Below are 72,089 nucleotides of genomic sequence, written 5' to 3'. Positions count from 1 at the left end.
GGTCTGCAAGGACCCTCTTCTCTTGTACCCAACACTTGAGCTTATTACTCTCATTATTTATGAACAAACCTTCAGCAACATGGTTAGCCAATAACATAAAGAATCTAGCATAATAGATGTTATGAGTTCTATTAGCCTTGTTACCTAACCTAGTACCTGATTCTAGCATAACATAGTTGCTAAAATTATAGTACCTATCAGAAACCAGCATATAGAGTATATTAACAAGAGCTGAAGTTATTGCATCAAAATTACTAATTTTCCCAGAAAAAACCTCGATAAAGGCATCACTGAGAAAACTCCACTCCTTCCTAAGGCCTTTTCTCTTAATACTGCCTAAACTAGTAGAATCAAGGGAATATCCTATGGAATCTAACATGCAAGATACATCATTATCAGTGTGTGGTGTCATGGCATTATTTTCAGGTAATTTAAAACAGGACTGTATATCATCAGAGTTAATACAGTAATCATTACCTTTGAGAGAGAAGGAGATGGTCATATCAGTGGAGTTGAACTCAGCAGTTGTCCAAATCTCCTCAACTACCTCACAGTAAATCATTGGGGCCTCCAGCATTGCATAGCTCAGTTTACAGTTCTTGATGAAATCCATCATCTTATGATAATCTGAGTGGGCTTCATTCTTTTCCACCAAAGCTACGAAATTTTTCTTCTCATAGACAAACCCAGATTGGGACATTATCTTTACTACTGGTGCCATTGTTGTGGGTAGAAGTTGCAGAGAAAAGTTGAGAGTTTTGGGAGAGAAAGAGAGTAAAAGCTTTTGAAATTTCAAGAAAGCGTAAAGTGAAAATAAGATCTCAAAGGGACTTTTATACTTTCTCAAATTAAAATATAAAGTGAATGATTAAACAATATTTTTAAGTAAATTACAGCCATTTAAGAATTAAAAAAAACCGTATGTATTCTAAAAAATGCCTTTAATACAAATACATACAACTGTATATATATATATATATATCAACGGTTAAGAAAATAGAATCAACGGTTGTGATCCACTTGAATCGAGTGATGTGACACTTCAACGGATGAGGTAAACGGTCATCCGTTGAAGATTAACACAGTTTTATCCGTTGAAGGATAAAATTTCCAGAAATGTATTTGTCTTTCAACGGATAATGAACATCCGTTGATAGAACAACTTTGGCTTTCAACGGATAGAAAATATCCATTGATAGAATAAACTTTACTTAAAGCCAACTTTGCTCTTGCAACAAATTCATTTTAGGCTGCATTACAAATTACAATTTGGACATGAATTTAAGAAAAATTAAGCATACCTAGCTCACTTACCAATCTTGTGAATGTTGATTCATCAAGTGGCTTGGTAAAGATGTCTGCAATTTGTTTTTCACTTGGAACAAAATGAAGTTCCATTGTACCATTCATCACACGTTCCCTTATGAAGTGGTACTTGATGTCAACGTGCTTGGTTCTTGAATGCTGCACTGGATTTTCAGTAATGGCAATGGCATTTCTGTTGTCACAGAATATTGGAATTTTGTCAAAATTTAGCCCATAGTCAAATAGTTGATTCCTCATCCATAATATTTGTGCATAGTTCCTACCAGCAGCAATGTACTCAGCCTCAACTGTTGATGTAGAAACAGAATTTTGCTTCTTACTGAACCATGACACAAGCTTATTCCCCAGAAATTGACAGGTGCCAGTTGTACTTTTCCTGTCTATTTTGCAACCTGCATAATCTGCATCTGAGTAGCCAATTATATCAAAACTAAACTCTCTAGGGTACCAAATTCCTAGATTTGGAGTCCCTTTGAGATATCTGAAAATTCTTTTAATAGCAACTAAGTGAGATTCTCTAGGATCAGCTTGAAATCTAGCACAAAGACATGTAGCAAACATTATATCAGGTCTACTAGCAGTTAAATATAGAAGTGAACCAACCATGCCTCTATAGCTTGTAATGTCCACAGACTTTTCAGCCTTGTTTAATTCAAGCTTAGTGGCAGTAGCCATGGGAGTTTTTGCAGATGAACATTCCATTAAGTCAAACTTCTTTAAAAGATCATAAATATATTTAGTTTGACTAATGAAAATTCCACCACTAACTTGTTTAACTTGTAAACCAAGAAAATAAGTTAGCTCTCCCATCATGCTCATTTCATATTTACTTTCATTAAATTAGCAAACTTTTTACAAAGTTTATCATCTGTAGAACCAAATATAATATCGTCTACATAAATTTGAACAAGTATTGTAGAGCCATTAACATTTCTAAATAAAAGAGTTTTGTCAACAGTAGTGAAGTGATTATCTAGAAGAAATTTTGACAAAGTCTCATACCAGGCTCTAGGTGCTTGCTATAGTCCATAGAGTGCTTTCAACAGATAATACACATGGTCTGAAAAATTTGGATCTTCAAACCCTGGAGGTTGACTCACATTGACTTCTTCCTCCAATTCTCCATTCAGAAATACACTCTTGACATCCATTTGATAGACTTTGAAATTGGCATGGGCTGCATAGGCTAGAAAAATTTTGATGGCTTCAAGTCTTGCAACAGGAGCAAATGTCTCATCAAAATCTATTCCCTCTTATTGAGAGTAGCCCTTGGCAACCAATCTAGCTTTATTCCTTATGACAATGCCATTTTCATCCATCTTGTTTCTAAATACCCATTTTGTATCAATAGAACTCTTGTTCTTTGGCTTGGGTACCGGCTTCCATACTTTGTTCCTCTCAAATTGGTTTAGCTCCTCTTGCATAGCTAAAATCCAATCTGGATCCAATAGAGCTTCTTTCACTCTCTTAGGCTCCTCCTGTGATAGAAAACTACTATATAGACATTCATCTTGAGTAGCCCTTCTAGTTTGCACTTTAGATGTTGCATCACCAATGATCAGTTCAAAGGGATGACTCTTGGTCCATTTTCTTTGAGGTGGTAGATTAGCTCTAGATGAGGTGGCCTCAGTGTTGTCATGGTGTGAGATAGAGTGTTGATTAGTTGAAACTCCCCCTGAGTTGTTGGTCCTTTGCAAGGAAATGGGAGTTCTATCAACTGATGATGTAATTTGATTATCCATTGATGAACTATGATCAACGGATGCTCCATTATGTACTTCAACGGATGATGCACTTTGTCTTTCAACGGATGCTGCATTACTTCTGTCAACGGATGCTGAGTTATGACTTTCAACTGATGCAACATTTTGTGCATTATCCAAAGGAAAATTTTGAATCCTTTTTGAAGTGTCTTCTCCATCATTCTCATCTTCACTGTCATCACAATATATCTCAATGTTGTCAAATTTGAGTCCTTCATGGTGTCCCTCATCTGTTAGTCCATCAATCTTTTTATCATCAAACACAACATGCACAGATTCCATAACAATGTTGGTTCTTAGATTGTAGACCCTATATGATTTTCCAGTAGAATAACCAACAAATATCCCTTCATCAGCCTTTGCATCAAACTTGCCTTTGTGATCAGGTTGGTTCCTTAGAATGTAGCATTTGCAACCAAAGACATGAAGGAAGTTTAAGGTTGGTTTTCTTCTCTTGAACAATTGATAGGGAGTCATGCATTTTGCCTGATTAATTAGAGAAATATTCTGAGTGTAACATGCACAGTTAACAGCCTCAGCCCAAAAATATGTTGGGAGTTTTGACTCTTCAAGCATTGTTCTTGCAGCTTCAATTAGTGATCTGTTCTTCCTTTCCACCATACCATTTTGTTGTGGAGTCCTTGGAGCTGAGAACTCATGCATGATCCCATTTTCTTCACAGAACAACCTCATGGTAGAATTCCTGAATTCAGTTCCATTGTCACTCCTGATATTCCTTACTTTGAAATCTGGATGATTGTTGACTTGCTTGATATGATTGATAATGATTTTACTAGCTTCATCCTTTGAACCAAGAAAATAAGTCCATGAAAACTTTGAGAAATCATCTACAATCACTAGGCAATATCTTTTCCTTGAAATTGGAAATACATTGACTGGTCCAAAAAGATCCATGTGTAGCAGTTGTAATGGTTCATCAAATGCTGATTCAAGCTTCTTACTGAATGATGTTCTCTTTTGCTTTCCTTTCTGACAAGCATCACACAGTCCATCCCTTGAGAATTCCACTAGAGGCATTCCCCTAACTAAGTCCTTTTTGACTAGATCATTCATTGTCTTGAAATTCAAATAGGACATCTTCTTGTGCCATAGCCAACTTTCATCTTGACTTGCTTTGCTGAAAAGACAAGTGATTGATTCTGCATCTGTAGAGTTGAAGTTAGTCAAGTACACATTTCCTTTTCTAACTCCAGTTAGAACCACTTTGTTGTCCTTCTTGCTGGTAACAACACGGGCTTCAGAATTGAAGAAAACAGTATTCCCTCTGTCATATAGTTGACTGCTGCTCAATAGATTGTGTTTGAGACCATCAACTAGTGTAACTTCATCAATGATGACATTTTCCTTTGAAATCAAGCCATATCCCATAGTGAACCCTTTGCTGTCATCTCCAAAGGTTATGCTAGGGCCAACTCTCTCCTTGAACTCTGTGAGTAGGGTGAAATCTCCTGTCATGTGCCTTGAACAACCACTGTCCATGTACCAAAGATTCCTTCTTTTTCCCTGCACACAACAAAATCAAATTAAGTTGGTTTGGGTACCCAAGTTTCCTTGGGTCCAGCCTTGTTAGTCTTTTTCCTAGACTTCACACTTCCTGTACCTGTTGACTTAGGTAACTTTGAGTCAACCTTGGTCTCAGATGTAGATGGTTGAAGCGTAGGGTTAGTCACATAATTATTTAGCACATTTGGTTGAATTTGATAAGGCATGGATTGTGCAAACATGTTATTCCACATAGACATGTTGTATGGCATTTGAGGCATACTAAATGCAGCAAAATATGGATTATTAACATATAGCATGTTTGCAAAATGTGCATGAGGATTCTGTTGAGACAGAACAGGCATGGCATGCAATAGTGACATAGACATGTTAGGCATGGAAGGAGTTAAAGGCATGAGAGCATTCTTAAAAGATTTGCAGTTAGCAGATAGATGATTAACACTACTACAATGCACACAATATTTCCTAGGGGCATACTTATCAGGTGTGTAATTGTTATGTTTGTTAATCCCTACCTTCCCATTTCTATTGGATTTTCTTTTGGTTTCCTTTTTATCCTCAACCAACTTAAGCCTATTCTTCAACTGATCTAAAACCATGTGTCCTATATTCACCTTACTAGCATCTTTGGATGTGCTAGCTTCTTCTTTGACAAAGTTCTTGGAAGTTGAACCAAACTTCTTACTGAGATTTTTCAAATTATCCTTTTTAGAATCATTTGCATGTTTCAACTAATGAGCCTTCAACGGATGCTCCTTTTCTTCCTTCAACGGATGACTTTCATCATCCGTTGATTCCACATCCGTTGACAGTCCATCTACCAATTCCATTTCCTTTTTGTTTTTCTTCCAGGCATTCTTACATAATGATTCAATTCCTTGAACTTTGACAATTTGAGCACTAACATCCCTAGATGTTTTCCAGGCCTTGATTACCTCTTGCTCACGTTCTAGTTATTTAGAAAGAATTTTTACTTTCTTAACAGACTCTTCTAGTTCACTCTCAACAAATAAGCATTTGATTTTAATCTTTTCAAGCTCAATTACCTTACCCTCTAACATAGCATTCCTATCACTTAAGAACATATTATTCTCTTTAATTCTCATGTTCTCTTTAGTTAGTGATTTAAAAGAAATACGTAAATGATACAATTCAGTAGACATATCATTTATAGCTTCATTGCATTCATCTTTAGAAAGCTGAGAGAGGTCAGTAGTGATTACCTGTTGCTTGATAAACTAGTTTCATTCTCATCAGAATTAGCATCAGGGCTAAGTTGACATACTCCATATCATCATCTTCATTGGCTCCATCAGCTGCGCAATCATTTTCCTGAGTCAGAAAAACCCTTTCCTTTTGTTTGAGCAATTCAAAATATTTCGTTTTGTAATCCACTTGCTTAAATTTCTTCTTTTCAGAAGTTGGCTTTCTGCACTCACTTGCAAAGTGTCCACTTGTGCCACAGTTATAACACTTGAACTTAGACTTGTCCACCATGTTCTTGTTTGGCTTAGTGGCTCTAGTGTTTTTCTTGAATTTCATCTTTGAAAATCTTCTGGACAGAAAGGCCAGATGTTCATCAACATCATCAGAGTCATCTTGATTGGAATTGTCTTCAACCTCGGCTACTTGCTCCTTTCCCTTGCTTGATTCTGATTTGCTTGTGCCAATTTTGAGACTTGGCATTGTCTTTTCTTTATTCCTGGCTTCAGTTTTCTCATTTTCAGCTACAAGTGCAACTGATCCACCTTTTCTCTTTCCCTTCTCCAACAGCTCATCTTGCTCCATCTCAAGTTCATAGGTCTTCAAAATTCCATATAATCTTTCAAGTGTGAAGTCCTTATAATCTTGAGAATTCCTTAGTGAAACAGTCTTAGGCTTCCATTCCTTTGGTAGAGACCTTAGAAATTTTAAGTTGGAATCCTTGACTTGGTACACTCTGCCATACAGCTTCAATTCATTCAATAGTTTCTGAAATCTATTGAAAGTATCATTCAATGATTCTCCTTCTTCAGAATGAAAGTATTCATATTGTTGAATGAGAAGCTGCATTTTGTTTTCTCTAACTTGCTCAGTACCTTCACAGATAAGTTGTACAGTATCCCAAATTTCCTTAGCAGAGAGGCTGTTAATGACATTATCAAACATATCTTTGTCTAGGCCATTAAACAGAATGTTCATGGCCTTCTTGTCCTTGTGAACCTCTTTAATATCTTTAGGAGTTCATTTTGCTCTTGGCTTGGGAATAGACTGTTCAACAGCAACTGTGGCAGTAGCAGCTGTGGCCACTTTATGAGAGATGTGAGGACCATTCTCAATGCCGTTTATGTAGCTCTCATCTTGAGAGAGAAGATGCAGATGCATCTTCACTTTCCAGTGATGATAATTATCCCTTTCCAGGATTGGAATCTTCACTCCAATATCCTTCTTACTCATGATGTTAGTAGAATAGATCTTTAAACTCTTTGTATGTCAAGAGCTTGCTCTGATACCAATTGATATTCCCAAGGAACTAACAATGAGATTTACAGAAGGGGGGTTGAATGTAAATATCAAAATTTTTTAAAGTTTTGAGCAGTTTCAAAGGCTAAGTGTATAATGAACAGACGTGTGTGAATTGCTTTAAGCAAGTGCAGACATATGTATATTCAAAACACTAATGTAAAGAACAAAGAAGCTTTTAAAACTTTTCTGGTGGATTTGTTGTTCCACCAGAGATGTGTATTTCAGAAAATATGTGATACAAAGAATTATTCACAGCTGCTTCCTAGTACAAACTAGATGATTTTCTCTCTGAATTTTTCTAAACAGCTCTTGAAAATTCACACCTAATTACTAGCTGCAACTTGGTTTATATATCACCAAGTTTTACAAGTGAAGACAAAGATAAAATACAATTATAAAATAGTCCTTCACATGTTTCTTCTTCATTTCTCTATCCAATGCAATCTAAGATAATCTGTGAATCTTTGAATACTTCCTTCTTTGAATACTACTTCATTTATACAAAATTACAAGGCATGAAATATTTACAATTAGCCCTCCTATTTGCATATCCACTAGTAGTCAACATGACTTATACTTTCCTACAACTTCTAAGAATTATAACTCAATTACAAAGACTAAAATGTGCTACAATACTAAACTTATTTCTAAGTAAAGCTACTCCATCAACGGATAGCCAAAGTGGTCTTATCCGTTGAGGCTACAAACACTAGTTTTCTACTTAAGTGTTTTGGTTTAACTTATGATCAAACTAATACACATATATTCCTAACAAAAATATTGAACTATTCTGGAATTAAAATAGCGTAGAAAACTTGCATAGAAGGATTCAGAATGAATATCACTTGAACAATAAGTGATGATATGGATACTTGCCTTTGGGTTTTTAGCAGTTAGTCACACTCGTATAAATACAATTATCTCAGTCTGGCATCTCAAGGCATCACCTTCTTTTTTTTCGCTAAATCTCTGATCTGCTGCACATGTAGTGCTGCAACCCAATATACCATACTATTCAACTCTAGTCTTCCTCCATTCCATCTGATCCTGTTTGTCTTGAAAGACTCGTATCTATAATTAGAAAATAACATTTTAATCGTCTAAACGATAATTACTCGACGAACTGCGCGTCAAAATCCTATCGTCTACCCATACGATACCCCACACATAATTACAACAGTCAACACAAGAATCTTGACCCACGTACGCACGTAATTCATATAGCACGTAAACACATAACTCACGTATCACATAATTCATATCGCATATGACTCGGTTTGTCAAAATATTCGACTCGGTACGTTTAAAACGGAAATTGGGTCAAAATACGACTTTTTAATCAATATGTGACTCAGAGTCGATTTGCAAATCAAACGACCTTTCGAAACAAAAGAATTTTGGTCTCAAAAGTATTTTTAATGAAAGCAGAATATTTTTCCGAGTCTAGACGCGTTCGTTTCGTATTAAACGGACGAACGGTCTATTTATTAAGAATAAATTAATAATAATATTAATAATTCTAAAAATATGGGATATTACATTTAAATTACCAAATTTCCCTTAAATCATATATATATATATACTCCACCTCCTCCTTCCTCCCCCGTTTTCTTTCTCTCTTTCTCTCTCTCTCTCTCTCTCTCTCTCTCGCTTCTCTCATTCTCTCTCTCTTAGTACTCTCTCTCTCTCTCTCGCCTCTTTTCCTCACTCATCTCTCACCATTTTTCTAATCTAAAACCATGGTTGTTCTTAGTTTTGTTCCCTCCACGACTCTATGTACTTACATGTGTATTTCTTGAATGCTTCTCGGAACCCCTTTTCTTGAGTTCTATTCGGTTTTCCGAATTAGAGATGGGATAAGTGGTTTTGTGATTGGTTGTGGATGTTCAACATGGTTATATGGTTGATTAAGTGAATTAGTGAGGTTTCGTGGAAGAAAACCCCAAGTGGGGCATCTCCGAGACCTTGCCGCCGCCGGTGATGAGCTCTGGCGAGCCGGCGGTGGACCATGATTCTTGACTGAGTCCTATATTGTATAATCAAGTCAAATCAGTTAATGCATGTTGATTTAGAGTAAAGATTCATTTCAAATATAGTTGCTATAAATTAAAATATGTGTTTTACTTGATTTCTCTTAATTTGAAAGTATGCATGTGTATTGTTCAAAGTTTTCGAGTCTAGTTTCTTGAGAATAATTCGAATTGGGTGTATAAGTTAAGGGTAAGTAATCAATGTTGTTGCATGTCATTTTTATTTGAAAAACCCGAATGAAACCCTCGGTTTTAAATATAGTTGGTTTGAACTATATGATAAATTCGAGTGGTATGACTTGTGGTTCATTGGTTTTGGTTCGAATTAGGTTCAGTTCTTGATTTAAGATCACGTATGTTAATTTTTAGAGATTGCTTGTTACGGTTTTTGACTTGGTAACCTAAGTTGATTAATCGCATGAATAAGATTTGCATGTTAAATGTTTTTAAGTATAGACGACTAAAGATTTTGGTTGAGTATTGTGATTATGATATAAGGAAAAACGTAATTACAAATACGTCATGCCCGATTCTCGAAAAGTGAATAAATAGATTCGTATAAGGTATAAGTTCGATTTGATTTAGTGTTGAGTTATATGAATCGGTGATTATGTGATAAATGTAAAGTATCGAGATAATTGGTGATATAAAATGTATAAAGGTATATCTTATTATGTTCTACGTGTTATGCATGTGTATATAAGATAAGTGTCTAATGCGAATGGGGTAGAAGTTAGATGTTCTGAGAAATGTTGATATTTAGAACTGCTATATAGTTACTTGCTGAGTGTCTTTGCTCATTTATTTGCTTTGATCTAACCATGGAAGTTAAGCAAGAAGATGGCCAGACTTAGGCGCACCGCTCGCAAGAGCGTTCCTGGCGATCCCTATCGTGTTGAGGAATTTCAGATGCCAGATCAGGTAGTTTCTGTGTGAGCAAGCGATGGTGGGAAATGAATTAGCTAAATCATATACTTTTGGGTTATCTGTCGATTCCAAGTCGGAATCGAATAATTTGAATTTATTCATATTTTGGGTTGTAATAATATTATTTTCTGGTTGGTAGTTGTAATCTTGTCTCATACTTTATCATGTTTAGATCATGTTAGTATCGGGGTTTATTATAATTCTGCTATTATGGTATTAGTATATTGGTTTTTGGGTCTCCATTTCTTAACCCTGAGATTGAGGGCATCATAACTTTTTCCAGCTGAGTTGAACTGTGTTTTTCCTTTCCAATTGTTGTTGTTGTTGGATGTCTGTCCCTTGTTCTTGAAATTTTTTGGCTTCTTAACCCTTATGTTAGATAATTTTCTTGCAACGTAAGCCATTGACTGTTCCATCTCATCAAGTTCATCAAGGGTGTAGAATTTATCCTCTTCAATTTCCAGTATGACTTGCTTCTGTGGCTTCTTATGTTTCTTTTCAACAGTGTGAACAAAGAGTTTGAGCTTCTAATTCATCATCAGATGACTTACTGTCATTGGAAACCAAGGCACTAGTTCCATCAACAACATGTCATTGACCAACTCTCAATGACTTTCTTTATAACATTTCCAGCTCATAAGTCTTCAAGATTCTATACAAGACTTCCAGTATCATTCTGCTTAAGTCTCTCCCTTCTCTAATAGCAGAATTTTTTTGTTCCAGATGGTTAGGAAGAGTGAGCAAGAATTTCAGGTTGACCTCTTTAAAGCTTCATAGTATTTGTCATGAAGCTGCAAATCATTTATCAGCTTATTAAATTTCTCATAAACATCAGTTATACTTTCCTTAGTTTTAGCCATAAAACCCTCATACCGTGACACCGAGATTCTTCTTTGGTTATATCTAACTTCTTTTGTTCCCTCACATAGTATCTCAATTTTCTCCCAGATTTGTTTAGCAGAATCACAGTTGATAATATTGTTGTACACTACATTATCAAGAGACTCAATTAATATGAGTTGTAAACTGTTATCTAGTGCAACCTTTTCTTTTTCAGGCTCTGTGTAGGTTGAGGGATCTTTGGGTGCATAATGTGCTGGTATGACTATGTCTCAATCTGTGACTTCTGGAACCCTTTCCATAGGAATGAAAGGTCCATTTTTTAGAATCTGAATGAACATGGGGTTGGCCATCCTTATGAACAAAATCATTTCTTTTTCCAAAGTATGTAGTTGATTTTGTCAAAGACAAGTATCTTGATAGTGCCTAATTTCTGAGCACTCATTCTTCCAAGATCTTTGTCTGTTTTCTTTCAGATTTTGCTCTGATACCACTTGTTAGATATTGAATGCAAAGAAATATAACAGGGGGGTGAATGTGTTTTTTAAATTTTATTTGGCTTTTAAACTGTATGGATAATTATTGAACAAATCAGTTATGAATTTGTAGAGATATTATGTTTAACTGAAATTAGAAAAATACAATATTTCAAAAGCTCACTTAATTATATTAATTAAGTTTGTCTTGATACAAATATGTATTCTTAAGAAAATAAGAACTCAGCTTCTATCTTGAGAGAATACAAAATTTTCTAGATATGTTTGTTACTTCTAAATTAAGGACCCATGCATGCTTTATAGACTAGCAACACGGGTTTACAAAATTTGCACTAAAATGTACTAAACTGATTTCTAAAACAACCTTGTATATTTCCTTTTCTAGTGTTAGCAAATGTGTGCATAATCTTGCAGGCCTGTGACCATCTTTTATCCAGTAAATCTTGGCCCTTGATCTTGTATTCTTCAAGCTGCTTTTGTAGACTTTTCAATTCAGTGAATGAATTGTTTGTTGGCTGATAATCTTGAATTTTGAACTTTTCTCTGTATTCTGAATTTGAGATAGTATGCCGATATCTCCTTTTATTCTATAGAGAAGTGACATATCGATAAGTATAATGACTTATTGATATCTCGAGTTCTCTATATGTATAATTGACTTGTCGAGGTGTCTAGTTCTCTACATGAAGAATGACTTGTCGACATCTTCAATTCTCTATATTGGATTTTGGCTTGTCGACATATTAAGTTCTCTATATAAAGAATTTGACTTTTCGATATCTCTGAGATCTCTACATGTAGAAACGACTTGTCGATATCTCTGATATCTCTATATACACATTTTGACTTGTCGATATCTCTGAGATCTCTATATGAGGTATTGACTTGTCCATATCTCCAATTCTCTACATCTTCATTTGACTTGTCGATATCTGAGATCTCTACATGCAGAAAAGACTTGTCGATATCTCTTGGAACTTCTCTACAAGTCATTTTGGACTTATCGACTGACTTTTCGATATCCCTTGATCTGTGACTTGTCGATATCTTGACTTAGAATATTTTTCATAGAACAACATTATTCAACTCCAAGATTCTACACTTTTCTCCGAGGCATGATCAGGACTTGATCTTCTTCCAGAGTTTATTCCTTAGCTTGAAGTTGTTCACAGAAAACCCCCCAGTCTATTCTACCAAACATTTTTACAGACTCAGGGAATATAAACAAATATTGATTATCAAACAACATTTAATATTAGGGCTGTCAATATGACTTAGTCTTGTTATTATACAAGCATGTCTTGCACAACAATAGCTATTTTTGCTGCAAATCAAATAATGTGGAAGTAGAGCAAGTCTTTTGCATGTATTTGAACAAGCTTCTGGAGAAAAGGTGAATTTGGCTAAGTCGGTGGTTTTTTTTAGTTCAAATGTAAGATAGGAGGAAAAATGCACTTATATAACATGATGTAGATAGAGGAGGCTGGTGAAGATTGTACATATTTGGGACTTCCCAACATGATGAAAAAAGTAAAGTTGTAACTTTGGGGTTCCTGAAAGAGAAGGTGAAGAATCTAATGATTAGCTGGAATGGTAAGTGGTTTTCGTAGGGTTAAAAAAAGATTTTAGTGAAGTCGGTGGCTCGATGTTTATCAAATTATGCTATGAGTTATTTTTTATTACCATCCGAAATTACCAGATATATTGAAAGATCCATAGCTCGGGTTTGGTGGGGTTCTAGTATAGGAGAAAAGAGAGGTATACACTGGATGAGTTGGTCACGATTGAGTAAACACAAGTCGACAGGGGGCATGAGTTTTAGGGACTTTAAGGATTTTAATTTAGCTCTCTCCTAGGATAACAAGATTGAAGATTATTGTCAACACCTCATATGTGGCGCCCTCCAAACCCGGGTCAGAAGTTTGGGGTCCACAACACAAACACAATATCTCAACCTGTATATGAAATATTAATTGCAATGACCCTGCTCTATGTAACCATGGATCGCAACAGGTTTAAGTATGAAAACAAGCCACAATCTTAATTTTTTTATTACAACATACCAAATCCCAACTAATTTAACTTACAACTGATAATAAAATTATTCTTACAATCTTACTATCTCACTACCTCCATAAGCTTCTGCTAGCTCGATCCAACTCAATCTGGAATCCTAGCTCGTACATTGAACTGGGAAACCTTGCTATCAACCGTATCCCTTTTTAACTGTAGAATACATAAAAAGATTTGCAAGAGTGAGCTAACTAGCTCAGCAAGTCATAATAACGATAACTGAGGTTAAACAATGATCAAGTGAGATGATTCAGATGAATCAAGTTTCTTTTTAACTAATCATTAGAATTAGATATTCATTTTAAGTTTTAAAAACCAAGGTTAGGCTGCTGATCAATCACGCACTAACCCCGAGCAAGCACACATCACTGCTCTAATTACTGGATCCAAGGCACACATTGGCCTAACTTGACCATTGGTATGGTCTGACCACTATGTTATCTGTAGTCCATCGTCCACTTTCAGGTTCTCGACTATAACCTACAGGGTCGAAATACCCTACGTTAGACGTCTAGGTATGCTTGACATATCCTCGATACTTACCCAACGATATTTAAATCCGACTCGTAACACATACAGTATTGCAATACAGGCATCAGTTAGGGTTCACGTTCTCGAAAATCGATTCGGTGTTTGTTTTCAGAAAGTACGTATACTTGTTATCGTATGAAATTAGGGTTATTGGTTTTGACAAAACGTTCCACTACAATGTACAATTCAGGTTTTGTATAAAACTTACGTTTATGTATATACTTATACTCACTCGACGTCCCGATAATCCCCGGGTACGTTCCCGTATTTTCGTAGTTCGATTTCTCGAAAATCGGGCAGCGTCTCCTTTGTTTATCGGACTACCCGTCGAATACAATCGACGTCAAACCAACGACAATCAAGTTCACAACAACCATAACCTAAAATCCAACCACCAATTCAAGCCAACAATCAATCCAATCACAATTTATTCACTAACTTACGTACTTGACTTTAATATAAAAATCAAATTCTCGTTTCAAAGATAATTTCATGAACTAATTTATTTATTTTAAAATATTAGGACTCAGATAACGATCATCACAGTCCACCGTCGGCTCGCCGAGGCTCATCGCCGGCGGCGGTAAAATTTATGGGTACCCGATTAAATTTGGGCTTCCAACGCAAATTTCACCGATTAGGTTTTATAATATACCGCACGAAAGCAACTTTATTTCACGAACTCCAATCAAGTAATTTCTGCAGGAAAGGGATTAAGATTAAAATTAATAAAAATCACAACCCGGCTAGAAGCACGCGCAAACACGCGGCCCTAACCGGAAAATAACCGGAATTTGTGCGACTCAGGAGGCCAAAGAACAGAGCAACTACAGTAACATGGCAGGACTACAACAGAGACACACACACATAGCAGCTACACACGCACAGACCCACATATACATACAAGCAGAAACACCACTGGAAAAGCCTTAGCCGGCCGGAACTCCGGCGGCGGCTAACCGGAGAAAATGAAGGTGACAGCCCGAGAAGAGAAGTCGGGAAAAGTAGAATCACAGGGGAAAACAGGATGTTCACGGGGAGGGAAACACCCGGAGAAGAAAAAGAAAAGAGATTGAGTGAGATTAACTGGAAGAGAGGGGTGGGTCTGCGTGTGCGTGTTTATGTTTTTATCCTTTTATTTCATTCTCTTACTGGTTTATAAGGTAACACGTGTCCAAAATTTTACTGAAAATACGACACGTGTATTTCGAGATAATCACGAAAGCCCTGAGACTCAGTTTGTCCCGATATGACGCCGTAAATAAGCTATTAACGATACATATCGCGCATTAAAATTTAATCTAAATAATTTCAAAATAATCTTAAAATTTACGAAATATTAAGAAAATTAATAAAATAAAATTTTACAATTTTTTTATGTATTTCTTAAACGCACTCCATACCCGAAATTCCTAATTAACGAACCGAGCTGTATTTAAAACAGATTCAGAAAATCATGAAAATAGTCTTAAAATGTTATAAATATCCTGAAGTAATTAAAAACATAATTTTCATACTTTTAAAATAATTTCTGAAACGCAATTTATACCCGCTTTTAACAAATAACTGAAACAACGTGCGGGTGAAATTAATCCCGAAAATTTCCAAAATAATTTTAAAATTCTCAGAATATTCCAAACTTAAATAAATATGAGTTTCATATTTTTTGAAGAATTTTAGAATTAAATATGGATTTTACCATTAAACATACTCAGAAAATCATTTAAAGATAAATAATCAATGAAATATTGATTTCTCAATTTTATAAATTCCTAAAAATAATTATTATAATTATAAAATCATAAAAATAATTTTTAGAAATATTCCCAATATTTATGCAAATAAATTTGCGCTAAATCCACTTTTAAAAGTGAAAACAATTCAATATGATCACATAATTAATCGCGCGGACAACCCGATACACTATAAATCACATATGGATAATAATCAAACAACACATAGCGGTTAAAACCAACACACATATTTTATTTATTTACTAATTTCCATAATTGCACAATTAAATAATTCAAAAAGATTACACGAGTCGTTATATCATAGCCTGGTTAGTCGTATTTATAAGGCAAGGTATTTTTCTAATAGTAATTTTTTGGAGGTAAAATTGGTGCACAACCCCAATTATATTTGGAGAAGCTTGGTGGCAGTTAAATGAGTTGCTACATATGGGGTTAGGTGGAAGCTGGGAACAGGAGAAGAGATTAATATGTTGGAGAAGCCATGGTTGATGGAAAAACCCTTATATCACTTCAGTTTTGCCATCGTTGGTGAATTATAAAGCGTATTCCATAATGACAGTTGATTAGGATGGCTAGGATGAGGAGATTTTGAGTGACTTGTTTAATGAAAGGGACCAAAGATGTATCAAGAATGTAAAAATAGGGGAATTCGGCACGGTTGCTATGATGTATTGATCGCAGGAGTCTCATGATAATTACTCAGTACGAAGTGCTTATAGATTATTACAGAGACAAAAAGGATACTGGAGGGACTCTGATAATAATACTGTTTGGAGGAAGATATGAAATATTAAAACTTCAAAAAAAAATTAAAATCAGGTATGGAGGTCCTTATAATTTTATTTGCCCACAGTGTTAATGCTGAATCAGAAAGGAGTTGTGGTTTGTACTATATGTCCGGTTTTTAAGTTAGAATTTGAAAGAATAGATCATGTGTTTCTGAGATGTACGGTAGTCATTCAATGTCGGAACTAGTACTTGCTGGTATGCAATATAGGGGACATAGTTTAAAGTAATGGTAGGAACAAATCGTAGGCATGGCTGATAATTAAAATAGATCAGAAGTTTCCGCTGTTTGCTAGTCGATTGGGAAAGCCAGAAACGAGGTTGTATGAAATTAAAGATTCACTCGAGTTTATGTGGTTACTGCTCGCGCTAAGCAATAACTTGATCAATGGAAAAATGCCCAAAAAAGTGCTGCTTGCACGGGTTTTCCCCAGTTGTGTGATCGGTATGGCAATTGTATTTGGGTGAAATCACAAGAGTCAAGGCTTAATGTATCGGTGGATGCTTCCACATTTCAAGAGTTTAATGCGTCGTGGATCGCTATGCTTGCTAGAGATAATAGAGGAGATTTAATATTATCCAAGACAGTGTGCATTGATAGTTTAAAGCTTGCATAGATGATCGAGGCTATGGCGTTTAAGGAGGCACTCAATTGGATCAAGGACCATAGGTGGCAGGATGTCATAATCGAATCGGACAATTTGGTGGTAGTACAAGCAGTTCGAAGTAAAGTGCAGTACAAGCAATTCGAAGTAAAGTGCAGATGGTGTCTCACTTCAGTAATATTATCATGGAGTGTAGGAGATTGTTAGCAGAATAAAACACAGCGTGTGTGTCATTTATCAGACGATCCACTAATATGATTACACAGGAATTAGCTTGTGCAATATATTCATTCCCAAATCGATTATTCGATAGAAGTTCTATTCCTATCGGTGTAGTTATGGCCTTGAAAAGTGATTTAAATTAATGAAAAAAAGTTAGTTTAATTATTCTCTCACACCGAAAATAAATTGGAGGACAGTTTCTCACATCCTTCTTTTTGCAAACTCGACCGAACAAACTCGACCGAAGGATGTTCACTTAACCGACCCTATCAAAGACGTGGTTCCAACAAAGAGATATAATATTAATAAACAAAAATACTAAGTTATTAGATAACAATTTTATTACATGATGGAAAAGTTATTTGTTAAAACTTGTGTAAAACACAAGTAACCGGTACAAGTGGATTTGTAAGTATGAAATTTTTTATCATTATTTTATAAAAATAACATCAGAGTTTACAAACGAAAATATATTAAATATATTTTTTCAAAACATACCTTCTTTTCTTCTTTTTCTTTGTGAAGAAAGCATATATGTTATTTTCAAAATTATATTCAATTTTAACAACTTTTTTATTTTAAGATTTAATTATCCTCACCTCAGTCGTCACATTCTTCACCCTCTAAAACACAAAAAAATAAAGAAAAACGTCACATAACCCATTTTTTTACAAGATATTTTATAAATGACGTCACTTCATACATAAAATGTTTCGATTTACTGATTTATATGTATTCCATCGTATTGTTATTATTATTAAAAAATTACTATCTATACGCATGACATAAAGTATTTGTGAATTTTTTGTTTTTTTTAAAAAAATAGAAGTACAATTTAATCTCTATATTAAACATACTTTCAGAAAATAAAAATATACCGAAAAATGATAAAAATAGCTCTTTTTTTAAATTTTGTGACAAGAATACCATTTTTTGGAATGTTTGGCCAAAAATACCTACCTAATACGCATTTTAAAATTGGGTATTACTAATACGCATTTTAGAAATGGGTAACTTGTATAAAAAAAATTTTAAAAAAAATAATTCTGGATACGCATTCGTGAGATGCGTATCATGCCTTCACAAAGCATGATACGCATGTCAGTAATGCGTATCATGATTTTACTTTTTTTTTCTTTTTTTTTTCTTTTTTTTTTGTTTTTTTTAAATAATACTCATTTGTCAAATGCGTAATAGCCTTATCCATTTTTGAAATGCGTATTAGAAATGTATTTTTGGCCATATCTTTCAAAAACGGGTATTCCTCTTACATTTTCTAAAAAAAAGGTATTTTTGGCCATTACCCAAATATACGTCTGAAAATAATATTATCCTTAAATAATTTCTCTAGATGTTAAATTTGGTATTAAAAAATTAATAAAAGAAATGTGAAGATTTTGCCAGTCTGAAATTGGAAAACACAACCATCTCATCGGTGGTGTCAGAGGGTACAACACCTCAACCGAATCCAGTTTCTCTTATTACACACACATATACACACGACCAAACTGCATCTAAAAATCAGTTTAAAAACACAAACACAATCACCAATTGTACTTGTATTTGTGTTTGTGTCTCCCCCAATACACAAACAAACCAAACCCTAATGGCAGAAGCCACAACCAGAGACCTCATCCCGGTCCCTCAACCCCCCGATTTCCACCCCACCATCACCGTCGCGCCGCCTTCCCACGACGGTCTTCACTTCTGGCAATTCATGGTCGCCGGTTCTATTGCCGGCATGATTGAACACATGGCTATGTTCCCTGTTGATACCATCAAAACCCAAATGCAAGCTCTTGGTTCTTGTCCAATTAAATCTGCCAGTTTATCACAAGCTGTTAAAACCATTTTGAAGTCTCAGGGTACTGCTGGTTTTTATAGAGGGATTTCTGCTATGGGACTTGGCGCTGGCCCGGCTCACGCCGTTTATTTCTCCGTTTATGAGAATTGTAAGAGGAGGTTTGAGGTTGAGGGGAGTGGGAATGGTAATCATGTGGCTCATGCTAGTGCTGGGGTTGTGGCTACGGTTGCCAGTGATGCCGTGTTTACGCCTATGGATATGGTTAAGCAGAGATTGCAGTTGAGTAGTAGTCCGTATAAGGGTGTGTTGGATTGTGTTAGGAGGGTTGTTAAGGAGGAAGGGTATAGGGCGTTTTATGCTAGTTATAGGACTACGGTTTTGATGAATGCTCCTTTTACGGCTGTGCATTTTAGTACATATGAGGCGATGAAGAAAGGGTTGAGTGAGGTTTCCGGGGAAAGTGTGGAGGATGAGAGGTTGGTTGTTCATGCTACGGCTGGGGCGGTTGCGGGGGCGTTGGCAGCGGTTGTTACGACTCCGCTTGATGTGGTTAAAACTCAGTTGCAGTGTCAGGTAATGTGCTTTTCTGAACTGGTTGTTGAAAGTTCTAATTTTTAGTAATGCTGAGTACTTTGGATTGTTTCAGTGTGTGTTGCTTTTATGTAGAAGTGGAATATTGTAGTGAACTTACCTTTTAAGTATGATTTTGTAGAAAGGGATTATGTTCCAGAAATCTATTTGATATAGTTCTGTCGTAATTGCTTGAATCTCCATATTCTTTTGGTGGCTGTAGAAGGAAGGGGTGGGGGATTCGGATTGGTTGAAACCGGAATGTTATTCCTGTATGCTGGCAGTTGAATTAGAGAATTTTTTGATTGGGATAGGTAATGCATACCATACTAGACCCATGGATTCAATTTGATTTCCCGTAGTTTAGTTTTTTATATGTTGGGAAAAAAGTAATATTTTGCATATATAGGAATTGCTCCATATCCACGTTCAGATATTGAACCTTAAGCAGCCAACAGATCGGTACCCATTCGTGTGGGAGACTCATGCATGTGTGCATATTGATGGACTTAGTAAGAAAGTTATATTACTGAGAGAGCTTTATAGTTATAGTAAGCATCTTTTGATTAATTTGTCGACTTCTTTTTAATTAGGCTACATAATAGGCATCTTTTAAGTTATAACTGAAGTAACGAATCAGCTTTAAAAGTGGCGTTGCAGATCAAGGGCGAATATAATAAGAGTTAAGGGCTAAAAATGGCTTCACTTGGCATTTTATCTGATGATTTTCTGTCATTGGTTAGAAGACACTATATGTTGCTTGAAAATTCTAGCTTCAGTGAGAGAGTGGCTAAGCCACTAAGCAATCACCTGAGACTTCATGTTTCCTTTCCATAAACCATTTTATCCATGACATGTCAGAGGCCCTCTGCTGAAGAACTGGGCTTGGTTGGATACCGAGTCCAACATGAGATCTTGATCAGAAAGGGAGTATGACTTCAAATTGGCAAGACAGGCCCATTAATGACTGATGGAGATAAGTCCATTCCCAAAATTCATCTTAATAGAAAGAGAACCCATTTCTCGTTCCATATGAAGAACAAGGTTGGCATTACTTTCCAAAGGCAGGCTGGAGTAAGCACCCTAATTTTTTGAAAATTGGGCAATTTTTTCTTTTTATCTTTTTGGGATTAGGCGGCGTTTTGTGGGAATAGGTGGAATTAGGGGTTTAGGCATAATTTTTGATTAGGCAGATAAACTCAGTCAAACCTGAGAAACTTAGTCTAACTCAAGGGTAAAAACTAAAAATGTAATATTATGATTTTGCTTTAAGTAATAAATTGATATAGTAAAACTTGTATTCTAAACTGGTGACCTAATTGCTAAAACGGCTAACAAAGAATCGGAAATAGTCAGATAAGTACTTGTTTCTCATATGAGTTTCTTAAGAGCGATAAGAGCTTGCATTGTCTCTTTTGCATAATTTCTTTGATCTCATATGGCTTTTTACCTGTACAAGAAAAAAAACATATAATAATGGCATCAAAATGCATCTGATTAATCCTATGCATAACTGATTAATCACTCGAAGCTACTATAGCCGCCTAGTTTAGAAAACTGATGAAAACATATCCCTAGTGACTTCTAGTGATGTTCTTAAAGGAGCTTATAAGAAGAAATATCTCTTGCTTCCCGTAAAGTGTTAAACAGATGGTTCTGTTATGTGCCCGTTTGGGAAATCGTATAATAAGTAACATTTGACTTAAAATTAATAAGTGACTTAAAAGTGATGAGTAGATGAATACTTATAAGTTATGTAAGTGTTTGGTTAATTTTACTTACAAGTCAGATTTTTTTTTTTAACTTAAATGAACTAAAATAAATAATTTTTAAATATTATTATCTTAATTCATGACTTTTAAATTAACTTAACATTTAAAAAAATATATTTAAAAACTAAAATTAATAAAAAAGTGAAAAATCAAAATAAGTTGAGAAAAAATACATCGTTACTAACATTCAACTTATCAGCTTATAAGTTGTAAATTCGATTTATAAGTTGGGTCGACAAACAGTCCGAGATAAGTACTTACGGGCTTATATGCTATAAGTAACTTATAAGCCCGTACACAAACAGGTTAGAATGCACCTGGTGTACTGTCTGATGAGAGACCCTGCCACTGTAATTGATATTTTAGCATGTGTGAGGCCCAGACCTTTTCTTTGAAAGTCACTTTCGGTTGCTTGGAAATTCTAACTTCAAGAAAATGAGTGGATGAGAAATCACTTGGGACTGCCGGTTTCCTTTCCTTTAACCAATTCAATGGTGACTTGTCAAAGAAGCCATGCTGAGGAGCTGGGCTTGGTAGGTCACTAACCTTAGATCTTGACCTAACAGAATGTGAGGATGACTTCAAACTGCTAATAGAGGCCTCTTTCTGAAAGATATCATATTGTTGACTTAAAGAGATAAGTCCAGACCAAATTCATTGAAATGAAAAAAGAAACCTGTCCTCTTTTTCTAATAGGGAATAAGGTTAGCATTACTCTATAATTCATTCTCCAAAATTATACGCCCTGTGCATTCTGATGATATTTGTTATATTTAGTTTATAAAAAGACTGCGCTTTGTTGAAAACAGATACTTTATCAATTTGTTTAATCTTTTGTTACAGAGTTTTGCGGAGTGTTCATAAGAGAAGATTTAATTGTTTTATGTATTTGAAAAAGATTACTTAGAATATTGGATGTAGTGAATGCAGTGTGTAGGACTGGCCAGCGTGTTTCTACTTTGCATATTATTTACATCTTAGTTTTTTATAGTTAAAATTGTTTAGTTAAATATCATTATTACACTTAACCTGGTTTTAGAGGAGGATTTGCATAATAACCTGATCTAATCGGAATGGTGCATCTGTCGGAGCATAATATGGGTTGGGTTTATCTGAAATACATATACATGTACAGATTAAAAGTTTACCCTTGCTTTAACTGTGTGCTCACTGCTATTTGTTATCAAGAACATGACATCTCATGTTGGCATATTGCGAATAATTTTTTTTGAAGATTCCAGTTATTTTTGGTCTGGTTCTGCTTTTGTTAAACTGGCAACCTGCGTAATAGGCTATTACCAGTGTCTCGTTCACATGATAGGATCCAGGTTATCAGAAAGGAGTGGTCCTTGACTTACCTTTAGGCCATGCCTCCCAGTCGTTATGCGTGTCCATGCATGAACACTTATGTATTTACTGTCTCTTTTACACTCTCTTCATTAAAAAAACATCATTATTTCTATCATCTGCAGTTCAGTACTAATTAAATCAGAAATTTAATACACACTGGAAATGAATGCGATCATTCGACTGTTCAGTGTTCAATCAGGCATGTTCCCTGTTAATGCACAAGGGTTTACATGATAATATGGATTTTTGCAATGTAGGCTATTTAGACCTACTATGATGTTGAAAAGCATTAGCATGTTGGTCGGACTCATTTTTGGAGTGTTGAACACAACAGGGATTCGAGTGTTGACTCAATACTTTTTACAATTGGAAAAAGTGGGACCTGTACTTATTTTGGAACAGGTACTGGGAGACACCTCATATTTTTTTAATAAGAAGGGATTGGATTATGGACAAGATGTTGTAGCAAGAATAACAAAATTATATTCAAATTAGACTTTGCAGTTGGCTTTCTGTTATATCTAATATATAGGTTTTCTATTTTCATTACTCGTTTTTACATCCATATCTTGATGGCTTCTCTTCCTCTTCTATTTTTTCTTTTCTCCTCTCTTTTTGTCCCATGTAAACTTAATCACACATGTGGTCTTTTAGTTGATAGAACTGTCTAAATTTTAATAAAGGATCCTTGTCGGAACGTGTGTCGTGTCCGAGTGTTCTCCTCTCTTATTTTCCCATCCAAAGTTCATCCATATGTGGTCTTTCAGTTGATAAATGTGTCTAAACTTCGGTATACGGCACTCCTAACCCAACGGGTACGGCAATGAATGGAGGAGTTTTGTAACATAGAGTGTAAAGCTAAGCAGGGAATTTTTAAACTGAAGTGCTCCTTATCCTGGGTAGTTAGTTAGGGTTTTATATCAAAGTGTCCATTGTTCTTGTCAAAAACTATGAAATGGCTACCTGATCTCCACGGGGAACTCGTTTTGAACAATATAATCACTATATATATATATATATCATTATGATAAATCTTGAATTTTTTTGACCTAAAGTATGAATCAGTGATGGGTATGTTAGAAGAATTGATAATAAAGAAGCATGAAGTTGTTTTTTGTAATTCATGTGGCTCGCACATCAGTTGCTAATAAGGATTCCATTATTTTCAGTTATTTTTTGTTTTCAAGATTTAACAGAGTGATATATTTTGATTCTAGTGGTCAAAACGAGTCTCCGTGAAGATCGGTAGGCAGTTGATAGTTTTTGACAAGAACAATGGCCACTTTGATACAAAACCAGTATTTAGTAATGCCATATTAAGTAAGGGCAAATACAACATGGTACTGTTGTCTGTCGTATGAGTATAAATATCTCTTGCAATCTCAACTGAAACTTGACTTATATGCAGGGTGTCTGTGGATGCGATAGATTCAAAAGTGGTTCAATTAGAGATGTTCTTCAAACCATACTGAAGAAGGATGGATACGTAGGATTAATGAGGGGATGGATGCCTAGGATGCTCTTCCATGCTCCTGCTGCTGCTATCTGTTGGTCTACGTATGAAGCAGGGAAAGCTTTTTTCCAGGATGTCAACTGCAGTAGCAATATTAGCAAAGTTACCTGAGGCACAAAGAATGATGGTCCTTTGCTCTCTGGCTATTATATCCGGCGATACTATTAATTGCTGGAAGATCAATTATAGATGGTCAAGCAAATTGCATGAATAATTTCCCAGGCCTTACTATAGTCGGCATAACCATGGTGAGCAAATTAGCACAGTGAGTTTAGCAGTAATTTATTGTAATCTATAAGTTGTTGTCCTGGTCGATTCATTAATTTAGTGCTGGCATAGCAATATAATTTTTTTCCATTCCACTTCCCTACCTCATTAATATCCGCCTTACAATTTTGATTGTTACAAGAAGTTGAAGCTTTCCCCTGTTACAGAGGATAATCAATATTTGCATTTTTTAGAATCAATTTAAATTGTATTTTCTATAATGCATGTAGTAGTCTTCACAAATCAAGTTTTTTGAAATATCTTTGAGTCGGTCTTCCATACAAGTAGTTGTATAGTTATATATAAACTGATATGCTTGTTGCCCCTGATGAGCACTATTGAAAATAAGTATTTTGAAGAGTTGGAACGCATTGTATCTGTTGCAATACATAGAGGCCCTGTTTCCAGAAATAATCCTGTCAATATACAGGGCAGTAAGATTTGAAGTATTTCCCTAGTGTGGCATCAGATTTTTTACATGTCAATCTCCCCGTGTTGAAACGTGGACATTAGTTTCGACTGATTGTAGAACAACATTCTTAATCAGAAGATAAAAACACCTAAATAAATATTTAACTGAATTGATATTGGAAACTGAAAGAAATCCATACTTTTGACGGAGGAAATGAAGATAATATTATGCTCCGAGAGTTTGTGAAGCTCCAAGAGTTCCCAGCATCCAAGGGGGGTTTTTTGAATGTTCTTACAATGATTCGAAAATAAAAAAACGCAGAAGTCAATAATAATAGAGTTCCCATGCACCCTTTTGCCGGTAGCTGCAACTAATCCTTGAAGCTCTAAGGTAAACTGAGCTATCTTCTTGATCTCCAGAACCGTTGAATTGTTGATGTAGATGAGAAGGTTAAAGCTAGCGACAGTGCTGTCAAAAACAACAAAATGATCAAATATGGTTACATAAGCTGTCAAGAAGTCTCTTACGGGCGGCACACTCGATGACTTCAAAATCTGTACTTGAGGTATTTTGTTCTGTTAGCCAGAGGGAAACTCCACCTCTGTTCTAAGGAAGGGCTCTTTATATGTCCCTCCTGCTTGCGTGATTCCTAACTTAAAGCTCCAAGAGACTCCAGTCAAGTACGGTACCCTTTGATGGACCCGATAAGTGGATATGATCCATTTAAGAAATAGCTTAAGGTTTTAAATGAGACGATTGTGATTCTCAGCGTATGGATGAATTATACAAGTGTCAATTGCAACATATATTTGACCAAGTCAGATTCTTCATCGTAAATGAACAATAATGGGGATACAGACCGCTTCCTAATGGGGATTCTTATATCGCATTATAAGAATCTCGAACCATAACGCAAATTATACTAATACCTGTCATACCGAAGCACTCAACCTCTCGACATTCTATCTTTCCATTTCTTACTTCTAATCCTAACTCCCTACCTATTCCCGTCAACCTAGGCTTGTGTCAGTGACTTATAACCTGTGGCTCTGATACCAAACCAGTGGCGCCCTCCAAACTCGGGTCAGAATTTTGGGGTCCACACACATCTTATTTATAACCTGCTTATAACAATAATAAAGATAATAATAATATGCAATGACCCTACTTACCAACCACCACGGACCGCAACAGTTTAAAGTATGCACACAAGCCAAACACACTATTATATTACAAACGTTTAAATCCCAACTATTCCAAACTCAAAACTGAGTATTAAACATTATTACAAACTTTTACAGACGTAAATTATCTCAAAAGAAGCCTACTAGCTCAGCTCAATCAACCTGAACCCCTAGCTCTCGCGCTGGACTGGGGATCCTTGGTACCAACCGGTTCCTTCTTAACTGGAAAAGAACATAAACAATATCGCACAAATGAGCTAACTAGCTCAGCAAGTCACAATGACAAAACTGAGAATAATGATCACCAGGTGAACATGGTTATGATATCAAATGAACAATGGATTATGATTTAGAATTGGATATTATATTTTCATATTAAAAACCAAGGTTAGGCTGTTGATCAGTCACGCACTAACCCCGATCAAAGCCCACAGCACTGCTCTAACTACTGGATCCAAGGCACAGATTGGCCTAACTTGACCATTATATGGTCTGACCACGAATCTGGTCCACAATTTTATAAAAACAATCCAATTCTACCATAATAACAGAATAAGCAGTAATAAACAATAAACAGGATCATTAGCAACATTGGACGTTCAATAATGAAAATGGTTTCAATCTGTATAAAGATCAATATGGCATTTCCAAGCTTGGTTGTTAGGTAATGAAGAATTGGATAACAAAGGAATCAACATTTCAGGGTTCCAAGGATTTGGTCTTTTAAAGCATAAGATACAATGGTTTGAATGTATAAGCAATCTAGTTCAGTGTTTAATATTTAGTTTGTATGTATTTATGGAGTAGTATCGTATATTTGAGGTTCGTATTTGGGTATACAACAATCAATGGTCTAGAAAGAATCAGGTTACGGCTCAAGATCAATAACTGGAATCAAGGTTTAGGGTTCAGTGCTTCAAAGCACTTACAATATAAAACAGGAATATCAATCACGATAATGTCTCGAGAAAGTTCAGAACACTTGCCTGGTATTAGCTTACTACACTGCACTCGTTTCCAATCTCAACCGTCTTACTCCTCAACTACCTGTTTCCCTTTCCTACGCCTTGCCTATTCTGCTCACATATCATAAGCATCTATCAATATTTAACTCATAGGATTCTATTCAACACATACTTCTATCTACCCTTCGTTTCACCCAAATTCGATTAACGGATTGAAAGTTACGCAATAAACCAGTAAACATCGAATATACAGACCGACAGTCAACCAACAAGTCACATATAACACATAACACGTCACATAATCAATGATATATCATTTATAAATAAGTCTCGGGTCATAAACAGGCTTTTAGGTATTTAAAATGATTTTTAAAACATTTTTCGGAATTAAAACGGGTCGTTGGATTAATTTCGGGTAATAAACAGGGTTCGGTTGGCCAATTCTGGCTCCGAAACAATTTTATAATAATTATCGAGCCTTGGAAGTAATTTAGAATAATATTTTAAAGCTCGAAACTATTTTTTGAAATTTTTAAATCATTTTTAAATAATTAAATCTAATTAAATAATTAATTAAAATCAATTAATAATTAATTAAATCAATTAATTAATTTTCGAATTAATTGACCAATTAATCAATTAAAAATTAACTGAAATTAATTAACTAATTACTTCAGATTTATTTTTAAATTAAAAATAATTTTCGGAATTAAAATAATAATTTTTAGAATTTTCAGAAATTAAAATCAAATTTTTATAATAAAAATAAATAGGAAATATGATTTTTGAATATTTTTAAAACAAGAATCCTATTTTTGCAAATTCGGGAAAGTTCAGGGACTGAACTTCACCATCTTCAAAAGTACAGGGACTAAACTGCAATTTTGCAGTTCAGTCGCTGGAAAACGACGGGCTCGCCGGAGAACTCGTCTCCGGCACCGTCACACCTCCATCTTCTCCAGATACACTCTACACAACATCAGGAATCTATATCTGCAATCAAAATTCATCCATAACCCCAGACTTGGTCGGAAATTAGCCAAGAACATCGTCGGTTTCCGGCGAACATCGGAAAATTTAAAAACACAACTCCCTTCGATTCAGACATCCTCTGTTAACGAGCTATATACCAATCGATTGCAAATTTCATAAGGAACACAACCCACTATAAATCAACAGCTAATAATCCCTAAATCAAAAACCCCCAAATTTCAATTGAAAATATTCATACGGGTTATAAACCCTAATTTTAAAATTCGAAAATCAAACTCAAATTTGAACATGTTATTGAACTCCAAATCAGACGTATAATATATCAAAATCATCAGGAAAACAAGCTCTACAACATGCAATCATCAAATCATACAAACAATCATCCGAACAAAAATTCATATTTTTAATAAAATTAATTCGAAAATAAATAAAAATATAGAAAAATATCCTTGATTTCTGCAGTAAAACGAAGCTCAGAATCTGGTAGAACACTTCAAATCCTTCGTTTTGGTTACTCTTGCTTTGAAAACAGAGATCGGTAACGCTTTCGTTTTGCTGTTTGATTCTTAGAACAGTTTGTGAAATTAGGGTTTTTCTCTGAAAATTATAAAATTAACTATCTGCAAATGATTTTGATACGAGATAAAATACGGGAAAAGGCTATTTATAATTACAGAAAATTAGTATCCCATTGGATCATTCCGGATATAAAACGATACGTTTATTTATAAAAACTGATCCAAACGGTATCGGTTTTCGGGATAATTATCCAAATCAGTACAATTTGTACTGCGGTCTTGGTCTCAACGCCTGGTTACACGTATTACGAGGTGATAATTGTGATAGTTTAATAAAAAGCTCCCGTTTATCGAAAATACGGGTTTTATTGATTTACCGAAACGAATATTGTATCGAAAATGTTGCGCCGGGACCCGCGCAGAACAAACCGTACGCCGGATCGAAAAAGTCGAAACATGGAATATGCTCGGAATATTATAATTAGGTTAGGAAGGAGTTCTCGGAAGTGTTTCGGGTTCCAAAAACGTAACAACGGGTGACGTCGGTTGGTTCCGTTTTTATAAAATAGATTTTAAATACCCGGAAAAATATTTTATAAATTTCATATGATCCTTATAAATCCATAAATCAACATAATAATAATTAGGAAGATATGACAATTATCTATATTTTATTTTAGACATATAAAAATTAAAATACTCAATTAATGTTATTCTTAAATATCCAAACACAGATAACACTTAACAATTAATACACAAAATAGATACTGAACACAGATAATAATTATTTAATAGAAAAAATAATTACACGATATATCCCGGATATTACATCCTTCCTCCCTTAAAAGGATTCTGTCCTCAGAATCTCCTAAGAAAATAAATGAGGATACTTTTCTCTCATATCACTTTTTAACTCCCAGGTTGACTCTTCAACCTTTGGGTTTCTCCACAATACTCTTACTAGCTTTACCACTTTATTCCTCAATACTTTCTCTCTTTCCTCTAGAATTCCTATCGGACTCTCTACATATGACAAATCCGCCTGAAGCTCTATTGGCTCATATTCTATTATATGCCTGGAGTCTGGATTGTACTTCTTAAGCATTGATACGTGAAAAACATTATGAATATGCTCCATGCGCGGTGGTAACGCCAACTTGTAAGCTACTCTGCCAACGCGCTTTAGGATTTCAAAAGGTCCGACATATCTTGGACTTGGCTTCCCTTTCTTTCCAAACCTCGTTAGTCCTTTCCATGGTGATACTTTCAGTAATACCAAGCTTCCTTCTTCAAATTCCATGTCCTTCCTTGACTGGTCTGCATATTTCCTCTGACGATCCTGTGCGGCTATTAATCTCTTCTGGATAATTTCAACAATTTCCTTTGTCTGCTGTATCAATTCAGGTCCAAGTATTTTGCGTTCTCCTACTTCGTCCCAATACACTGGAGATCTACATTTACGTCCATAAAGGGCTTCATAGGGTGGCATCCCAATGCTGGCGTGATAACTGTTGTTATAAGCAAACTCTACCAGAGGTAAATGCTCGTCCCAACTTCCTTTAAAATCAATAGCACAAACACGTAACATATCCTCGATTGTCTGGATCATTCTTTTACTTTGGCCGTCCGTCTGCGGGTGATAGGCCGTACTAATATTCAATCTTGTTCCCAAACATTCTTGAAAACTCTTCCAAAATCTTGAATAAAACCTTGGATCTCGATCAGATACAATAGACACTGGAACTCCATGACGAACTACGATTTCCTTCAGGTACATATGGACTAACTTGTCGAGCAAAAATTTTTCATTTATAGGCAGAAAATGAGCTGACTTGGTAAGTCTATCCACTATAACCCAAATGGCATCATGATTAGCCCTTGTCCTTGGTAATCCAACTATGAAATCCATGGCAATATGTTCCCACTTCCATTCTGGAATCTCCAATGGCTGTAACAATCCACTTGGTCTCTGATGCTCTGCTTTAACTCTCTGACAGGTATAACATTTGCTAACCCATTCCGCAATTTCCCTCTTCATATCTGGCCACCAATAATTCTCCTTTAAATCTCTGCATTTTGGTACTCCCTGAATGGATGGAATATCTTGAACCATGCGCTTCCTGTAAAATTTCATTCTTCAGCTCCGTTACTGGTGGAATCCAAATTCTAGAAGAAAACCTCAGAATACCTTGATCATCCTTTTACGTACATAATTCTTCACCTACCAAACGATTTAGATCTTGATCCATTACATCTTCCTGACATTTCTTTATTTTCTCCAATAACTCCGGTTGGAAAGTCATACTGTACACTTTCGCTTCCTCAGGCTTGCAAACTCTAATTTCCAATTCCAATTTCTGAAATTCCTTATATATCTCTTCAGGTACTGATAACTCATTTAACCTTTCCTTCCGACTTAACGCGTCTGCTATAACGTTTGCTTTACCGGGATGATAATTAATCGAGCAATCACAATCTTTGATCAATTCTAACCATCTTCTTTGCCTCATATTAAGTTCCTTCTGGGTAAATATATACTTCAAACTTTTGTGATCCGTATAAATCTCACACTTTTCTCCATAAAGGTAATGTCTCCAAATCTTCAAAGCAAACACTATGGCTGCTAGCTCCAAATCATGAGTAGGATACTTCTATTCGTGTGGTTTCAATTGACTTGACGCATACGCAATCATCTTGTCGTGCTGTATTAGAACACATCCTAATCCTTTGTGAGAAGCATCGTTATAAATTACGAAATTCCCTTGATCGTCTGGAAGTGACAAAACAGGTGTCGTAATTAATCTTTGCTTCAATTCCTGCAAACTTCCTTCGCACTTATCGTTCCATATAAACTTTTCATTCTTTCCTGTAAGCTTTGTCAGTGGTGTTGCAATCCTTGAGAAATTCTGGACGAATCGACGATAATATCCCGCCAATCCCAGGAAACTTCTTACCTCGGTGGGTGTTCTCGGTCTCTCCCAATTCGTAATTGCTTCGATCTTTGCCGGGTCCACTTTGATCCCTTCGTTACTGACTATGTGTCCTAAGAACTGAACTTCCTGTAGCCAAAACTCACACTTCGAGAATTTAGCATATAACTTCTTTTTCCTTAAAATCTCCAAAGCTGTTTTCACATGTTCCGCATGATCCTCTTCCTTCTTTGAATAAATTAAAATATCGTCTATAAACACAATAACGAACTTGTCCAAATACTCCTCGAAAATTCTGTTCATCAGGTCCATAAACGCTGCCGGGGCATTGGTCAATCCAAAAGACATTACTAAAAATTCATAATGTCAATACCTTGTTCGAAAAGCTGTCTTTGGTATATCTTCTGGCTTGATCTTCAGTTGATGATATCTCGATCTTAAATCAATTTTGGAGAAGTACTTGGCTCCCTTCAATTGGTCAAACAAATCGTCAATTCTAGGTAACGAATACTTGTTCTTGATTGTAAGCTTATTGAGTTCTCTATAGTCGATGCACAGTCTCATGCTTCCATCTTTCTTCTTGACAAATAATACCGGGGCTCCCCACGGGGATATGTTGGGTCTGATTACTCCTTTCTCTAACAACTCCTGCAATTGTTTCGCTAGCTCTTTCATCTCAATGGGCACCATTCTGTACAGGGCCTTGGATACTGGTTCTGTTCCAGGTGCTAAGTCGATCGCAAATTCAATTTCTCTATCTGGAGGGAGTCCTGGTAACTCGTCGTGAAACACGTCTGGAAATTCATTCACTACTGGAATATCTTCAAGTTTTGCTGGCTCCAGACTTCTGTCGATCACATATGCTACGAAATGCTCGCATCCTTGCCGTAATAACTTCTTAGCTTGAATCATTGTTAAGAACTTCTTTACTTGCTTCTGTCCCTTGAACGTTACTATCCGTTCGTCTGGCGTTTGCACCATTACTTTCTTATTTCGACAATCTATCTGGGCATCATGCTTAGATAACCAATCCATCCCTAATATAACGTCAAATTCTCCTAACATAAATGGTATCAAGTCTACACAAAACTTACTACCTGAAATCTCAATCTCATAATTCCCGCAAACTCGGTTAACAGATACACGCTCTTGATTTGCTAATTCCACAGTCATTATTTCATTTAAATACTCAACTGGACAATTTAACTTGCTAACAAAATCTTGTGAAATAAACGATCGGGTTGCTCCCGAATCTATTAATACTTTGGCACATAAATAATTCACATTAAGCGTACCTGCCACGACATCCGTATCTTGGATAGCATCCTTCACAAACATGTCAAAAACTCTAGCCCTTGGAGTCTCATTCACTGTTGGGGTAGATCCCATAATCCTCAATGCATTACTGACTGGGGCTGGTGTCTTACAATCCCTGGCCATATGTCCTGGCTTTCCACATTTGAAGCACGTAAATCCAATGGCTGGAACCTTTACTGTTGGATTTCGGATAGGCTGATCCTTATATGCTGGCTCTCTTGCTGGCTAATTTCGGCACTCCCTCGAATAGTGCCCTTTCTGGTTGCATTTGAAACAAACTACATTCAACTTATTTCAAACTCCCCATGCTTCTTCCCACATACTTGAAAATCTGGAAAAGTTAATCTCAACTGATTTGGCTGATTCGCATTAACTGGAAAAGTACCGTCTCAGGTCTCCTTTCCTTACTCGACTTTCTGTTTTCTTAGTATGAAATGTTTCATCCTTCTCCCATACTTGGGGTTATCTTATACGTTAAAATCCTTGTTTTCCACTTTATTATGTTATGGGCTCCTTCTTTCTTAATGGCAACCTCCCTGACTATCACATTCGGGGTTTGCCCTAAATCTTATTCCTCGAGCTATGGATTTTATCTAAGATCCAGTCCTTACGCTCTTAAACGTTTGGAACCCAAATTCTGTAGGAATACCACGTTATTCCCTTATCATCTTTCTTGGTATTAATCTCTTCTCCAGTCATTGACTCTCTGCCTTCATTCATCACTTTTTCTTGGCACAATAAGATCTTTTTCGATAATTCGGGCTGTATTGCAATCTCAAACAGCGTTTCGGTACCGGCTCCGGTTACCTTCACTTCTATTTCCATTTTCTCAAAATCTCTTATCAACTCTCCCAAAGACATTTTCATCTTGAGTCTCCTCTTTATACTAAGGGCATTAGCCACCATTTTGGCTTTCCCTGGATGATAAAGAATCTCATAATCGTAATCCTTGATTAGCTCTAACCGCCTCCTCTGACGTATGTTGAGCTCTTTCTACGGGAAAATGTACTAGAGCACTTATGGCTTAGGTAAATCTCGTACTTCTCTCTATACAAGTAGTGCCTTCAATCTTTAGGGCAAAACTATTGCCACAAGTCCAAGCTCATGGGTCGTAATATCGAACTTTATATTCCCTTAATTATCTTGACGTGTACGCGATTACATTGCTGTGCTGTATAAGAAGCACCCTAATTCCTTATGCGAAGCGTCACTACCCATCACAACATCTCCTTTCCATCCGGCAACGCCAACATAGGGGCCATCACCAATCTTTGCTTCAGTTCTTAAAAGCTGTTCTCGCATTTCTCTGTCCATTCGAACTTCTCAGTCATACGAGTAAGCCACGTTAAAGGGGCTACTATCTTTACAAACTTGAACGAACCTCCGATAGTGACCGGCCAATCCTACCTCTGGTAGTTGCCCTAACCATGGTTATCAATTCCACAGTGGTCCTTTATTCATTCTTGTCAAGATCCTCCACGGGATCCTCCTTAGCAATAATCCCTTCTTGGACAACATCCTCAACCGCTACATCCTCAATATTAACATCATCCGGTCCTGTGTCAGGACGCTCTATCGGATCCATAAATTGATCTCCAATTAGTAATAAAACATCATCGCGCGGTTGCTCCTCAACCTCAGGGTTCAGAGTCCCGCTACCATATACTATAGAGAACTACGCTTCTATCACGATATTTACAATGATTCCCATAAGGGTTTTAACTGTCAGTACTACGTTAGGTAGCCCGACTATGAACTTGGAAAGAGTTCTTATTTATCTTAGTGAACTTATTATTTTAATGTCACATCATCTCTGAGGTTTATAACGCTTGGCTCTGATACCATTTCTGTAACACCCCCAAATCCGGGGTCGGGGATTCGGGTTATCACGAGTTCCATTTCCCTTATCAATACTTAATCTTAACAGTCAACCAACTACTGCGTACTGTGACCCCATAATATACACACACACACCACAAGTTATAGTCTCAGAGATGAATATCAAAAATAACACAAGTCATTTTATTCCACAATTATAAACCATTTCACCATAAAAAGGGTTTCTAAATAGTTTACATTTCCTTGCCATTATTACAATTCATAAATATACATAAGTCCGGTATAACAAAAGTTGAAAGCCTAGCCTATTGGTAGATCCTACCTCAGCAACATGGCATCAACGCCTACAGGAAACTGCGGAACGCTTCCTAACCGCTCACGAATTGGGAGCTTGATCCTGTTCATCTTGTCTATCTGTTGTTGTGTGATGAAAGAAGAAAGCAAGGGTGAGCAACAAGCTCACCGAAATAATATGTATAATAATTAACAATATATGAGCATTCTCATAATACTCATGAAAGTCTTGGTCAAGAAGAAATGAACCAAGCTGATATCTTAACGCGACCAAGTCGCAAAATATTCAGTATATATATATACATATATACTTTTCACAAACTTTGAAGTCCTCTGACATGTATAATATACACAGAGTTCCAGTTTATAACTGTATAAAAATATCGTTGCAAGGTGATCTCATATATCTAACCTTGTCTCAACATTTTTCTGAAAATCTTTGTCATGCATAAGATAATCATTAACTAGATATAAGTTGAAAAGATGAAGTTACAAGATACTCCAATATACTTATATCTTTTCCAAATACTACTTGAACTACCACCGTTCAAGTTATAATCAATTTCAAAAGGTCATCACACAGATGAGACTACAAGATAAGACTTGAATAGATTCAATCTTTGAAATATTATTGAATGAAATGAAGTTACGAGATACTTCATTAAGTCCCGATATATATATATCCATATATATCTCTCATACATTTCCTAAAAACCTCTGTCATGTAAAGTATGAACAGAGTTGCAATATCCAATGAATTTGGAAAGAAAAGAATTTTGGCATAAACCCGATATCTTGCTGATCAGGCAAAGATACCAATAAGTAATCTTTTCTACTGTAGATGGATGAATTCCTCGCCGGTCATCACCCTGGCCGCATTCGGACCTCGCGCTAAACCGTTACCCGGCCACTCACGCGTGGATGGACTGTCACCCAGCCTCTTACACCTTCATAGACCGTACCCCGGCCTGTCGCTTATGCCGACTCAATCAGATGGACTTACTTCCCGAACATTGGGCAAGTAATCAAATTGTTGTCTCAAAATAGCAACCATGTTGCGAATATAAAATACACCACAGAGCCGGATCCCTCAGGTTTTGAGCGAATATTTAAATCCCCTTTGAAAGGACGATCTTAAATATAAAAATGAGTTTTCGGATCGGCTCTAACTTTTAAAATCATTTTGAAGACTCACAAACATTTTTAAGAATATTTGGAATAATGCTGATTTAATAAATTAAATCAGTCCCGATATATTAGAAAATATCTGAATATTATTATTTAAATAATATTCCCATAAGGATAATCCTTATAAAAATAATTGAAGTAAAAGTTTTAAAACTTATACTTGAAATGAATAATAAATAACCAAAGATATACTTATACGAAAGTACTATCTTTATTTGAATAATCGAAAATAAGTTTGATTATCGAAACATTATTCTTTAATAAAATAAAAATATTATTTAATAAATATGCGGAGTCATAAGTCCTCAAATAAATATTCAAAATAATATTCATTAAATAAAATAAACGGAGTCTTAAGTCCTCAAATGAATATTCAAAATAATATTCATTAAATAAAGTAAACGGAGTCTTAAGTCCTCCAATGAATATTCAAAATAATATTCATTAAATAAAGTAAGCGGAGACATAAGTCCTCGAATGAATATTCATAATAATATTCATTAAATAAAATAAATGGAGTCTTAAGTCCTCAAATGAATATTCAAAATAATATTCATTAAATAAAGTAAACGGAGTCTTAAGTCCTCGAATGAATATTCAAAATAATATTCATTAAATAAAGTAAGCGGAGTCATAAGTCCTCGATTGAATATTCATAATAATATTCATTAAATAAAATAAAGTTATTGAATAAACCTTATTCGATTAATAGTTTTGAAAACTATATCAATATATATATATATTATACTCGGGAACATCGACTCCCGGTTTAGAAAAATATTCACCTTTGGGTCCCCTATACTAAGGGTATACGCAAATACTGCTTGTCTCTAACATAGGTATTATGCAACTGAATCAACAGATATATGTATCAAGATTACGAAACAGGCATGCATATATACCATATCACATGCTCCAATATATCGCAAGAATTTTCTAATTAACCATCATGCATCTATCACAAGATAATGCATATACATATGTATATATCACAACAACAGTATAACGGGTAGAAAACTTGCCTGAGTGTTCCCGGATAGACTTAAGCTTAGAGTGGGTCCGATAACCTATGAACAACAACATAAGTCGGAATTAAACCCCGGTCGCTTAAGAAACTAGACTTTAACCAATTAGAGCCCAAGCGTTCGCTTTCGCGCTTAACGATTCACTTAAGTCGCTCGAGTACCCTCGGCTCCACCATTTTTAATAAATTAACCATTAAGAGTTTTAAGGCGATTCTTTCGCGAGTACCTTACCAACTGCCTAATACACTTAACATAATTGTTTCATACCCCAATTAGTCATTTAAAGTCCTTAACCAAGGTTTCAAAGTAAGATGAGGGGTAATGGTTCATTCGCGAAATGCCGTTACTTAAAACGGTCGTTTCTCCTAAACCGTACATCGGATTTAAGCGAAACACATATCAAAACGAAGCTCGTAACATGAACTATCTAATCATTGGAATGGTAAAACCTAACAGTGAGTTCACGGGTCCTAATGTTAAGAACAAAAACAGTCTAGGGTAATCGGACATTACGACGGCTATGTTTACGCGATTATCAATTTCGTACAACTCCAATTCAATTCACAATCAACCCACAATCATCACCATTCCACCATCATTCAACCACAATACAATATCATTCAACCATAACTCAATATCTCAACTTATTCATCTAAACCAAGTCAAAAAATGTGGCCAAGAACTTTAAATCCAACAAGTATCACTCCTAACTCCAAAATCAACAAAACCACTTACTAAACAAAGCCCTAAACATAATTACACACCCATTACACTAACACATCATCTAAACATTAGGAAATCCAAACAACAAAACTTAAGACTAAGATCATGAAGAGTTATACCTTCCTTGAAGCTTTTAATCCATGAAAGATCCTTGGAATGCCCATGGAAGCCTTAATCTAACCTCCTACAAGCTTGATCTTTCAAAGAAATCAAGAACACAAAAATTAATTTCAAGAAAGTACTATTCACCATCTTCTTGAATGATTTATAGGAAATGCTAGGAAAGGATTTTGAAGCTAAGATTCCTAGGAAGTATGTAACTTAACTAGGAGAAGCTAGGATAATTACCTTATAAATTAGCAAGTGGAGGAGCTTGGACTTCCCATTTCTTAAGAAAGAAACCGAGATCTTCATGAAGAAAAGAGAGAAAATGAATTTTTTTGCTTGCTTGGTGTATTTGTGTGGTGTTTTGTTAACTTGGTTAGTTTAGAATTTACCATGGTAAATAATGCTTGGCTACAAATCAACCAACAAAACAATCTCACTTGTCATGCTTATGTCACCTTTCTTATGTCATCCATTTTCCACATGTCTTTGTCTTGTGGTTTGATGATGTCACAATCCTTGGCTTCTTGTATAAGCTTGTCTCTTGGTCGCTTATTTGTTTTACGGTTCGCTTAACTTTCGTTCGCGTTTATCGTTTGAGGGATCATACCCGGGATCTTATTACTTGGGTTCCCTTATCCTTTCTCAATTCATTATATTCCTTTTATGATCCTCTCTTATAATCCTTGAATTTAAATCCTTTTTATCCTGTTACCTTATACTCAATTCTTTCGGTATCTGGTGGATTTTCGGGAAAAATCAAAGAATTCGAATTTGGATTCTGACGATCTTTACATACACTTATATACCACATAGGGTACTAATAATATCTCAGAAGATCAATAAAAGAACCCCTACATAGTGTGGTATGAAAAGTTTTCTTATTCAGCATAATCAGCAAAATTACTATTCATAAGGGTTTCAAAAATTCCAAAAATTGGGGTTATTACAGTCTCCCCTCCTTAAAAGGATTCCGTCCCGGAATCAGATAGAAAATGAATAGGGATACTTTCTTAGCATTGCACTTTCTAACTCTCAAGTAAATTTTCCCACATTGTGGTTCTATCATCAAACTCTGACTAGTTTGATAACCCTTCTCCTAAGCACTTGTTCTTTTTTCAATCTATAACCCTTCCTGGTTGCTCCATATAGGTTACGTCTGGTTGCATGTCTATGCGCTCCTATGCCCCCATTTATCTGGCATTCGAATTACACTTCCTTAACATTGATACGTGGAACACGTTATGAACTTGCTACATGTTCGGGGGTAGGGCTAGCTCATATGCTAACTTCCCAATACGACTTAATATATCCAAGGGTCCAACAATTCGTGGGCTTAGCTTTCCTTTCTTTCCGAACCACATCCATCCTTTCCAAGGGAATACCTATAACAGCACTAGGTCCCCTACTTCCTATTCTTTGTTCTTTCGTGTCAAATCAACATACTTCTTATGTCCATCTTGGGCTACTACCAGCCGTCCTCTGATTAGATCTATGATATCCTTGGTCCTTTGGACTACTGCGGGTCCGAGCATCTTGCGCTCTACAATTTCATCCTATCATAAGGGAGATCGACATCGTCTTCCCTCAAGGATCTCATAAGGCGATACCTCGATACTGACATACGATCGATTATCATAAGAAAACTCAATCTGCGTTAAGTGATCATTCCAAATTTCTTTCAAGTCTATTGTACAGACTCTCATTATCTCATCTAGATCTACAACTTTTGCTTCTCAATACCCACTCTTTTTCAGTTCGTAATCGTTACTATCTTCCGTACCAAATACTATATTGGTTACAGTTTTGCTCGTTAGCGTTCTATAACCTTTTAATAACCACGTCAACCTTAGTATCACAAATGAATTTCCATTCCGAATGCCACCATACTTGGTACCACTTCATCTCTAGCTGCCTCCATCTTCGAAAGCTTGGTCCTTCACGTAGAAGTAAAAGAATTTATTGAGAGATCACTATGATCATGAACACTTGTTCTATTGCATAGTTAGTACAGAAGGTGGCCAGCCTTTAGTACTTGACAAGCAATTAAATAACATGTGGTATCCTACTAGGCTTCTATCACACAGATAGATAGTCATTTGGCAATACCTCCCCTTCTGGAAGGGTTGTTCTTCTCAGCTTACATGAAATGAAAAGAAGAGAAAAGAATGAACTGAAGAGAATTGTATATACAAAAAAAATTTATTGCCATAAAATATCTGGCTTGGAATCTACCTCTGAACTATAGAGGTTTGTCATAGGAGAACAAAACATATATGTATTTATATCAACATCAAGTATTATAACATCGTATTTCACATGCCTAAATATTTTTGCTATTCCGTCCATCATTCTATGGACCCATGCTCTTCCTCGAGCTTATACACAATCACCTTTAAAACTCCCTCGATATCAAAAATCGAATCTGGGATCTCATTCTAGACATCATCGTTACTAGAATTATATGCTTGCATCGCAACCTTCCTCGTATAGTAATACGACTCTCTATTGATAAGAAGGAATAAATATTCAATAGGTACATAATCGACCTAGTTTTTCTATCAAAGATAACTTATACGTCAGCACGGCCCGATTAGTGGTACTCAATCTCAACATCCATTCCAATACAACTCTCACGGTTGTAATCAGCTCCTTACTCGCAGAATCATTGCGGCATTACTATGGTCCACCACTGACCTACTGTCGTCATTCACTTTCCATGAAATCTTAATATCTAATCATACGGAGTCCTTACATGTCGTATAGAATTCTTCTAAGGAGTTAACATAATCACCATTCATAATTCATGAAGAACACTCCAAATTCTGACGTACTTTCATGACATGAAGCAGATAAAATTACAGAAGAGTTTCAATCAAAGCAACGATAGCAGGTTAATACCATTCTTAATCACATGCCTTAAATAGAAGACTTAACTCAAAGGTTCGTCTAGTCCTTTTTGAAACATGGTCCTGACTTATCTCAAGATAGTACCTTCTGAGATAGATAGCCCGCTCATGGCGATTACACGAATTAAACCTTTACCAACTACTATTACGGTTGGGTATTGCACAGTCATTAGAAGGAATGTCAATCTTCCAAACCATAATACAACCTTCACAGCTTTAACCATCATCACTGTATTCCTTTGGCACAAGCGCCTATAATTATCCTCTTACCTTTAAAGTGTCGGCCACCTCTTTGGCCTTTCCTGATAGTAAAATTTCCTTACAGTCAATGTCATTTTAACCACCTCCAAATAAATTTTCTACCTCATTTCAATCACTGCTTATGTGAAGATGTTTTCCTTAAAATCTGATGAGTAAGTAAAAAATATCACCATTTTTCCATAAGTTATTGCCTCAGTCTTTATAGGTTAATCACTGTCACGACTGACTCTCAATCATACTTAGAACATCTTTTATCTTAGGTCCTAATTTCCCTGAATAATTTCGACCTTTACTGGTTCGATCCATACTTTCTCGTGGTTTAACACGTGCCCCTCTTGGCATCATTATAATTACGTCATATTTCCTTTATCGACATTTCTATTCTTGAGAATTTTGAATATTACCTTTCTCCTTCTAAAACCTCTAAGGTTATCCTTGAATCGTTCCTCCTGTATTCCCTAGATACAGGGCATATCAAGATACCATTTATTAATACCAGAATCATTGTCTATATACTTCTGAAAAATTTCTCCACTGATCCTTAAAGGTTGTTATTACCTTAATCCTTTCCAATTCATACTATCAAGACTCATACTATCCTTATTAAGGGTGAAATGCCAACCTTTATGCATTCCCCTAGGATTAATTTTAAGTTACCGATGTTCTATCCTTAATTCCACCTTTAAAAAGGTACATGCATCCTTCCATGGATAAATCAAGTCATATATCCCTGATAAGGGTGTCTTATTCAATCATTCCCACCTCAATAGTATATGCCGAATTTCACAATAACATATGTATTCAAAATGAGGTCAATCAATATGGCCTCCAAAAGATAACAACGGTTATCCGCTTTTCTTGCCTAAATTGGGTAACGATAACAAGGATGTTCTGGAAGATATTGGTCGTGTTCAACGTGAACTTCTTCTTAATAATTCCTTATTTACTTTTGTTGTTTATCTCAACAGTCATCTCAATGTTGGGATATCTTTCATACCTGGCTTCCCCCTTTATGGGTATCAAGCCACCGGTCTTTCACTTCACATTCTTGAAGGTCACTTCCTTCATCCAATTTTCCTAATTTCTTACTTTCTTGTCTCCTCAGTCTATCCGCGTCTCATTATTTATCCTTCGAACTATCTCAAGGTTTCCTCGAATCCTCCCAACTTACAGGGGATAAAATATATGTGTCTCTTATTCCTTTAATCATCAACTTTAACTCATGGTGAATCACTCTCATCCTGACGATCACATACTTTTCTATTTCTATTACTATGATTCTTTAGGGTTTCCTCATACCCAACTCCCTTATCATTCCTCAAACTCTATTGCCTTTTTCCACTTCAGTTTCTTTTTATTTTCCTTTCTCTTACAATCATTTCACGAACCCACTAATCATTGACTTCAAACATCATGTCGTTCTGGGATTCTTGTCCTCCAGACGAATCTTGACAACTTTTACAACTTAGATTCATAATTCATCATACTCTTCTTCCTTTGTTCTGGCTCTAAAGCTTTTACACTATCTCCATAACCTTGGGAAGTACTATCCTGAAAACAATTGACTGAACTTAAATCAGTTTATTATAATCTCTTGCTCCGTGCCTTCCTTGGCCTTTCACCAGCGGGTGGCCTCTCTCTTAGGAGGGTAAGTGACAAAAATAGTCTTTTGCGATTCGTCAATCATTTAGAATCTCAAATGATTCCTATATTTCCTTTAGCCAGGCTCTTGCCTCGACTGGGTCAGCTTGTTCCTTGGAACTCTGAGAGCTTAGCGACTTAAAGGTCCTGAAAGAATTTCTCGCCGCATTGTTTCCTCAGGGTGGTGGTTGGGGATAATAGTCTAAGTTCTGTTTAGGCAGGTCCATGAATTGCCGTATAGGAGTACCGTCTCAGGTCTCCTTTCCTTACTCGACTTTCTGTTTCCTTAGTATGAAATGTTTCATCCTTCTCCCATACTTGGGGTTATCTTATACGTTAAAATCCTTATTTTCCACTTCATTATGTTATGGGCTCCTTCTTTCTTAATGGCAACCTCCCTGACTATCACATTCGGGGTTTGCCCTAAATCTTATTCCTCGAGCTATGGATTTTATCTAAGATCCAGTCCTTACGCTCTTAAACGTTTGGAACCCAAATTCTGTAGGAATACCTCGTTATTCCCTTATCATCTTTCTTGGTATTAATCTCTTCTCCAGTCATTGACTCTCTGCCTTCATTCATCACTTTTTCTTGGCACAATATAATCTTTTTTGATAATTCGGGCTGTATTGCAATCTCAAACAGCGTTTCGGTACCGGCTCCAGTTACCTTCAATTCTATTTCCATTTTCTCAAAATCTCTTATCAACTCTCCCAAAGACATTTTCATCTTGAGTCTCTCCTTTATACTAAGGGCATTAGCCACCATTTTGGCTTTCCCTGGATGATAAAGAATCTCATAATCGTAATCCTTGATTAGCTCTAACTGCCTCCTCTGGCATATGTTGAGCTCTTTCTACGGGAAAATGTACTAGAGCACTTATGGCTTAGGTAAATCTCGCACTTCTCTCCATACAAGTAGTGCCTTCAATCTTTAGGGCAAAACTATTGCCACGAGCCCAAGCTCATGGGTGGGGATATCGAACTTTATATTCATTTAATTATCTTGACGCGTACGCGATTACCTTGTTGTGCTGTATAAGAAGCACCCTAATTCCTTATGCGAAGCGTCACTACCCATCACAACATCTCCTTTCCATCCGGCAACGCCAACATAGGGGCCGTCACCAATCTTTGCTTCAGTTCTTAAAAGCTGTTCTCGCATTTCTCTGTCCATTCGAACTTCTCAGTCATACGAGTAAGCCGCGTTAAAGGGGCTACTATCTTTACAAACTTGAACGAACCTCCGGTAGTGACCGGCCAATCCTACCTCTGGTAGTTGCCCTAACCATGGTTATCAATTCCTCAGTGGTCCTTTATTCATTCTTGTCAGGATCCTCCACGGGATCCTCCTCAGTAACAATCCCTTCTTGGACAACATCCTCAACCACTACATCTTCAATATGAACATCATCCGGTCCTGCGTCAGGACGCTCTATCGGATCCACAAACCGATCTCCAATTAGTAATAAAACATCATCGCGCGGTTGCTCCTCAACCTCAGGGTTCGGAGTTCCGCTACCATATACTATAGCGAACTACGCTTCTATCACGATATTTACAAGGATTCCCATAAGGGTTTTAACTGTCAGTACTACGTTAGGTAGCCCGACTATGAACTTGGCAAGAGTTCTTATTTATCTTAGTGAACTTATTATTTTAATGTCACATCATCTCTGAGGTTTATAACGCTTTGCTCTGATACCATTTCTGTAACACCCCCAAATTCGGGGTCGGGGATTCGGGTTGTCACGAGTTCCATTTCCCTTATCAATACTTAATCTTAACAGTCAACCAACTACTGCGTACTGTGACCCCACAATATACACACACACACCACAAGTTATAGTCTCAGAGATGAATATCAAAAATAACACAAGTCATTTTATTTCACAATTATAAACCATTTCACCATAAAAAGGTTTTCTAAATAGTTTACATTTCCTTGCCATTATTACAATTCATAAATATACATAAGTCCGGTACAACAAAAGTTGAAAGCCTAGCCTATTGGTAGATCCTACCTCAGCGACACGGCATCAACGCCTACAGGAAACTGCGGAACGTTTCCTAACCGCTCACGAATTGGGAGCTTGATCCTGTTCATCTTGTCTATCTGTTGTTGTGTGATGAAAGAAGAAAGCAAGGGTGAGCAACAAGCTCACCGAAATAATATGTATAATAATTAACAATATATGAACATTCTCATAGTACTCATAAAAGTCTTGGTCAAGAAGAAATGAACCAAGCTGATATCTTAATGCGACCAAGTCGCAAAATATTCAGTATATATATATATACATATATACTTTTCACAAACTTTGAAGTCCTCTGACATGTATAATATACACATAGTTCCAGTTTATAACTGTATAAAAATATCGTTGCAAGGTGATCTCATATATCTAACCTTGTCTCAACATTTTTCTGAAAATCTTTGTCATGCATAAGATAATCATTAACTAGATATAAGTTGAAAAGATGAAGTTACAAGATACTCCAATATACTTATATCTTTTCCAAATACTACTTGAACTACCACCGTTCAAGTTATAATCAATTTCAAAAGGTCATCACACAGATGAGACTACAAGATAAGACTTGAATAGATTCAATCTTTGAAATATTATTGAATGAAATGAAGTTACGAGATACTTCATTAAGTCCCGATATATATATATCCATATATATCTCTCATATATTTCCTGAAAACCTCTGTCATGTAAAGTATGAACAGAGTTGCAATATCCAATGAATTTCGAAAGAAAAGAATTTTGGCATAAACCCGATATCTTGCTGATCAGGCAAAGATACCAATAAGTAATCTTTTCTACTGTAGATGGATGAATTCCTCGCCGGTCATCACCCTGGCCGCATTCGGACCTCGCGCTAGACCGTTACCCGGCCACTCACGCGTGGATGGACTGTCACCCAGCCTCTTACACCTTCATAGACCGTACCCCGGCCTGTCACTTATGCCGACTCAATCAGATGGACTTACTTCCCGAATATTGGGCAAGTAATCAAATTTTTGTCTCAAAACAGCAACCATGTTGCGAATATAAAATAAACCACAGAGCCGGATCCCTCAAGTTTTGAGCGAATATTTAAATCCCCTTTGAAAGGACGATCTTAAATATAAAAATGAGTTTTGGGATCCGCTCTAACTTTTAAAATCATTTTGAAGACTCACAAACATTTTTAAGAATATTTGGAATAATACTGATTTAATGAAATAAATCAGTCCCGATATATTAGAAAATATCTGAATATTAATATTTAAATAATATTCCCATAAGGATAATCCTTATAAAAATAATTGAAGTAAAAGTTTTAAAACTTATACTTGAAATGAATAATAAATAACCAAAGATATACTTATACGAAAGTACTATCTTTATTTGAATAATCGAAAATAAGTTTGATTATCGAAACATTATTCTTGAATAAAATAAAGAATATTATTTAATAAATAAGCGGAGTCATAAGTTCTCAAATGAATATTCAAAATAATATTCATTAAATAAAATAAACGGAGTCTTAAGTCCTCAAATGAATATTCAAAATAATATTCATTAAATAAAGTAAACGGAATCTTAAGTCCTCGAATGAATATTCAAAATAATATTCATTAAATAAAGTAAGCGGAGTCATAAGTCCTCGAATGAATATTCATAATAATATTCAGTAAATAAAATAAACGGAGTCTTAAGTCCTCAAATGAATATTCAAAATAATATTCATTAAATAAAGTAAACGGAGTCTTAAGTCCTCGAATGAATATTCAAAATAATATTCATTAAATAAAGTAAGCGGAGTCATAAGTCCTCGAATGAATATTCATAATAATATTCATTAAATAAAATAAAGTTATCGAATAAACCTTATTCGATTAATAGTTTTGAAAACTATATCAATATATACATATATATATTATACTCGGGAACATCGACTCCCGGTTTAGAAAAATGTTCACCTTTGGGTCCCCTATACTTAGGGTATACGCAAATACTGCTTATCTCTAGCATATGTATTATGCAACTGAATCAACAGATATATGTATCAAGATTACGAAACAGGCATGCATATATACCATATCACATGCGCCAATATATCGCAAGAATTTGCTAATTAACCATCATGCATCTATCACAAGATAATGCATATTCATATGTTTACATCACAACAACAGTATAACGGGTAGAAAACTTGCCTGAGTGTTCCCGGATAGACTTAAGATTAGAGTGGGTCCGATAACCTATGAACAACAACATAAGTCGGAATTAAACCCCGGTCGCTTAAGAAACTAGACTTTAACCAATTAGAGCCCTAACGTTCGCTTTCGCGCTTAATGATTCACTTAAGTCGCTCGAGTACCTTCGGCTCCACCATTTTTAATAAATTAACCATTAAGAGTTTTAAGGCGATTCTTTCGCGAGTACCTTACCAACTGCCTAATCCACTTAACATAATTGTTTTATACCCCAATTAGTCATTTAAAGTCCTTAACCAAGGTTTCAAACTAAGACGAGGGGTAATGGTTCGTTCGCGAAACGCCGTTACTTAAAACGGCCGTTTCTCCTAAACCATACATCGGATTCAAGCGAACCACATATCAAAACGAAGCTCGTAACATGAACTATCTAATTATGGCAATGGTCAAAACCTAAGAGTGAGTTCACGGGTCCTAATGTTAAGAACAAAAACAGTCTAGGGTAATCGGACATTACGACGACTATGTTTACGCGATTACCAATTTCGTACAACTCCAATTCAATTCACAATCAACCCACAATCATTACCATTCCACCATCATTCAACCACAATACAATATCATTCAACCATAACTCAATATCTCAACTTATTCATCTAAACCAAGTTAAAAAATTTGGCCAAGAACTTCAAATCCAACAAGTATCACTCCTAACTCCAAAATCAACAAAACCACTTACTAAACAAAGCTCTAAACATGATTACACACCCATTACACTAACCCATCATCTAAACATTAGGAAATCGAAACAACAAAACTTAAGACTAAGATCATGAAGAGTTATACCTTCCTTGAAGCTTTTAATCCATGAAAGATCCTTGGAATGCCCATGGAAGCCTTAATCTAATCTCCTACAAGCTTGATCTTTCAAAGAAATCAAGAACACAAAAATTAATTTCAAGAAAGTACTATTCACCATCTTCTTGAATGATTTATAGGAAATGCTAGGAAAGGATTTTGAAGCTAAGATTCCTAGGAAGTATGTAACTTAACTAGGAGAAGCTAGGATAATTACCTTGTAAATTAGCAAGTGGAGGAACTTGGACTTCCCATTTCTTAAGAAAGAAGCCGAGAGCTTCATGAAGAAAAGAGAGAAAATGAAGTTTTTTGCTTGCTTGGTGTTTTGTTAGCTTGGTTAGTTTAGAATTTACCATGGTAAATAATGTTTGGCTACAAATCAACCAACAAAACAATCTCACTTGTCATGCTTATGTCACCTTTCTTATGTCATCCATTTGCCACATGTCTTTGTCTTGTGGTTTGATGATGTCACAATCCTTGGCTTCTTGTACAAGCTTGTCTCTTGGTCGCTTATTTGTTTTACGGTTCACTTAACTTTCGTTCGCGTTTATCATTTGAGGGATCATACCCGGGATCTTATTACTTGGGTTCCCTTATCCTTTCTCAATTCATTATATTCCTTTTATGATCCTCTCTTATAATCCTTGAATTTAAATCCTTTTTATCCTGTTACCTTATACTCAATTCTTTCGGTATCTGGTGGATTTTCGGGAAAAATCAAAGAATTCGAATTTGGATTCTGACGATCTTTACATACACTTATATACCACATAGGGTACTAATAATATCTCAGAAGATCAATAAAAGAACCCCTACATAGTGTGGTATGAAAAGTTTTCTTATTCAGCATAATCAGCAAAATCACTATTCATAAGGGTTTCAAAAATTCCAAAAATTGTGGTAGGAAGAGAACTGGAAAGGTACTCTTGTGACTAAATGACCAGTAAAGCCTGAATCAACAGGTGGGGGTCCTCTGATAGGTGGCCTCATGCCTGGGGGTGGAATAGCCTGCAGTGGTACGGGCTGCAACACAGGTGGAGGTAATATAGCCAATACTGGTGGAACAACAGGACATGGATCCGAATACGGCACTCCAACTGAAGGCTCTGAGTGATCAGCTGATACGGAAATAAAAGAGTCGGCCATCACTGTTATCTGAAATCATATCGTAATATAAGAATCTCGAACCATAACGCGAATTATACTAATACCTTTCATACCGAAGCACTCAACCTCTCGACATTCTATCTTTCTATTTCTTACTTCTAATCCTAACTCTCTACCCATTCCCGTCAACCTAGGCTTGTGTCAGTGACTTATAACCTGTGGCTCTGATACCAAACCTGTGACGCCCTCCAAACCCGGGTCAGAAGTTTGAGGTCCACACACACACCTTATTTATAACCTGCTTATAACAATAATAAAGATAATAATAATATGCAGTGACCCTACTTACCAACCACCACGGACTGCAACAGGTTAAAGTATGCACACAAGCCAAACACACTATTATATTACAAATGTTTAAATCCCAACTATTCCAAACTCAAAACTGAGTATTAAATATTATTACAAACTTTTACAGACTTAAATTATCCCAAAAGAAGCCTACTAGCTCAGCTCAATCAACCTGAACCCCTAGCTCTCGCGCTGGACTGGGGATCCTTGGTACCAACCGGTTCCTTCTTAACTGGAAAAGAACATAAACAATATCGCACAAATGAGCTAACTAGCTCAGCAAGTCACAATGACAAAACTGAGAATAATGATCACCAGGTGAACATGGTTATGATATCAAATGAACAATGGATTATGATTTAGAATTGGATATTATATTTTCATATTAAAAACCAAGGTTAGGCTGCTGATCAGTCACACACTAACCCCGAGCAAAGCACACATCACTGCTCTAACTACTGGATCCAAGGCACACATTTGCCTAAAATAACCATTATATGGTCTGACCACGAATCTGGTCCACAATTTTATAAAAAACAATCCAATTCTACCATAATAACAGAATAAGCAGTAATAAATAATAAACAGGATCATTAGCAACATTGGACGTTCAATAATGAAAATGGTTTCAATCTGTATAAAGATCAATATGGCATTTCCAAAGCTTGGCTGTTAGGTAATGAAAGAATTGGATAACAAAGGAATCAACATTTCAGGGTTCCAAGGATTTGGTCTTTTAAAGCATAAGATACAATGGTTTGAATGTATAAGCAATCTGGTTCAGTGTTTAATATTTAGTTTGTATGTATTTATGGAGTAGTATCGTATATCTGAGGTTCGTATTTGGGTATACAACAATCAATGGTCTAGAAAGAATCAGGTTATGGCTCAAGATCAATAACTGGAATCAAGGTTTAGGGTTCAGTGCTTCAAATCACTTACAATATAAAACAGGAATATCAATCACGATAATGTCTCGAGAAAGTTCAGAACACTTGCCTGGTATTAGCTTACTACACTGCACTCGTTTCCAATCTCAACCGTCTTACTCCTCAACTACCTGTTTCCCTTTCCTACGCCTTGCCTCTTCTGCTCACATATCATAAGCATCTATCAATATTTAACTCATAGGATTCTATTCAACACATACTTCTATCTACCCTTCGTTTCACCCAAATCCGATTAACGGATTGAAAGTTATGCAATAAACCAGTAAACATCGAATATACAGACCGACAGTCAACCAACAAGTCACATATAACACATAACACGTCACATAATCAATGATATATCATTTATAAATAAGTCTCGGGTCATAAACAAGCTTTCAGGTATTTAAAATGATTTTTAAAACATTTTTCGGAATTAAAACGGGTCGTTGGATTAATTTGGAGTAATAAACAGGGTTCGGTTGGCCAATTCTGGCTCCGAAACAATTTTATAATAATTATCGAGCCTTGGAAGTAATTTAGAATAATATTTTAAAGCTCGAAACTATTTTTCGGAATTTTTAAATCATTTTTAAATAATTAAATCTAATTAAATAATTAATTAAAATTAATTAATAATTAATTAAAATTAATTAATAATAATAATTAAATCAATTAATCAATTAATTTTCGAATTAATTGACCAATTAATCAATTGAAAATTAACTGAAATTAATTAACTAATTAATTCAGATTTATTTTTGAATTAAAAATAATTTTCGGAATTAAAATAATAATTTTTAGAATTTTCAGAAATTAAAATCGAATTTTTATAATAAAAATAAATAGGAAATATGATTTTTGAATATTTTTAAAACAGGAATCCTATTTTTGCAAATTCGGGAAAGTTCAGGGACTGAACTTCACCATCTTCCAAAGTACAGGGACTAAACTGCAATTTTGCAGTTTAGTCGCCGGAAAACGACGGGCTCGCCGGAGAACTCGCCTCCGGCACACCTCCATCTTCTCCAGATACACTCTACACAACATCAGGAATCTATATCTGCAATCAAAATTCATCCATAACCCCGGACTTGGCCGGAAATTAGCCAAGAATATCGTCGGTTTCCGGCGAACATCGGAAAATTTAAAAACACAACTCCCTTCGATTCAGACATCCTCTATTAACGAGCTATATACCAATCGATTGCAAATTTCATAAGGAACACAACCCACTATAAATCAACAGCTAATAACCCCTAAATCAAAAACCCCCAAATTTCAATTGAAAATATTCATACGGGTTATAAACCCTAATTTTAAAATTCGAAAATCAAACTCAAATTTGAACATGTTATTGAACTCCAAATCAGACGTATAATATATCAAAATCATCAGGAAAACAAGCTCTACAACATGCAATCATCAAATCATACAAACAATCATCCGAACAAAAAATCATATTTTTAATAAAATTAATTCGAAAATAAATAAAAATATAGAAAAATACCCTTGATTTCTGCAGTAAAACGAAGCTCAGAATCTGGTAGAACACTTCAAATCCTTCGTTTTGGTTACTCAAGCTTTGAAAACAGAGATCGGTAACGCCTTCGTTTTGCTGTTTGATTCTTAGAACATTTTATGAAATTAGGGTTTTTCTCTGAATATTATAAAATTAACTATCTGCAAATGATTTTGGTACGAAATAAAATACGGGAAAAGACTATTTATAATTACGGAAAATTAGTATCCTGTTGGATCATTCCGGATATAAAACGGTACGTTTATTTATAAAAACTGATCCAAACGGTATCGGTTTTCGGGATAATTATCCAAATCAGTACAATTTGTACTGCGGTCTTGGTCTCGGCGCCTGGTTACACGTACTACGATGTGATAATTGTGATAGTTTAATAAAAAGCTCCCGTTTATCGAAAATACGGGTTTTATTGATTTACCGAAACGAATATTATATCGAAAATGTTGCGACGGGACCCGCGCAGAACAAACCGTACGCCGAATCGAAAAAGTCGAAACATGGAATATGCTCGGAATATTACAATTAGGTTAGGAAGGAGTTCTCGGAAGAGTTTCGGGTTTCAAAAACGTAACAACGGGTGACGTCGGTTGGTTCCCGTTTTTATAAAATAGATTTTAAATACCCGGAAAAAGATTTTATAAATTTCATATGATCCTTATAAATCCATAAATCAACATAATAATAATTAGGAAGATATGACAATTATCTATATTTTATTTTAAACATATAAAAATTAAAATACTCAATTAATATTATTTTTAAATATCCAAACACACATAATACTTAACAATTAATTCGCAGAATAGATACTAAACACAAATAATAATTATTTAATAGCAAAATAATTAAACGATATATCCCGGATATTACAACATTCATTCCAATTGCAGCATTTTTACCCTTGTTCACCTTCAAATCCTAAACTTGGCTGCCAATAACTTCAGGAACTCTCCTATACCATCCGAAACTTCCCACCTTTCAAGTTTATTCACTCTTAACCTCTCCTCCTCTGTTTTTTCTGGTCAAATCCCGCCCGAGCTATCAAGATTGTCTAAATTGACCTTTCTTGATATCTCCAAAAATAATTTATCTGGTAAATTCCCAGTTGGCCTTTTCCATTTACCAGACTTGCTAGTTCTTTGTACGAGTGACAACACAAATCTCACCGGTAATTTGCCAGAGTTCAACCAAACAAGCTTCTTTAGGGAATTAAAGCTTGATTCGACAAGTTTCTCAGGTAACATACCGGTCTCAATAGGAAACCTGAAGTCACTGACTATATTGCAACTCGAAGGATGCCATTTCTCAGGATCTATCCCCGCCTCAATTGGTAACTTAACTCAACTCGCTTATTTATCACTTTCCAATAACATGTTCAATTCGGGTAAACTTTCTTGGCTTAACAAGCTAACTAAACTTACTCTGTTGGACCTTGAGAGTACCGGCCTATATGGCGATCTACCACCATCTCTTGCAAATCTAACCCAACTTAATTCTCTTAACCTTGGATCTAATTACTTTCATGGTGAAATTCCATTGTGGCTGATGAACATGACCCACTTATGTGAATTAGTATTGCACAAAAACGAACTAACAGGACCAATTCCAAGGTCATTCTGTCAATTGAAGAACCTTGAAACTTTTTCTCTTCATAAAAACACACTTACTGGTACAGTATATGCCGACATTTTTTTGAGCCTTAAAAAGCTTACTGTTCTTGCTCTATCTCACAACAAAATAACGTTATTAACCCATCGTCACCTTAACTTCACTCTTCCACAGTTCGAGATATTACTACTGAGTTCATGTAATATAAGAGAGATCCCATACTTTCTACAATTCCAGAACAATTTAGAGGTACTATTTCTGACGGAAAATAATATTCATGGCAAAATACCACATTGGATATGGAATACAAGTGATCATTTGGAGGCAATTGACCTTTCGGTTAACTTCCTAACAGCCATGGAAGATTATCCGATTTCTCTTTCAAGTTTGAGTTTAAGAATCGTAAACATAAGCAATAATCTGTTGCAAGGGAATCTCCCAGTTCCTCCAAAGAACACAATTATGTATGTTGTGTCTAACAACAGGCTGACGGGAGACATTCCACCCATACTCTGTAGTGCTATGTCTCTCAAAATACTAGACTTGTCGAAAAACAACTTGAGTGGACCAGTTCCTCCATGTCTTCCAAATTCTCTGGAAGCCCTTATTCTTCAAGACAACAACTTTTCTGGAACAATTCCCCAAACATACAGAAAAGATTGCAACTTGAAGCTAATGGACTTGAGTCGAAATCAGTTCAAGGGGAAAGTACCAAAATCATTATTAAATTGTAAAATGCTACAGATTTTGGATCTATCAGATAATCAAATAAAACAAACTTTCCCCCATCTACTTGGGGACTCTTCCGCGATTGCAAGTTCTAATTATGCATTCCAACAAGTTTCATGCTGTGATGGGCAGTCCTATATTTCCTTCAGAGTTCCCAATGTTGCGGATAATTGATATCTCCCGCAACTCTTTAACAGGTGATTTACCTATGGCTCATATCCGAGTTTGGAATGCAATGAAAGCTTTTGATCCAGACTTGAAACCATATATAACCACAGATTTAAAGTTTCAAACCCCGCATGCATATTGGAGTGATTCATATCGTAGCTCGATTACTCTTATGAACAAGGGTATAGAGAGAGAGTACAATAAGATTTCAAACATTTTAACTGCTGTCGACCTCTCATGCAACAAATTCACGGGGGAGATTCCAGAATCTTTTGGAAGCTTAGGGGTGCTTCAGTTGCTCAATCTTTTCAACAATGTGCTTACTGGTCAAATTCCTTCATCCCTAGGGAACCTCAGACAACTTGAATCATTGGATCTTTCACAGAACAAGCTCTCAGGAGTGATACCTCAACAATTAGCAGCACAACTTACTTTCCTTGCATTCTTCAATGTCTCTTGCAACCTCCTAAGTGGTCGTATACCACAGGGTCCACAATTTAGGACATTCGACAGCAGTTCTTTCATCTCGAACTCTAGACTCTGTGGATTCCCCTTACCTAATAATTGTATGACTGTTGGGTCACCAACAGATGATGTCCATGACAATGATGAAGATGAGGATGATTCTAATGATAATAACTTGCCAAGTGGATTCGACCCCATATTAGCAGGAGTTGTAAGTGGGCTTGTAGTTGGAATTGTTATGGGAAATATTTTAATGGATAAACACACCTGGGCAATTGATGGCATTGTCCAGAACTTTGGAGGGACGCAGAAGAACAGGAGGAGACAGAAGAGGCAGAACATTCGGAATTAGGACACTGTATTTGATGTTGCAGGTTTGCTATGATTGGTCACATGTCTGTGGTATTGTTGTTCTACATATGTACATCAGAAATCATATTTTCTTTTGTTTGGATATAAGCTAATTTCATAACAGTCGTAGTTAAATAATACTAGTGCACATTCGTCACTGTTCCGCTTATAATATGAATGGACGGAGGGAGGGAGCTATATATTTAGAATCTGTAATTTAACTGACAGAGTTAAAATAAGATATATAAGCAATGTTATAGTTAAAGTTGATGATCAATGACTGTATTAATAAAATTACTGCAGACTATATTTTCTTTCATGCATGTAGTGGTCTTCATAGGTCAAGTTCTTGAAATATTGCTGAAGTAGTCTTCCATACGAGTACTTGAATATGAACTGATATGCTTCTTGCCCGGGGTGAACACTATCAAAGAACAAGTATTTTGAAGAGTTTGAACACATTGAAGATGTTGCAATACAGAACGGTCCTGTTTCCAGAAATATTCCTGTCCCACAACACCCCCTTCTTGTTTCCGCAAAACCTGTTCACAAATAAGATTGAAATACAAATTCGACATTAATTTCTGTACAGGGAAAAGAAGAGAAAGACAAAAATAGAAGCTATCACTACCATATTCCTGCGGATTGTTAATCATCTTCATTACTGGGTCGTAGATATCAGAATAAAGAATTTTACTCCCTTTGAGATCATTTTGTATAATCTGCAATAATTTTTTGAGCTTGTCATTATATGATTGAGAATCCCAATTTTGATCCTGTATACATTCTTTGATAACCAGCCTCTCTAGAGCCCTTTGAAATGGCAAGCAGCCTATAGGAGGAAGCCCTGATACAACCATGATCCGCAGTCCAAGACTGTACAGTTCCTTCACAAAGTTTTTGAGCCTTGTCTGCACAAAGTTCTGGTAACTGCTGATATTGAACTGAAGCTTTCTTGTTGGCACAGTATAATAGTTAAAAAGAAAATCATTAGTCCCCGCACTAATTACAACCAATGCTCTACTCATTATCATCCGAGCCTCTTTTTCCCCTACAATGCTCACAAGTTTCTCAAAATATTGCCTCACGTACCCAGTTTGTTGCGACAAGGGGATCACGTCAAATATTGAACCTGTAAAATCATCGTATCCAGCTCCAGCTGAGGCGAAGTTTACACCAGAGATCAATTCAAAATTTGATAAATTTGGTTGCAGGAATGGTGGAATTGTCTCCTTGATTCCTAGTTCTGAGACTAGAAAATCAGGAACTAGTTTTCCATCCGAAAACCTGCCTGTGGGAACTTGTCCTGGAAAATTTTGACCATATGGATTGTGGTTTGCCTTTGCAAAGGTAGGTAGGTAATTGTTGTTTCCTGTGTCGACAGATGAATCTCCGAAAACTAAGACAGTAGTAATATTAGGAAAATCTTCATTACCATGACAGGTGATGGTATTGATTTGGAAAGCAGGAAGTGCAGCCAAGAAGAAGAGAAGGGGGGTTTGCATTGCTGGCTGCAATCTTATGTAGCTTATTGTTGGATTGATATGTAAGAATTTTAGAAGTAATTTCTTTGCAAGAGCATTTGTTTAGAAAACCACAGTTATCTTTTGATGACTAATATATGCAAAGCTATGAAGTTCAACTAAATTAAAGAACTAGCAATTCTAAACTACTACTCTTGGCTACTATCACTCTCTGTAGTTCAGACAAAACATCATATAGAAATTAATGTTGCAATAGATGTCAGAATTCAAGTATAGTACATGCTATGTTAAAGATTGTGCTCTATTCAATATGCTAGCTTTTCCTAATGAAAGTTCCAACCAAATCATACCTGGAGATGAATATATATTCACACTTCATGTATTGAGAGTTCCACTAATCTATTATATTTTTTGTTTAAAAATGTAGTGACCAAAAGCTCAATTTGTGTAGATTATGTCAAAATCTTTTGTACAGGGCTACAATAAGTTAACAGAATTAGGCTACAAATCACATTTTCTTAAGTGTGTCGACTCCTCGGGGTCCTGCAATCCCCATAGTTTCGTTTGCTGTTGCAGTACCAAAACAGAAGCCGCACAGTTATGTTCAGGAGAAGCAAGTATTTCTCCCACTGCCCCCAACTCTCCCCTATCCCTCCATTCCTTTAGCTGATGCATTATGTCTGACTCCCCATGACGCCTACCAACCAAGACAAGATCATTAGCATCACCTACTGATCTTGTCAAAGCAACCACATCCTTACCACTTGACACCTCCTCCTCTTGGTACGAAACTTGTTTGCAGCTCGTAGTTTTAGCGCTATGCTTGAAGTCACTCAAGATTTTAGCATCAAGCATCTTACTTCGTTCTTTACCTCCCACAACATTTTCAGAATCTGAAGTAATGAATCGAATTAGGTTGACCTGGATACTGGGGTTTTCTGACATGCGTTGTCCGTATGCTAGTGCTTCTCTATCATCTGCACCTCCAAAGAAGATCACAGCTACTTTCTGTAACAACTGCTCTGACAAAATGTATCTTGGGTTCTTTTGTTTTACACGATCGATTAGGACCCCGACAGAGCAAGGAGCCTTATCCAGAACCTTTTTGTTCAAGTTCTCCAAAGCAGAAGAGGTTTCTACTGTTTCCCCGTATATATACTGCTTGTGGAAAGGGACGATAATAAGAATTGATCTCTTTTCAAGGGCGAGGGAGCAGACATCATTGTGCATTGTCGCATAAGGCGAAATTCCTTTAAAAGTATTATTTAAAAAAACACGGCCAACGTTTAATTGTTCAAACTTTTTGAATGCAGAGAATATTTGTTCTGATTGTGTACGTTTTGACGAAGACTTTTCGTGTTGCCTGTGTGCGACAAGTAGAGAACTGGAACGACCAACGAGCTTAACAAGGTGGAGAACAACAATAGTAATTGGGCTCTCTTTTGTTGCATTAGATGCTTGGAGGAGGCTTATTACTGCTTGAACAGTTTCCGGAGAGTGTAGGCAAGTAAGTATACGAAGTTCTTCATTTCGTCTGAGGTGCAAGATAGTCCTCCTCCTGTAAGCAAGGTACCTTCTTGAAGGATCATACAGGACCTTTATGATAGGAGAGATTACGCCTGTTATTACAACCACTGAGATTACCATAACGGTATATGGTTCTTCTGTCAATTGCTGCATGTTGTAAATAATATCCATAGATTAATTTTACTCAAAGAAAACAATAATGATTCATTTTCTACAGTTTTAGTCCCACTTTTAAAACATTATGAACATCAGAAACATCTATATCATTTGCTGACTTACATTCATATGTTTCATTTGAATCATGAAACCAAGTTCAGCTATGCCTTTAGTGTTCATGATGAGGGCAAGAGAAAGGGCGTCTCGAACTGGTATCCTGAGAAAAAGAGGGGGCAATACAGTCCCCAAAACCTTTCCAACAATCGAAACACATGCAAGCAACTGAATAACACCTACATGTTCCATGTGCTTTATGGCTGAAAAATTGGTTTCTAATCCGGAAACAGCAAAAAACAGTGGCATGAATACATGGACAAAGCTATCAAGTTTTTCCTCTAGTGCAGCTCCCAGTGGTGGCCCATCCGGGATAACTAATCCCAAAGCCAAAGATCCACCAAAAGCAGTGATTCCAATAAGTTCGCCAATAAACCCACAAATCATTAGAGTAACAAGAACAGCACAAATATAAATCTCCTTCACAGGCCTCCCTTCTGGGGTACGTCTAACCGCCCACAAGGCTGCAGGACGAATTCCATACAATATGGCAACTAGAAACAAGACAGTTGAGAAAAAAGATCCTATGGTTATCCTGAATGATTTCCTGTCAGCAAGCCTAGCAGTATAATTTATCATCATGATACCCCAATTGCAGACATCACAGATAATGGAAGACGAAGATGCTAGACGTCCAATCTCTGAGTTAAGAATCTTTAGGTCATCCAGAAAGCAAGCAACAACAGGAAATGCTGTCATACACTGCACCGCAACAATAAATGGTAGGGCTTCAAAGGTTTCCTGGTCTAGATACACATGCTTCTGGAGAAGGAATGCTACGAAATTAGAAAGCCCATAGGGAACAAAGATCGCGAGAATTCCTATGATTAAAGGTTGTTTCCCTGTTCTAAAAACCATTGTTGGATCAACTTTGACTCCAATTAAGAAGATAAAGAGCATGAAAGCAAACGCTGCAGCAGTCTCTAGTACCACCCTAGTTTCATTTGGAAACACATTAGTTAAGAATGTTGTACTCTGCCCAAGTACTGAAGGACCTAGAAAGACACCAGCCTGTTCAAGATGATCACCCACAAATTAAGCAATACTCTAGCGTAATTTCCATAAATTTATATTCTGGCCGATATGTTCTCAACGATCACGCAAACAACATTTTTCCGGTTCCCATATTAATCGAATACTCACAATTTTTTTTTTTTTATATTTTTTTAAATTAAGTGGCATAATTATTACATTGCTTGAATGCATGCATGGATTATAAAACAAAATCAAATGAAGAATAATACAAGCAAAGATGCAAATAACGGAAGAAAATGCTTACAAGAATCTGAGAAATGATAGCAGGTTGGCCAAGAGGTTTGAGAAAAAAGTGAAAACACTTGGTGACAACATTGATAAGAGAGAGCTGCAACAAAAGTGAAGGAACATAGAACAAAAGAGGGTTGTCTCCAAACCAGATACCCTTAGAATTTGCATGATCCATATATGAACAAACGTGGGACATCTCAGGAGCCACACCGTCACTGCGGGCAGGTGAAGATCGAGATAGGTTAGCAGCATTTTGAAGATGATGAGAGACATGAATGGAGGAGCAATGTTGCCCTTTGGTAGACATGGGAATTCGGGAGATGAAGATAGAGAAAGGTGAAAAGCTTTCCCTTTTTCCCCTAGACAAACCATACATTTTAGTTATTTTATTTTATATGGTTAGTTATTTACATATGAATTATGATTAAATTTTTTGCCATGCCTATATTTGATTTGTTTAAAACTACATGATGCTGTGTTAAATTTATTTATTAATATTCACTTGTCATTTTACATAACTAACGTCTAACACGAACTTTTCTATTGCAGCCTTTTGGGGCAACAGCAACCTATTTTGATCCAACTCAATGTCAATGAGAATGACTCAATTCACATTCACATAGGGCCTCTGTTTCTTTAACCGAGCAGGATATCGATAAAAACAGGAACTTACATCCTAAAAAACATATATGCAGAATTGCGTAAAATCATGTCTAAACCAACTGAAGGTGACGAGGTGAACACGGAAGCATTCACCTAGGAGAGAGAGCTAAAAAAGTGATCTTATTTCTAGATGAACCAACAGTTTTAGGGACGACTTGAGAAATACAGGCTCTGTGGGTTTAGGAAGCAGCACCGAGTCGTTTTCCAGCATAAAAACTACTGATGAGTCATGACATAGTAGGTCTATTATATGCAAGGTCTTCTTGGACGCACAATGAGCAATATGAATGAACCTCGACACATCATTTTCCATATATGTTTGCTCTAGTAACGGGTTAGGCAAAATTTGGTACAAGAAATATCCGGGTCAAATTCGGGTTAACAGAACTCAATTTTTGGGTGGACGCCAAGAAAATGGGTTTTCACGGACAGTCAATGACGGACGACCAAGGACGAACGGCCAAGGAAGGACGGCTAAGGAAATGGGTTTTCCATGAAAAAGTCAGGGCGAACCCAAAACTTGGACAAGTTAGGGCGAGCCCCAACCTTGGACGAGTTAGGGAGATCCCTAAATGTTTGATTGACAGATTCCTTGTACGGATTCCTCGGATATGATTACTTTGATAGATGCTTTCGGCAGATTCGTACTTTGGATTTCCTTGGACGGGGTTAGGGAGCACACTATATGTAGAATGATAGAAGAAGAGATCAAAGGCTGATGACACAAGGTGGCGCCAAAGCAGGTGAACACTGCCACTATTCAAAGAGAATGGACTCCACCCTTGAGCTATGAGAATCGGCCAAGTAATTTTACTCATTTGGCCGCTTCCGTTGAACACATCTTCGAAGTAAACAAGAACAAAGGTCTTTTCAAGAAACCATATGCTCTATCGTCGTGGCAGAGGAAAATAAGAACAAGTATAGCGAGTACCATGAATCGTCCGGACATAACTCATGAATGTCGCCAGCTGAAGGATGAAATCAAGACTCTGATCAGAGAAGGGTACCTTGGCGAATGGGTGGTTAAAGAAGTTAAAAGGCATAGGAATGGTTCTGACGAAGTAAAAGAAGAAGGTGACCGTATTCCGCGGGGGTCCCACAATAAAGTTCTAGAACATAGTAAGTTTGTCAGAGATGGAAGCTTCCGAGCAATATTTGGAGGAGACCCCGGTGTGGAGAGCAGCAATCGAGAACTTGGTAGATATGTTAAAAAGCAAGGTACAGACCTCTTACCAACACCCACAGTCTGAAAACAAGGCCACCAAAGATATTCAAATGAGAATCCATGGACATCACTTTCAGATAAGAAGATACAAAAATAGGTATACCACCCACATAATGATGCCTTGGTCATATCAATTCAGATCGGAACGGAGAATGTCTATAGAGTCTTCGTGGACAACGGAAGCTCGACCAACAACCTTTATTAAAGTGCTTATAAAAAGATGAGATTCCTCTGGAAGGTGATATAGTTTAGAAGGAAATCAATGGGGAAAGGCTTGAAGGAAAAGTTGAGACGCTGCGAAGATTAGATGAAGCCCCTGATGAAGTAGAAGCCCCTCCTCAAGAGGGCGCGCCTTCATAGAAAAAAAGCCTTAGCGGAAGACCTTCACGAAGTTGATCTCGATTTGGATCCACACATCCCTTTGTTTGTAGAGAAAATGAGTTGGACTGAAGACACACAATTTATCTCGGCGGATGACAACGATTCAAGTAAATATTGAAAGATTATTGGACGCTGAAACTAGGTATACACACATGGAAAAGCCAGAGTTGCATCGGTTACTCTAGAAGGGAACCATCTGATGCATACCATACACTTCAAGTTTCGTGCCATGAACGGAGTATGAATCTCTAATCAATGGTCTAAAGATAGATTGGAAGTTGGAATTATGAATTTGGTAGGATGGCATGATTAAGAGTTGGTTGCCAACCAAGTAAATGGGGGGTTCCAAGCTCGAAAACCTTGAACAGAACTTTACATGAGGTGGTTGTAGCGCCTACTACGGAGGTTTGGCAAAGTTAGATTAGAGTGTGTGCCGAGGGAAAAGAACAACAATGTAGATGCCTTGGCAAAATGGGCACTCAGATAAAAAGTGTGTTGCTCGGAGGAATTTCATTGGAAATTCAAGAAGTTCTGAGTATCCCTGAAGTTGATATATTGCAAGTCAAAGAGGTCCAAGAAGAAACTTTGATGACTCCATACAAGATTATATCCGCGTATGGACTGTGCTGGAAGACAAGGGCAAAGCTCGGCGTCTCCGCTACCAAGCAGCGAAATATATGGAGTATGATGGAGTTCTTTGCCAAAGAGAATTTAATCAATCCCTAATTGAATGCATCGATGATGAAGAAAGTGACTATATCCATAGTAAAGTACATGAGGGAATTTGTGGCAACCACTGGGGTGAAGGGTTTCGTGCACAGAAAACGCAACGAAAACTATGTAAAATTAAATTAAAACCATTATAAAATTGAAACCCTACGCAAGATCCATGCAAAAATAGATATTTATTTTATAGTAAGAATCTTTACCTTAAAGAAGCTTTAAGAGTTCATTAATGAAGGATTAATGGAGTTCCAAATCTTGTTGAATCACCACGTATTCCGCTCTCGCGATCTACGCTCTACCATACGAACGCTTTTCTTGAAGGATTGATGTGTACTAGCACCCGAAAACTCCATCTTTTCTTCTTTCTCCTTGAATATATAGGGTTTTGTAAACCACGTATCCTTATATATAAATCAGCCCTCAAAGAGTTTAGAGAGAAGAATGAGTTTTTTTAATTATAATTAATACTAATCCAAAATTCCAATTTATTATTTAATTAAGTCACACTTAACTAATTAATAACTTATTTCAGAATTAGTTTAAGTAATTTCTCTATTTTATTTAATTAATTAATTAAGTCATACTTAATTAATATCATAAATAAAACAAATTACTTATTTAATTTAAATTCATAATTTAAATTATTTCTCCTTCAAGCGTCCTTTGTGTGTGACCCTGTAAGTTATTATTACGTTGGCTATAATTTTAATATCTCATATTAAAATTATAAACAATGAGCGGCATCTAGTAAGACATCATTGCTACCCAAATAATAATAATTAAATCGGTGCTTCGATTAAACCTTTCGTGATAATGTACAATGTAATATATTCCCTTTAACCAAATATTATAGATTAAACTAGAGGCATGTAATGTGTCATCTTCATCATAGTTTAATCCAAGTTTTCTTGATGAATGAGTAGACTATCATATCAAATCAACATTTGAGCGTGACCACGCATTTCATAGTCTAACTCACACAAGAGGCCAATAATATCACTTCTAAAATAGGAGGGTTAAATCCCATCTAGATCATTCATATTTCTCATACGATTCATAATATACCCAATATCCACTTTTATCATTACCCGGTCAAGGATAACTTTTAATGGAATCAAAGTATCTTAATTCTCGTATAGAAATATAATGACTTCAGGTATAAGGACCATTACATCATTGTCACTATGAGAATAACCTATGACACTATGAACATGTTGTTAATGTTCGTGCCCTAGAGACAACACTATGATGTTTTAGTTTAAGACATTAGGATTATTAATGTTTATGTTCTATCGATTATTCTATTTATAATTTATTAATTCTTAATTTACTGCGATATAAATGTTAGATTAATAAATGTCCTTGGAATATGATATGCAATTCTATATCTCTAAGTACGTGACTTAGAAATGAGATTATGAGAATAGTATCAATATTCCTAAAGGTCCCTAGTCGAGTATTATTATTAAGGGACAATAATAATACATTAAGACTTGTGTGTTTGTTGACTGATGATCACATCTCATTGATCATAGGTATAGTGATACTAAAGTCAAAAACACAGGCAGATGTATATGTACATGGTGTTGGACAGACCCAATGTGAGATTCTACATGTCTGTTGTGTCATAAGTTATTCTCACAGTGATAATGATGTAATGGTCCTTAGACCTGAAGTCATTATATTTCTATACGAGAATTAATATACATTGATTCCATTAAAAGTTATCCTTGACCGGGTAATGATAAAAGTGGACATTGGGTATATTATGAACCGTATGAGAAATATGAATGATCTAGATGGGATTTAACCCTCATATTTTAGGAGTGATATTATTGGCCTCTTGTGTGAGCTAGACTATGAAATGCGTGGCCACGCTCAAATGTTGATTTGATATGATAGTCTACTCATTGATCAATGAAACTTGGATTAAACTATGATGAGGATGACACATTACATGCCTCTAGTTTAACTTATAATATTTGGTTAAAGGGATTATATTACATTGTACATTATTCACAAAAGGTTTAATCGATCACCGATTTAATTATTATTACTTGGGTAGCAATGATGTATTACTAGATGCCGCTCATTGTTTACGATTTTAAATTAGATTTAAAATTCGTTGCCAACGTAATAATAACCTATAGGGTCACACACTAAGAATGCTTGAAGGATTATTTAATTTAAATTGGATTTAAATTATATTAAAGTAATTCGAATTATTTATAATATTAATTAAGTATGACTTAATTAATTAGATAAATATTGATATTCGAATTTACTAATATTAATTATGAAATTTATTTGTTAAATAATTAAGTGAGACTTAATTATAATATAAATAGAAATTTCGAATTAATAATAACTCCTAGTTAGTTAGAGTTATAATTTGTTTTTATACTCTCTATATAATATCTCTTGTGTGGCTGATTTTGTAAGCAAATTTTTTACTAAAACCCTAGCCACCAAGGGAGAAGATGGAGAGAGCGAGAAGAAACGAGTTTGTGCTAGTACACATCCAATCCTTGAGTTCAAGCATTCGTGTGGATACCGATAGAGCGTAGATCGCAAGAGCGGGATGCGTGGTGATTGAACAAGCTTTGGATCTCCATTAGTCAACCAATTGGTAAAGCTTCTTAAGGTAAACAATCTGATCTACGAATTAAATACATGTTTTTCGCATGGATCCTGAGGTGGGTTTCGAAAATTATGTTTTTTTACGTTTTTAATTACTGTTTCCGTTGCGTTTATGTGCTCGAAACCCTTCAATGGCATCAGAGCTACTTGCGAAAAGTGTTTAATTCGTTTATGTGTTTACTGGTTATATGATGATAACATGTATACAATATTTCATGACTGTTATGTATGCAATTTTGTATGTTTTACATGTTATTATGTTTATATAGTGCGTATGTTATATATGTTTTGAATATATGACATTCATGAGAGTAGTATAATCATATAATGATTATATAATATGTATATATACTGATATATACACGTTTTGTGTTTGTTCTTATTATAAGAATCGTATTTGATACGATTCTGAATCAGATGCAGCGAATTTGCTGAAATCTGGGTCTGTTGTCCGATTTTGGCGAACGAATATGCTATTTCATATGGAATCGAGCGTCTGAACAAAACTGATAGCTACAGCTATAATCGACTGATCTGTAAGGCGTTTGACGTCGTTTAGACCCTGTAATCTGCGATTTAATGTTATCAGATTTAATTTCGAATTTTCTGATTTTTGATATATTTGGTTTTTATGATTAGATCATGATGGGTATGATATGTTAAGATCATATTATGTGTTTTAACATGTTCTTATGTGTTAATTGAGCATGGTGGATGGTTATGGCTTATGACCTTAGGATAATGGTTTTGGTTTTTTACATACGGCTTGCATGTCGTTTGATCTTGTAATTATTAAATCTCGAATGTAACTCGAGTTCTTATTGTAAGTACATTAGATTAGTTTTTATTTTTCATTCGTGTAATATACATGAAGATTTGAAGATCAAGGAAGGGTAAACTCACATGGAGGCCATCCAAGGAAGCAATACAAGAAAGAAGACATGTAATAGTTAGTCTGTATTTATTTTTCACCTTAGATTGACCTAGATCTTTGTCATTAGCTTGATGAATATCACATAGGATAAAGCCATAACCAACCACGTTTATTTATTGCACTTTACATATATATGAGCATATGATGAATGTATGTGTAGAGTAGTTTATAAAGATGCATGCTTAATTAGATTAAGGATGTATGTATTAGATATGACACCCATGCCATGCTTTCTAAACAAGATAAAATCTGTAACGACTCAAGATTTTAAAATGAACAAACAATTATGAGATTCTCGTGTTTATGAAACACGGAATATAATATAAATTTTCTTTATTTCTGACATGGGGCGATTTTGTCAAAAGCGAGTTCATTGAACTTGTAAGGTTGTGGGTTTTAAGCGAGACCGTTGTGACTCCCTCACTACCTGGAAATCAAACCATTGAAGAATATTAATTTGAAGTATTTTATTCAAGGAAAAAGTGGGAATCTCTTTATGATGGGATCATGATCGTTTTAAAATTAGCAAAACCCTAAAGTTAATATTAAGTTGATCAGATGCCTTCCAATGAGTCCAATGCGTTAACCCCTAGATCGACCAGGAGTGGGTTCGCCAAAGCGAAGTACTCCTATCTATCGTGGGAGATGTGTTGAAGTATATTGATACTTTTTGACTATTGGGTTTGACTTAACCAAGTTACCACAATAGGATTGTGAACTTATAGGCATAGAGTTTGGCGAGATTTATTAGATAAATATGAATAAATGTTGTTCCACCAAGCTATCCAAGAGTTATATTATTGATATAATTGACAAATATTGTCTACCCAAATAATCATGTTTTAGGAGAAAAGCCAAAGCTGACCTAATGCATAGTGAAATATGGATCTTGGCTCACTAGAAAAGATATAGAAGATGTTCTTTCCGAATTAATAGTTAGGGCTATTGATTTGATAAAAATAGTGGGAGATATATATTCTGTATATATATATATGAATAATCACTTGAACATAATTTAATGATCATCTGTAGACTAAGTCATTTTATGCACTTTAATATTGTAGATATCAAATGACAAATAACACAAATAACTTCTCTATGTAATAGTCCCTGAGAAGGACAAGCTGACATGAAATAATTTCCTCAATTGACACGGGAACTTGAGGATTGTCCTCAGGTTCAAGGATGTCACTCAGACCCCCTCCCTTATTTCTTCTAGCTGAGAATGAAACATGTGCTGAACAAAATGCTTACCAGAAGCAAATTGATTATGCAACTGATGTTTCATGTCTCATGCTTGTAATTATGAGTGCTGAGCTTTAGAAGCAACAAGAGCATAATGATGCTTATGATATGATTGAGCACCTTCAAAGGATGTTTGAAGGATAGGCTCGTCAGAAAGATTTGACAATAATAAGGCACCATACTTTGCATTAATGGGAGAATGATATCCGGTTGGACCACATGTTCTAAAGATGATAGGTGTATGTACCTTGATATTTTGGGTTTCAAGAATAGTCTAGAGACTCAGCTTGATTTGATCAAATAATCTTTGAACAACTCATATTCTTAATTTTTTAGGAACAAAAGGAATGAGATAGACAGAACACTCACTGAGTTGTTAAGCATGTTTAGAACTGCTAAAAATAACACGGTAAAGGCATGAATTACGTCCATATTGATGATGTACATATGGAATTCAAATGGGAAATGAAAGTGGACAGGCAAGGTAAAGATTTGATCTCATTCAGTGCCAAACCAAAGTCCAATCCAAAAGGGCTTTTGAAGCCTGATAGTGGTGTTGCTAAAGGAGATGATTGTCATTCTTTGGAAATAACCGGATGATTGGAAGTTAAATTATCGAGCTTGTTTGGAAGATCTAAAGAAGAAGACTAGCAATGGTCAAGCTTCAGGTATAGGGTTAGAATTGGAGCAAAAGTTGTTGCTCTAGTTGAATGAACTCTATACCTAATATTGCCCATAAGGCTAGATTGAGAACTTGATACATTGTTATTACGTGCCTGCCTTTAACGGATACATTAAGTCAATTTCTTGTCAGGATAAGAAAGGTTTTCATTTTAATTAAATAAACAATAGTTGTTTATTCTATTTCAATGATAAGACTTATAATGTTGCACAATTAGTTAACAATTTATATGTTCTAAGTTGACTCAAATCAAACATTACCTCTAGCATTGTCGTTAAGCCAAATTAATGAGAAACGCATTTCTGAGTTACATATAGATGAATACTTGGATAAGTTTGATTTTGAATCATACGGAAGATGCGAACTTTGTCTCATTGGCAAAATGACTAAAGCTTCTTTTACCTGATCAGGTGAAAGGGCCACCGAACGATTATGACTTATACATAATGATGTATGTGGTCGAATACGTATGATGGCAAGGGGGCTTATACTACTGAAAATATTTGTCCTAAATCCAATCATGTATGATGAGTTTGGAAGAACTTTCTTGTATTCCTATTTGATTTCATTGAAATTAATAAAAGACTTGTTTTGGTTTTATTATGGGCTTTATCTATTTAAAATATATTAAAAAAGATGCTCCTTAGTTTAGAGTAAAGCTTCTAGAATTGTAATGAGATTATAATAGTGAGATCTAGAAGATGATAACTCTAGACTTAAACAGTTCCTGATCATAGGATAACTAATCGGATGTTAGTGGATCCGCAAAGATTGGTACATCCTATGCTTACTCCCTCCAGGAGGATGTCTGTTCTCATAGGCATTTGTGTGGTGACACTATAGCTAGTATGTAGGTGCTTATTAGGGAATAAGTTCACTGAACATGACTCGATAAGTTGAACAACTAATGGAGATTACTCACGTGTCAATAGTTATTCACTGAGTGATAGTTGTACAAGTGTCCTTAGACTTGAGATTGTTAAAGTTATCTTGTATATAATGAACTGTGCTTTGGTTTAATCCTTAGTCTCAAGGACATCCATTAGGTCTATTCTGGGCATAGGGATTTGTATATAGAGATAGTTAACGTCAATAGAGGATCTACCCCTTCCAGTATAGGAAGAGAATATCCTATGTTATTCTTAGTATGCGAGTTCTGGAATCTTTGGCCAGAGTGTATGAAATTAGAAAGAAGTTTCTAATTTGCATTAATATGAACTTTGCATTATGAATAAGAAATCATATGATTAAATTTGATAGGCCTGACACGAGATCCATGCCTTGTATTTAATCGGGATATTGTAAGGGTAGAAGGAATTCATTGTATGGTAACAAGTCACTGACAGGTTCTTGGTATTCTAAGCAGTGAATTCATATTATCCGGATAGTCGCGATATGTTGAGAAATATCACTCACGATGTAGAATAAATATAATTAATCAGTTAATTATATTTAGTGAATTTTAGTATTCATGTAAATAATTAATAAAAGTTTATTATTATTTATTTCTACTACCGGCATAATATTGAACCTACAGGGTCACACCACAAAAGAATATTTTCTTTGATGAAATAATGAGAGAGAGAATTATTTTCTAAATAGTTTAGAAAAAGAAATAACGATTAAAATAGTTTTAATTATTATTAAAGCATTTTATAAAAATAAAATATGGGGCTAATATATATATATATTGATATATTATGAAAAACCCTAGGAGAGCCCTATAAATAGAATGAGATGGCTCATTCTAAACACACACTTGGTTTTGTGAAAACCCTAGCCTCCATCTTCTTTCTCTCTCTCTCTCCCCCAAAAACTCCATTTTTATAAAAGCTTGGTTTTATAAAAAGCTTTATCGAAGAGGATCATTCTTGGTGGATACCGGTAGAGTGCTCCACAGGCTGAGGAGCAACTGCTAGCAACCATATTATAAAGCTTCGACTTTCAAGGTATGGTTACGATTCCTCCGTTTTTCTGATTTATACGTTTTTCTATATGTGCGATACATGGTTTATACGGAATAATTGTTATATCACGCTTCCGCTCATCCGTAAATTCCTTCATTGGCATCAGATCTAGGTTCTGCATATAGAGATTCATATAAAAATTTTCAGATTTTTTAATGCATGTATGGATTTGTTATGATTTTTGCAAGTTTATTTAGATTTAATTATGAATTAATTCGAAATAATTTTTGCATAAGATCTTGATTACTGATCTGAGTTCTACAAGTATTGTAGATCATCTAGGTATTTTTTCATAATTTTGTGATGTGTAGATTATTTGTTATGATTTTTTTTTAAAATTATTTTAATTAAAATTCATGAAATAGTTATGCATGTGAATAATTATGATTAAAATTTGCACAAGGAATCATGGCTGATTTGATAATTTTCTGCTACTTCCTGATTTAAAAAATTATATTATTTTGATTTTTATTAATTTATTAATTAAATGTTAATTAATTTAATAATAATAAAATTAAAATAATAACATATTAATAAAGGTTATTAAGTGAGGGAGTAAAGGAAGGGGGTTACTCCTCTTTTTGTAACAGCAGTCGGCAAGAGAAACGTCAAGGAGAAAATAAAGAAAAAAAAAACTGAACAACAGCAATGGTCGGCTGTGCAGGCGCGTGTAGCGCACGCGCGTGTAGCGCACGCGCGGGGGGGGGGGGGGGCGTGTCGCGTATTCCGGGAATGCGTTACACCTTGTTGCGCATTCACGGAATGCGTTACACACATTATTGGCCTAATCGTGTTGTAACGCATTACCGAAAAGCGTTACAGCCCTTGTAACGCGTTCCTGTAATGCGTTACAGCCCGATTGTCCACATTAAATTTGATTTTTTGGGAGTTTCGTAACTCCGTTTTGGGCGTGCAATATATCGTTGGATTCGTATTTCCGAGACGGATCTAATGGAGTGGTCAAATATATTTGTTATATAAAAGTTTTGAACTGTTTATATTCCCGAAAGTGTTTTAAAGCATATTTTAATTGTTTTAATTGCTTTTAAATGCTATAATAAATCCATACATCATTATATCAATGTGTGACATGATATTACTTGCATGCTTACTTGTTTATTTATTTTTATATATATGATATATGCCTATGTTTACTATGCAATGATAGATTTAGGTGAACTTAAATCAAAATAAGGCGTGCTCTAGAAAATCTAGAATATGAATCGTTTCTTGCCTTAACAATAATATTATGAATACAATCATGAGATTCTTGTGTTTATGAAACAAGTAATTAAATATGAATTTTTAATATTGAGAGAAATGATGATTCTGTCAAAAGCAGATTTCGATCTGTAAGGAAGGGGTATTAAGTGACGCCTCTTGACAATGCTCCCCCCGATCTGGGAATCATCCGATTATCGATTATTGATTTGAAATATTTAATTTAAAAGGAATAATCTCTTTATAATATAATTATGATTGTAATATAATATAATCCCTCTAAAATTAAATAATATCAAGTAGTAATTGGCCAATGACACAACGAGCTTGTGTCGGTCATAACCTTCCAACATGGTAGAAAGTATTTTTTATTTTTAAATCATTGTCGTTTCGTGCTACAGCCGAGGGCTTTGATTTTGAAATAAGAAATACTTGTCTATTACATAGAGACGTGTACATTGAATTAGAATCTAAAGGTCGTTACGTGCTGCAGCCGTGGGCCATTGGAGACTGATTCAATTGTACGAAATGTTGGGTTAGACTTGACTTAGAATATTGAGTCTGTCGTGCTACA

At 35.7% G+C, this 72,089-nt stretch overlaps 4 protein-coding genes across 4 annotated transcripts; 2 read left to right on the top strand and 2 right to left on the bottom strand.

Annotated features, from left to right (window-relative positions):
- The first annotated feature begins 18,783 nt into the window (after window positions 1-18,783).
- On the top strand, window positions 18,784-24,845 carry LOC141698030 (uncharacterized). The gene is made up of 2 exons (XM_074502626.1): window positions 18,784-19,760; window positions 24,288-24,845. The coding sequence occupies exons 1-2, from the start codon at window positions 18,990-18,992 to the stop codon at window positions 24,501-24,503; spliced, it is 987 nt and encodes a 328-aa protein (XP_074358727.1). The 5' UTR covers window positions 18,784-18,989; the 3' UTR covers window positions 24,504-24,845.
- A 27,998-nt stretch (window positions 24,846-52,843) lies between these two features.
- Window positions 52,844-55,379, top strand: LOC141698529 (uncharacterized). The gene is made up of 2 exons (XM_074503235.1): window positions 52,844-53,293; window positions 54,498-55,379. Exon 2 carries the CDS (start codon window positions 54,509-54,511, stop codon window positions 55,283-55,285), a length of 777 nt encoding a protein of 258 aa, XP_074359336.1. The 5' UTR covers window positions 52,844-53,293; window positions 54,498-54,508; the 3' UTR covers window positions 55,286-55,379.
- A 199-nt stretch (window positions 55,380-55,578) lies between these two features.
- Window positions 55,579-56,789, bottom strand: LOC141695761 (GDSL esterase/lipase At1g58430-like). Its single transcript, XM_074499981.1, has 2 exons — window positions 55,916-56,789; window positions 55,579-55,826 (listed from the first exon to the last, which is right to left on the bottom strand). The coding sequence occupies exons 1-2, from the start codon at window positions 56,787-56,789 to the stop codon at window positions 55,579-55,581; spliced, it is 1,122 nt and encodes a 373-aa protein (XP_074356082.1).
- Window positions 56,790-57,080: 291 nt separating this feature from the next.
- LOC141695760 (cation/H(+) antiporter 15-like) lies at window positions 57,081-60,207 on the bottom strand. The gene is made up of 3 exons (XM_074499980.1): window positions 59,845-60,207; window positions 58,575-59,576; window positions 57,081-58,442 (listed from the first exon to the last, which is right to left on the bottom strand). Exons 1-3 carry the CDS (start codon window positions 60,205-60,207, stop codon window positions 57,270-57,272), a joined length of 2,538 nt encoding a protein of 845 aa, XP_074356081.1. The 3' UTR covers window positions 57,081-57,269.
- Between the last annotated feature and the right edge of the window lie 11,882 nt (window positions 60,208-72,089).

Source organism: Apium graveolens, chromosome 11 (assembly GCF_009905375.1).
Source record: "Apium graveolens cultivar Ventura chromosome 11, ASM990537v1, whole genome shotgun sequence".
Taxonomy (NCBI): domain Eukaryota; kingdom Viridiplantae; phylum Streptophyta; class Magnoliopsida; order Apiales; family Apiaceae; genus Apium; species Apium graveolens.
The sequence above is the reverse complement of the archived record's forward strand: the minus strand, read 5'-3'. Positions and strand labels throughout refer to the sequence as shown.

Excerpts from the sequence above, each read along its gene's own strand:
- LOC141698030 (XM_074502626.1), top strand. The coding sequence starts at position 18,990 with ATGGCAGAAGCCACAACCAGAGACCTCATCCCGGTCCCTCAACCCCCC. Across the intron at positions 19,761-24,287 it reads AAACTCAGTTGCAGTGTCAG|GGTGTCTGTGGATGCGATAG; the intron begins GTAATGTGCTTT and ends ACTTATATGCAG.
- LOC141698529 (XM_074503235.1), top strand. The coding sequence starts at position 54,509 with ATGGCTCATATCCGAGTTTGGAATGCAATGAAAGCTTTTGATCCAGAC.
- LOC141695761 (XM_074499981.1), bottom strand. The coding sequence starts at position 56,789 with ATGCAAACCCCCCTTCTCTTCTTCTTGGCTGCACTTCCTGCTTTCCAA. Across the intron at positions 55,827-55,915 it reads TAACAATCCGCAGGAATATG|GTTTTGCGGAAACAAGAAGG; the intron begins GTAGTGATAGCT and ends ATTTGTGAACAG.
- LOC141695760 (XM_074499980.1), bottom strand. The coding sequence starts at position 60,207 with ATGTATGGTTTGTCTAGGGGAAAAAGGGAAAGCTTTTCACCTTTCTCT. Across the intron at positions 59,577-59,844 it reads CTATCATTTCTCAGATTCTT|GCTGGTGTCTTTCTAGGTCC; the intron begins GTAAGCATTTTC and ends CATCTTGAACAG. Across the intron at positions 58,443-58,574 it reads TTCAAATGAAACATATGAAT|CAATTGACAGAAGAACCATA; the intron begins GTAAGTCAGCAA and ends TACAACATGCAG.